Below are 69,863 nucleotides of genomic sequence, written 5' to 3'. Positions count from 1 at the left end.
CCTTCTTCTGCCCTTGAACGCTTTTCCTTCCCGCAGGTCAGGGCTTCTCAAAATGAATTTGCTTTTCTGACAAACAGTTTGCCTAGCATCCCGCAATATGGCTCCTAATTTGATTTTCGCAAGGTTCCCTTTGAGTTGCTTTCATCGGCGGGAGGAAAATCTCTTGTGCAAGGCTCTTGAGGAAGTGAGATTCTGTATTCCGAGGTGCGCGTCTTTTCGTAGGCTTCTGACCACATGGTGTGCGGCAGGAAGTCATCTTTGACAGGGCCGCAGGCGTTGTCTCCAAATGGCATCCTGGAACCACTGCAACCCACCTTTTTGCTGAAACGGAAGTCTGGTTCAGGGTAAGAAAAAGCTGAGCTGCACGTACCGAAAGCAGCAGAGCCCAGAGGCGGAGAGGGTGTGGCCAGGGCTGTCTGATTTGCATAGTGACCAGTGGCATCTTGGGAATGTACAGGCTTTGGAGCTTAACGGGTGCTGCAGGGGTCTGCCTGGCCGGAGAAATGCCTGTCTGGCGCTCCCCTCAGGACACACGTGTCTTCCGTTCGAGCATGGAGGGTGAGGAACATGGGTCACCCTCATAAACAGGGGTGTGGGCATGGGCAGGATGGGGCGTGGGGGACCCGTCAGGGCATTGCCCATTTGGAAGCCTGTTCGGAAGGCAAGAGGAGGCGGAGGCGGGAATCTCTGCTCAATTTTTTCCCGAGGCCTGGGGACAAGCCTTTGCACATTTGATCCAGCCGGGCCTGCATCAGCAGATCCTGCTCCGATGGCAAGGGAGAGCCTGCAGGTGTAAATCAAAGAAAGGGGAGAAATCCGCAAGAGGCGGGTTAACAAATTCCAGTGGCAGGCCCATGTTCCCCAGGAAGCAAGTACTTCCTCCTGCTCCCTTCAGTGGGAAAAGACATAGGAGGTGTATTTGTCTAAGCAGGGGCTCTGCGTAGGTGGCACTGCATTGCTTTGGGAAGCATCCATGCTAAGTGCAGAGTAGCAGCAGACCCCACAGCTGAGACGTGAATTGGGACTGTTAAGGAAGGGCACTGGGAGGGTGAGGAGGGCAGAGGAAAATACTTTACAAAAGCATCTGCAAGTTCCTACACACCCGCTGAAAACCCATACCAGGAATGGGGCTCGAACCCATGCGGACAACTGTCCATTGGATCTTAAGTCCAACGCCTTAACCACTCGGCCACCCTGTTGAGACCCTAGGCCCTGCCTTACTCAGCTCCCTTTTCATGCTGGCTGCTCCAGCGCAGGCTGTCCAGCAAGAGGTGATTGCAGAGTAAAAAGGCTTTTGCAGGAGGATAAAGGTAATTGCTTATGACAAACACACTGTGTGACACCTAACTTTTTCCCACTCGTACTTTATGGGCAATCTATACAGTGGAGTTAGCTTAGTCACAATAAGGAAGTGAGCAAGGCAGGCTCACAAGAGCATCTCCTCCCTGGTGGTCTAGTGGCTAGGATTCGGCGCTTTCACCGCCGCGGCCCGGGTTTGATTCCCGGTCAGGGAAGATCCCTCTAAGACGTAGATGTGCCTAATTTGTCCACGCAGCTCAGCTTTTTTTAATCGAAGGTCCTTAAAAAGGCACCCCGACCTATAGACGAAAGCAGAGGAAAGGGGCTGGGTCCCCTGTGTCCCAGGTTGCTTTGCTCCCATTGCCCTCAGCCACCTTCATGCGCACGCAGTCCCCCACCCAGTCAGGTGCTCTATGTGGGCGTAAAGTGCAGTACCAGCTCATCAGAAAAGTAAATTGCTGGAAAACCCGGCTGCGATGTATACATCTACTTTGGAGTACTCTTCTCCCTTGCACTCTTGAATCGGTCATTCTCAATGTATTCTTCCAGCAAGCTGAATAACGAGGTAGGTGTGAGAAGGTGTACCAGCTGTCTTTGAGCTATCAGCGGCCACTAGGTGTCCCTCTTGTGATTTCCCGGGGATCCCGATTGTACAGGAATTCGTCGGTTCAGTAGCACGGGGGAGGGGATGGCCTGTGCTTGGAAGTGACAAACAGTCTGGTGGAATCATGAGTGTTTTTTCAAGTTCTGATTCATATTCGCTGTAGAATAAAATATGCTTTTAGCCCCCATGAGCTTTGTCACTAGGAGAGCAGTGTAGGAACTTGTGCTGTATGGCTGTGGGTTCCCTGGTGGTCTAGTGGTTAAGATTCGGCGCTCTCACCGCTGCGGCCTGGGTTTGATTCCCGGTCAGGGAACAGTCCTTCTTCTGCCCTTGAATGCTTTTCCTTCCCGCAGGTCAGGGCTTCTCAAAATGAATTTGCTTTTCTGACAAACAGTTTGCCTAGCATCCCGCAATATGGCTCCTAATTTGATTTTCGCAAGGTTCCCTTTGAGTTGCTTTCCTCCGCGGGAGGAAAATCTCTTGTGCAAGGCTCTTGAGGAGGTGAGATTCTGTATTCCGAGGTGCGCTTCTTTTCGTAGGCTTCTGACCACATGGTGTGCGGCAGGAAGTCATATTTGACAGGGCCGCAGGCTTTGTCTCCAAATGGCATCCCGGACCCACTGCAACCCACCTTTTTGCTGAAACGGAAGTCTGGTTCAGGGTAAGAAAAAGCTGAGCTGCACGTACCGAAAGCAGCAGAGCCCAGAGGCGGAGAGGGTGTGGCCAGGGCTGTCTGATTTGCATAGTGACCAGTGGCATCTTGGGAATGTACAGGCTTTGGAGCTTAACGGGTGCTGCAGGGGTCTGCCTGGCCGGAGAAATGCCTGTCTGGCGCTCCCCTCAGGACACACGTGTCTTCCGTTCGAGCATGGAGGGTGAGGGACATGGGTCACCCTCATATACAGGGGTGTGGGCATGGGCAGGATGGGGCATGGGGGACCCGTCAGGGCATTGCCCGTTTGGAAGCCTGTTCGGAAGGCAAGAGGAGGCGGAGGCGGGAATCTCTGCTCAATTTTTTCCCGAGGCCTGGGGACAAGCCTTTGCACATTTGATCCAGCCGGGCCTGCATCAGCAGATCCTGCTCCGATGGCAAGGGAGAACCTGCAGGTGTAAATCAAAGAAAGGGGAGAAATCCGCAAGAGGCGGGTTAACAAATTCCAGTGGCAGGCCCATGTTCCCCAGGAAGCAAGTACTTCCTCCTGCTCCCTTCAGTGGGAAAATACATAGGAGGTGTATTTCTCTAAGCAGGGGCTCTGCGTAGGTGGCTCTGCATTGCTTTAGGAAGCATCCATGCTAAGTGCAGAGTAGCAGCAGACCCCACAGCTGAGACGTGAATTGGGACTGTTAAGGAAGGGCACTGGGAGGGTGAGGAGGGCAGAGGAAAATGCTTTACAAAAGCATCTGCAAGTTCCTACACACCCGCTGAAAACCCATACCAGGAATGGGGCTCGAACCCATGCAGACAACTGTCCTTTGGATCTTAAGTCCAACGCCTTAACCACTCGGCCACCCTGGTGAGACCCTAGGCCCTGCCTTATTCAGCTCCCTTTTCATGCTTGCTGCTCCAGCGCAGGCTGTCCAGCAAGAGGTGATTGCAGAGTAAAAAGGCTTTTGCAGGAGGATAAAGGTAATTGCTTATGACAAACACACTGTGTGACACCTAACTTTTCCCCACTCGTACTCTATGGGCAATCTATACAGTGGAGTTAGCTTAGTCACAATAAGGAAGTGAGCAAGGCAGGCTCACAAGAGCATCTCCTCCCTGGTGGTCTAGTGGCTAGGATTCGGCGCTTTCACCGCCGCGGCCCGGGTTCGTTTCCCGGTCAGGGAAGATCCCTCTAAAACGTAGACGTGCGTAATTTGTCCATGCAGCTCAGCTTTTTTTAATCGAAGGTCCTTAAAAAGGCACCCCGACCTATAGACGAAAGCAGAGGAAAGGGGCTGGGTCCCCTGTGTCCCAGGTTGCTTTGCTCCCATTGCCCTCAGCCACCTTCATGCGCACGATGTCCCCCACCCAGTCAGGTGCTCTATGTGGGCGTAAAGTGCAGTACCAGCTCATCAGAAAGGTAAATTGCTGGAAAACCCGGCTGCGATGTATACATCTACTTTCGAGCACTCTTCTCCCTTGCACTCTTGAATCGGTCATTCGCAATGTATTCTTCCAGCAAGCTGAATAACGAGGTAGGTGTGAGAAGGTGTACCAGCTGTCTTTGAGCTATCAGCGGCCACTAGGTGTCCCTCTTGTGATTTCCCGGGTATCCCGATTATACAGGAATTTGTCGGTTCAGTAGCACGGGGTAGGGGATGGCCTGTGCTTGGAAGTGGCAAACAGTCTGGTGGAATCATGAGTGTTTTTTCAAGTTCTGATTCATATTCGCTGTAGAATAAAATATGCTTTCAGCCCCCATGAGCTTTGTCACTAGGAGAGCAGTGTAGGAACTTTTGCTGTATGGCTGTGGGTTCCCTGGTGGTCTAGTGGTTAGGATTCGGCGCTCTCACTGCCGCGGCCCGGGTTCGATTCCCGGTTGGGGAACAGTCTTTCTTCTGCCCTTGAACGCTTTTCCTTCCCGCAGGTCAGGGCTTCTCAAAATGAATTTGCTTTTCTGACAAACAGTTTGCCTAGCATCCCGCAATATGGCTCCTAATTTGATTTTCGCAAGGTTCCCTTTGAGTTGCTTTCCTCGGCGGGAGGAAAATCTCTTGTGCAAGGCTCTTGAGGAAGTGAGAGTCTGTATTCCGAGGTGCGCTTCTTTTCGTAGGCTTCTGACCACATGGTGTGCGGCAGGAAGTCATCTTTGACAGGGCCGCAGGCTTTGTCTCCAAATGGCATCCCGGACCCACTGCAACCCACCTTTTTGCTGAAACGGAAGTCTGGTTCAGGGTAAGAAAAAGCTGAGCTGCACGTACCGAAAGCAGCAGAGCCCAGCGGCAGAGGGGGTGTGGCCAGGGCTGTCTGATTTGCATAGTGACCAGTGGCATCTTGGGAATGTACAGGCTTTGGAGCTTAACGGGTGCTGCAGGGGTCTGCCTGGCCGGAGAAATGCCTGTCTGGCGCTCCCCTCAGGACACACGTGTCTTCCGTTCGAGCATGGAGGGTGAGGGACATTGGTCACCCTCATATACAGGGGTGTGGGCATGGGCAGGATGGGGCGTGGGGGACCCGTCAGGGCATTGCCCGTTTGGAAGCCTGTTCGGAAGGCAAGAGGAGGCGGAGGCGGGAATCTCTGCTCAATTTTTTCCCGAGGCCTGGGGACAAGCCTTTGCACATTTGATCCAGCCGGGCCTGCATCAGCAGATCCTGCTCCGATGGCAAGGGAGAGCCTGCAGGTGTAAATCAAAGAAAGGGGAGAAATCCGCAAGAGGCGGGTTAACAAATTCCAGTGGCAGGCCCATGTTCCCCAGGAAGCAAGTACTTCCTCCTGCTCCCTTCAGTGGGAAAAGACATAGGAGGTGTATTTCTCTAAGCAGGGGCTCTGCGTAGGTGGCACTGCATTGCTTTGGGAAGCATCCATGCTAAGTGCAGAGTAGCAGCAGACCCCACAGCTGAGACGTGAATTGGGACTGTTAAGGAAGGGCACTGGGAGGGTGAGGAGGGCAGAGGAAAATGCTTTACAAAAACATCTGCAAGTTCCTACACACCCGCTGAAAACCCATACCAGGAATGGGGCTCGAACCCATGCGGACAACTGTCCATTGGATCTTAAGTCCAACGCCTTAACCACTCGGCCACCCTGGTGAGACCCTAGGCACTCCCTTACTCAGCTCCCTTTTCATGCTGGCTGCTCCAGCGCAGGCTGTCCAGCAAGAGGTGATTGCAGAGTAAAAAGGCTTTTGCAGGAGGATAAAGGTAATTGCTTATGACAAACACACTGTGTGACACCTAACTTTTCCCCACTCGTACTTTATGGGCAATCTATACAGTGGAGTTAGCTTAGTCACAATAAGGAAGTGAGCAAGGCAGGCTCACAAGAGCATCTCCTCCCTGGTGGTCTAGTGGCTAGGATTCGGTGCTTTCACCGCTGCTGCCCGCGTTCGATTCCCGGTCAAGGAAGATCCCTCTCAGACGTAGACGTGCGTAATTTGTCCACGCAGCTCAGCTTTTTTTAATCGAAGGTCCTTAAAAAGGCACCCCGACCTATAGACGAAAGCAGAGGAAAGGGGCTGGGTCCCCTGTGTCCCAGGTTGCTTTGCTCCCATTGCCCTCAGCCACCTTCATGCGCACGCAGTCCCCCACCCAGTCAGGTGCTCTATGTGGGCGTAAAGTGCAGTACCAGCTCATCAGAAAAGTAAATTGCTGGAAAACCCGGCTGCGATGTATACATCTACTTTGGAGCACTCTTCTCCCTTGCACTCTTGAATCGGTCATTCTCAATGTATTCTTCCAGCAAGCTGAATAACGAGGTAGGTGTGAGAAGGTGTACCAGCTGTCTTTGAGCTATCAGCGGCCACTAGGTGTCCCTCTTGTGATTTCCCGGGGATCCCGATTGTACAGGAATTCGTCGGTTCAGTAGCACGGGGGAAGGGATGGCCTGTGCTTGGAAGTGACAAACAGTCTGGTGGAATCATGAGTGTTTTTTCAAGTTCTGATTCATATTCGCTGTAGAATAAAATATGCTTTTAGCCCCCATGAGCTTTGTCACTAGGAGAGCAGTGTAGGAACTTTTGCTGTATGGCTTTGGGTTCCCTGGTGGTCTAGTGGTTAGGATTCGGTGCTCTCACCGCTGCGGCCTGGGTTCGATTCCCGGTCAGGGAACAGTCCTTCTTCTGCCCTTGAACGCTTTTCCTTCCCGCAGGTCAGGGCTTCTCAAAATGAATTTGTTTTTCTGACAAACAGTTTGCCTAGCATCCCGCAATATGGCTCCTAATTTGATTTTCGCAAGGTTCCCTTTGAGTTGCTTTCCTCGGCGGGAGGAAAATCTCTTGTGCAAGGCTCTTGAGGAGGTGAGATTCTGTATTCCGAGGTGCGCTTCTTTTCGTAGGCTTCTGACCACATGGTGTGCGGCAGGAAGTCATCTTTGACAGGGCCGCAGGCTTTGTCTCCAAATGGCATCCCGGACCCACTGCAACCCACCTTTTTGCTGAAACGGAAGTCTGGTTCAGGGTAAGAAAAAGCTGAGCTGCACGTACCGAAAGCAGCAGAGCCCAGAGGCGGAGAGGGTGTGGCCAGGGCTGTCTGATTTGCATAGTGACCAGTGGCATCTTGGGAATGTACAGGCTTTGGAGCTTAACGGGTGCTGCAGGGGTCTGCCTGGCCGGAGAAATGCCTGTCTGGCGCTCCCCTCAGGACACACGTGTCTTCCGTTCGAGCTTTGAGGGTGAGGGACATGGGTCACCCTCATATACAGGGGTGTGGGCATGGGCAGGATGGGGCGTGGGGGACCCGTCAGGGCATTGCCCGTTTGGAAACCTGTTCGGAAGGCAAGAGGAGGCGGAGGCGGGAATCTCTGCTCAATTTTTTCCCGAGGCCTGGGGACAAGCCTTTGCACATTTGATCCAGCCGGGCCTGCATCAGCAGATCCTGCTCCGATGGCAAGGGAGAGCCTGCAGGTGTAAATCAAAGAAAGGGGAGAAATCCGCAAGAGGCGGGTTAACAAATTCCAGTGGCAGGCCCATGTTCCCCAGGAAGCAAGTACTTCCTCCTGCTCCCTTCAGTGGGAAAATACATAGGAGGTGTATTTCTCTAAGCAGGGGCTCTGCGTAGGTGGCACTGCATTGCTTTAGGAAGCATCCATGCTAAGTGCAGAGTAGCAGCAGACCCCACAGCTGAGACGTGAATTGGGACTGTTAAGGAAGGGCACTGGGAGGGTGAGGAGGGCAGAGGAAAATGCTTTACAAAAGCATCTGCAAGTTCCTACACACCCGCTGAAAACCTATACCAGGAATGGGGCTCGAACCCATGCAGACAACTGTCCATTGGATCTTAAGTCCAACGCCTTAACCACTCGGCCACCCTGGTGAGACCCTAGGCCCTGCCTTAATCAGCTCCCTTTTCATGCTGGCTGCTCCAGCGCAGGCTGTCCAGCAAGAGGTGATTGCAGAGTAAAAAGGCTTTTGCAGGAGGATAAAGGTAATTGCTTATGACAAACACACTGTGTGACACCTAACTTTTCCCCACTCGTACTTTATGGGCAATCTATACAGTGGAGTTAGCTTAGTCACAATAAGGAAGTGAGCAAGGCAGGCTCACAAGAGCATCTCCTCCCTGGTGGTCTAGTGGCTAGGATTCGGCGCTTTCACCGCCGCGGCCCGGGTTCGTTTCCCGGTCAGGGAAGATCCCTCGTAGACGTGCGTAATTTGTCCATGCAGCTCAGCTTTTTTTAATCGAAGGTCCTTAAAAAGGCACCCCGACCTATAGACGAAAGCAGAGGAAAGGGGCTGGCTCCCCTGTGTCCCAGGTTGCTTTGCTCCCATTGCCCTCAGCCACCTTCATGCGCACGATGTCCCCCACCCAGTCAGGTGCTCTATGTGGGCGTAAAGTGCAGTACCAGCTCATCAGAAAGGTAAATTGCTGGAAAACCCGGCTGCGATGTATACATCCACTTTGGAGCACTCTTCTCCCTTGCACTCTTGAATCGGTCATTCGCAATGTATTCTTCCAGCAAGCTGAATAACGAGGTAGGTGTGAGAAGGTGTACCAGCTGTCTTTGAGCTATCAGCGGCCACTAGGTGTCCCTCTTGTGATTTCCCGGGGATCCCGATTGTACAGGAATTTGTCGGTTCAGTAGCACGGGGGAGGGGATGGCCTGTGCTTGGAAGTGGCAAACAGTCTGGTGGAATCATGAGTGTTTTTTCAAGTTCTGATTCATATTCGCTGTAGAATAAAATATGCTTTCAGCCCCCATGAGCTTTGTCACTAGGAGAGCAGTGTAGGAACTTTTGCTGTATGGCTGTGGGTTCCCTGGTGGTCTAGTGGTTAGGATTCGGCGCTTTCACCGCTGCGGCCCGGGTTCGATTCCCGGTCAGGGAACAGTCTTTCTTCTGCCCTTGAACGCTTTTCCTTCCCGCAGGTCAGGGCTTCTCAAAATGAATTTGCTTTTCTGACAAACAGTTTGCCTAGCATCCCGCAATATGGCTCCTAATTTGATTTTCGCAAGGTTCCCTTTGAGTTGCTTTCCTCGGCGGGAGGAAAATCTCTTGTGCCAGGCTCTTGAGGAAGTGAGAGTCTGTATTCCGAGGTGCGCTTCTTTTCGTAGGCTTCTGACCACATGGTGTGCGGCAGGAAGTCATCTTTGACAGGGCCGCAGGCTTTGTCTCCAAATGGCATCCCGGACCCACTGCAACCCACCTTTTTGCTGAAACGGAAGTCTGGTTCAGGGTAAGAAAAAGCTGAGCTGCACGTACCGAAAGCAGCAGAGCCCAGCGGCAGAGAGGGTGTGGCCAGGGCTGTCTGATTTGCATAGTGACCAGTGGCATCTTGGGAATGTACAGGCTTTGGAGCTTAACGGGTGCTACAGGGGTCTGCCTGGCCGGAGAAATGCCTGTCTGGCGCTCCCCTCAGGACACACGTGTCTTCCGTTCGAGCATGGAGGGTGAGGGACATGGGTCACCCTCATATACAGGGGTGTGGGCATGGGCAGGATGGGGCGTGGGGGACCCGTCAGGGCATTGCCCGTTTGGAAGCCTGTTCGAAAGGCAAGAGGAGGCGGAGGCGGGAATCTCTGCTCAATTGTTTCCCGAGGCCTTTGGACAAGCCTTTGCACATTTGATCCAGCCGGGCCTGCATCAGCAGATCCTGCTCCGATGGCAAGGGAGAGCCTGCAGGTGTAAATCAAAGAAAGGGGATAAATCCGCAAGAGGCGGGTTAACAAATTTCAGTGGCAGGCCCATGTTCCCCAGGAAGCAAGTACTTCCTCCTGCTCCCTTCAGTGGGAAAAGACATAGGAGGTGTATTTCTCTAAGCAGGGGCTCTGCGTAGGTGGCACTGCATTGCTTTGGGAAGCATCCATGCTAAGTGCAGAGTAGCAACAGACCCCACAGCTGAGACGTGAATTGGGACTGTTAAGGAAGGGCACTGGGAGGGTGAGGAGGGCAGAGGAAAATGCTTTACAAAAGCATCTGCAAGTTCCTACACACCCGCTGAAAACCCATACCAGGAATGGGGCTCGAACCCATGCGGACAACTGTCCATTGGATCTTAAGTCTAACGCCTTAACCACTCGGCCACCCTGTTGAGACCCTAGGCCCTGCCTTACTCAGCTCCCTTTTCCTTCTGGCTGCTCCAGCGCAGGCTGTCCAGAAAGAGGTGATTGCAGAGTAAAAAGGCTTTTGCAGGAGGATAAAGGTAATTGCTTATGACAAACACACTGTGTGACACCTAACTTTTCCCCACTCGTACTTTATGGGCAATCTATACAGTGGAGTTAGCTTAGTCACAATAAGGAAGTGAGCAAGGCAGGCTCACAAGAGCATCTCCTCCCTGGTGGTCTAGTGGCTAGGATTCGGCGCTTTCACCGCCGCGGGCCGGGTTCGATTCCCGGTCAGGGAAGATCCCTCTAAGACGTAGATGTGCATAATTTGTCCACGCAGCTCAGCTTTTTTTAATCGAAGGTCCTTAAAAAGGCACCCCGACCTCTAGACGAAAGCAGAGGAAAGGGGCTGGGTCCCCTGTGTCCCAGGTTGCTTTGCTCCCATTGCCCTCAGCCACCTTCATTCGCACGATGTCCCCCACCCAGTCAGGTGCTCTATGTGGGCGTAAAGTGCAGTACCAGCTCATCAGAAAGGTAAATTGCTGGAAAACCCGGCTGCGATGTATACATCTACTTTGGAGCACTCTTCTCCCTTGCACTCTTGAATCGGTCATTCGCAATGTATTCTTCCAGCAAGCTGAATAACGAGGTAGGTGTGAGAAGGTGTACCAGCTGTCTTTGAGCTATCAGCGGCCACTAGGTGTCCCTCTTGGCATTTCCCGGGGATCCCGATTGTACAGGAATTTGTCGGTTCAGTAGCACCGGGGAGGGGATGGCCTGTGCTTGGAAGTGGCAAACAGTCTGGTGGAATCATGAGTGTTTTTTCAAGTTCTGATTCATATTCGCTGTAGAATAAAATATGCTTTCAGCCCCCATGAGCTTTGTCACTAGGAGAGCAGTGTAGGAACTTTTGCTGTATGGCTGTGGGTTCCCTGGTGGTCTAGTGGTTAGGATTCGGCGCTCTCACCGCTGCGGCCCGGGTTCGATTCCCGGTCAGGGAACAGTCTTTCTTCTGCCCTTGAACGCTTTTCCTTCCCGCAGGTCAGGGCTTCTCAAAATGAATTTGCTTTTCTGACAAACAGTTTGCCTAGCATCCCGCAATATGGCTCCTAATTTGATTTTCGCAAGGTTCCCTTTGAGTTGCTTTCCTCGGTGGGAGGAAAATCTCTTGTGCAAGGCTCTTGAGGAAGTGAGAGTCTGTATTCCGAGGTGCGCTTCTTTTCGTAGGCTTCTGACCACATGGTGTGCGGCAGGAAGTCATCTTTGACAGGGCCGCAGGCTTTGTCTCCAAATGGCATCCCGGACCCACTGCAACCCACCTTTTTGCTGAAACGGAAGTCTGGTTCAGGGTAAGAAAAAGCTGAGCTGCACGTACCGAAAGCAGCAGAGCCCAGCGGCAGAGAGGGTGTGGCCAGGGCTGTCTGATTTGCATAGTGACCAGTGGCATCTTGGGAATGTACAGGCTTTGGAGCTTAACGGGTGCTACAGGGGTCTGCCTGGCCGGAGAAATGCCTGTCTGGCGCTCCCCTCAGGACACACGTGTCTTCCGTTCGAGCATGGAGGGTGAGGGACATGGGTCACCCTCATATACAGGGGTGTGGGCATGGGCAGGATGGGGCGTGGGGGACCCGTCAGGGCATTGCCCGTTTGGAAGCCTGTTCAAAAGGCAAGAGGAGGCGGAGGCGGGAATCTCTGCTCAATTGTTTCCCGAGGCCTTTGGACAAGCCTTTGCACATTTGATCCAGCCGGGCCTGCATCAGCAGATCCTGCTCCGATGGCAAGGGAGAGCCTGCAGGTGTAAATCAAAGAAAGGGGATAAATCCGCAAGAGGCGGGTTAACAAATTTCAGTGGCAGGCCCATGTTCCCCAGGAAGCAAGTACTTCCTCCTGCTCCCTTCAGTGGGAAAAGACATAGGAGGTGTATTTCTCTAAGCAGGGGCTCTGCGTAGGTGGCACTGCATTGCTTTGGGAAGCATCCATGCTAAGTGCAGAGTAGCAACAGACCCCACAGCTGAGACGTGAATTGGGACTGTTAAGGAAGGGCACTGGGAGGGTGAGGAGGGCAGCGGAAAATGCTTTACAAAAGCATCTGCAAGTTCCTACACACCCGCTGAAAACCCATACCAGGAATGGGGCTCGAACCCATTCGGACAACTGTCCATTGGATCTTAAGTCCAACGCCTTAACCACTCGGCCACCCTGTTGAGACCCTAGGCCCTGCTTTACTCAGCTCCCTTTTCATGCTGGCTGCTCCAGCGCAGGCTGTCCAGCAAGAGGTGATTGCAGAGTAAAAAGGCTTTTGCAGGAGGATAAAGGTAATTGCTTATGACAAACACACTGTGTGACACCTAACTTTTCCCCACTCGTACTTTATGGGCAATCTATACAGTGGAGTTAGCTTAGTCACAATAAGGAAGTGAGCAAGGCAGGCTCACAAGAGCATCTCCTCCCTGGTGGTCTAGTGGCTAGGATTCGGTGCTTTCACCGCTGCGGCCCGGGTTCGATTCCCGGTCAGGGAAGATCCCTCTAAGACGTAGATGTGTATAATTTGTCCACGCAGCTCAGCTTTTTTTAATCGAAGGTCCTTAAAAAGGCACCCCGACCTATAGACGAAAGCAGAGGAAAGGGGCTGGGTCCCCTGTGTCCCAGGTTGCTTTGCTCCCATTGCCCTCAGCCACCTTCATGCGCACGCAGTCCCCCACCCAGTCAGGTGCTCTATGTGGGCGTAAAGTGCAGTACCAGCTCATCAGAAAGGTAAATTGCTGGAAAACCCGGCTGCGATGTATACATCTACTTTGGAGCACTCTTCTTCCTTGCACTCTTGAATCGGTCATTCGCAATGTATTCTTCCAGCAAGCTGAATTACGAGGTAGGTGTGAGAAGGTGTACCAGCTGTCTTTGAGCTATCAGCGGCCACTAGGTGTCCCTCTTGTGATTTCCCGGGGATCCCAATTGTACAGGAATTCGTCGGTTCAGTAGCACGGGGGAGGGGATGGCCTGTGCTTGGAAGTGACAAACAGTCTGGTGGAATCATGAGTGTTTTTTCAAGTTCTGATTCATATTCACTGTAGAATAAAATATGCTTTCAGCCCCCATGAGCTTTGTCACTAGGAGAGCAGTGTAGGAACTTTTGCTGTATGGCTGTGGGTTCCCTGGTGGTCTAGTGGTTAGGATTCAGCGCTCTCACCGCCGTGGCCCAGGTTCGATTCCCGGTCAGGGAACAGTCCTTCTTCTGCACTTGAATGCTTTTCCTTCCCGCAGGTCAGGGCTTCTCAAAATGAATTTGCTTTTCTGACAAACAGTTTGCCTAGCATCCCGCAATATGGCTCCTAATTTGATTTTCGCAAGGTTCCCTTTGAGTTGCTTTCCTCGGCGGGAGGAAAATCTCTTGTGCAAGGCTCTTGAGGAAGTGAGATTCTGTATTCCGAGGTGCGCTTCTTTTCGTAGGCTTCTGACCACATGGTGTGCGGCAGGAAGTCATCTTTGACAGGGCCGCAGGCTTTGTCTCCAAATGGCATCCCGGACCCACTGCAACCCACCTTTTTGCTGAAACAGAAGTCTGGTTCAGGGTAAGAAAAAGCTGAGCTGCACGTACCGAAAGCAGCAGAGCCCAGCGGCGGAGAGGGTGTGACCAGGGCTGTCTGATTTGCATAGTGACCAGTGGCATCTTGGGAATGTACAGGCTTTGGAGCTTAACGGGTGCTGCAGGGGTCTGCCTGGCCGTAGAAATGCCTGTCTGGCGCTCCCCTCAGGACACACGTGTCTTCCGTTCGAGCATGGAGGGTGAGGGACATGGGTCACCCTCATATACAGGGGTGTGGGAATGGGCAGGATGGGGCGTGGGGGACCCGTCAGGGCATTGCCCGTTTGGAAGCCTGTTCGGAAGGCAAGAGGAGGCGGAGGCGGGAATCTCTGCTCAATTTTTTCCCGAGGCCTGGGGACAAGCCTTTGCACATTTGATCCAGCCGGGCCTGCATCAGCAGATCCTGCTCCGATGGCAAGGGAGAGCCTGCAGGTGTAAATCAAAGAAAGGGGAGAAATCCGCAAGAGGCGGGTTAACAAATTCCAGTGGCAGGCCCATGTTCCCCAGGAAGCAAGTACTTCCTCCTGCTCCCTTCAGTGGGAAAAGACATAGGAGGTGTATTTCTCTAAGCAGGGGCTCTGCGCAGGTGTCACTGTATTGCTTTGGGAAGCATCCATGCTAAGTGCAGAGTAGCAGCAGACTCCACAGCTGAGACGTGAATTGGGACTGTTAAGGAAGGGCACTGGGAGGGTGAGGAGGGCAGAGGAAAATGCTTTACAAAAGCATCTGCAAGTTTCTACACACCCGCTGAAAACCCATACCAGGAATGGGGCTCGAACCCATGCGGACAACTGTCCATTGGATCTTAAGTCCAACGCCTTAACCACTCGGCCACCCTGGTGAGACCCTAGGCCCTGCCTTACTCAGCTCCCTTTTCATGCTGGCTGCTCCAGCGCAGGCTGTCCAGCAAGAGGTGATTGCAGAGTAAAAAGGCTTTTGCAGGAGGATAAAGGTAATTGCTTATGACAAACACACTGTGTGACACCTAACTTTTCCCCACTCGTACTTTATGGGCAATCTATACAGTGGAGTTAGCTTAGTCACAATAAGGAAGTGAGCAAGGCAGGCTCACAAGAGCATCTCCTCCCTGGTGGTCTAGTGGCTAGGATTCGGTGCTTTCACCGCTGCTGCCCGGGTTCGATTCCCGGTCAGGGAAGATCCCTCTCAGACGTAGACGTGCGTAATTTGTCCACGCAGCTCAGCTTTTTTTAATCGAAGGTCCTTAAAAAGGCACCCCGACCTATAGACGAAAGCAGAGGAAAGGGGCTGGGTCCCCTGTGTCCCAGGTTGCTTTGCTCCCATTGCCCTCAGCCACCTTCATGCGCACGCAGTCCCCCACCCAGTCAGGTGCTCTATGTGGGCGTAAAGTGCAGTACCAGCTCATCAGAAAAGTAAATTGCTGGAAAACCCGGCTGCGATGTATACATCTACTTTGGAGCACTCTTCTCCCTTGCACTCTTGAATCGTTCATTCTCAATGTATTCTTCCAGCAAGCTGAATAACGAGGTAGGTGTGAGAAGGTGTAGCAGCTGTCTTTGAGCTATCAGCGGCCACTAGGTGTCCCTCTTGTGATTTCCCGGGGATCCCGATTGTACAGGAATTCGTCGGTTCAGTAGCACGGGGGAGGGGATGGCCTGTGCTTGGAAGTGACAAACAGTCTGGTGGAATCATGAGTGTTTTTTCAAGTTCTGATTCATATTCGCTGTAGAATAAAATATGCTTTCAGCCCCCATGAGCTTTGTCACTAGGAGAGCAGTGTAGGAACTTTTGCTGTATGGCTGTGGGTTCCCTGGTGGTCTAGTGGTTAGGATTCGGCGCTCTCACAGCTGCAGCCCGGGTTCGATTCCCGGTTAGGGAACAGTCCTTCTTCTGCCCTTGAACGCTTTTCCTTCCCGCAGGTCAGGGCTTCTCAAAATGAATTTGCTTTTCTGACAAACAGTTTGCCTAGCATCCCGCAATATGGCTCCTAATTTGATTTTCGCAAGGTTCCCTTTGAGTTGCTTTCCTCGGCGGGAGGAAAATCTCTTGTGCAAGGCTCTTGAGGAAGTGAGATTCTGTATTCCGAAGTGCGCTTCTTTTCGTAGGCTTCTGACCACATGGTGTGCGGCAGGAAGTCATCTTTGACAGGGCCGCAGGCTTTGTCTCCAAATGGCATCCCGGACCCACTGCAACCCACCTTTTTGCTGAAACGGAAGTCTGGTTCAGGGTAAGAAAAAGCTGAGCTGCACGTACCGAAAGCAGCAGAGCCCAGAGGCGGAGAGGGTGTGGCCAGGGCTGTCTGATTTGCATAGTGACCAGTGGCATCTTGGGAATGTACAGGCTTTGGAGCTTAACGGGTGCTGCAGGGGTCTGCCTGGCCGGAGAAATGCCTGTCTGGCGCTCCCCTCAGGACACACGTGTCTTCCGTTCGAGCATGGAGGGTGAGGGACATGGGTCACCCTCATATACAGGGGTGTGGGCATGGGCAGGATGGGGCGTGGGGGACCCGTCAGGGCATTGCCCGTTTGGAAGCCTGTTCGGAAGGCAAGAGGAGGCGGAGGCGGGAATCTCTGCTCAATTTTTTCCGGAGGCCTGGGGACAAGCCTTTGCACATTTGATCCAGCCGGGCCTGCATCAGCAGATCCTGCTCCGATGGCAAGGGAGAGCCTGCAGGTGTAAATCAAAGAAAGGGGAGAAATCCGCAAGAGGCGGGTTAACAAATTTCAGTGGCAGGCCCATGTTCCCCAGGAAGCAAGTACTTCCTCCTGCTCCCTTCAGTGGGAAAAGACATAGGAGGTGTATTTCTCTAAGCAGGGGCTCTGCGTAGGTGGCACTGCATTGCTTTAGGAAGCATCCATGCTAAGTGCAGAGTAGCAGCAGACCCCACAGCTGAGACGTGAATTGGGACTGTTAAGGAAGGGCACTGGGAGGGTGAGGAGGGCAGAGGAAAATGCTTTACAAAAGCATCTGCAAGTTCCTACACACCCGCTGAAAACCCATACCAGGAATGGGGCTCGAACCCATGCAGACAACTGTCCATTGGATCTTAAGTCCAACGCCTTAACCACTCGGCCACCCTGGTGAGACCCTAGGCCCTGCCTTACTCAGCTCCCTTTTTATGCTGGCTGCTCCAGCGCAGGCTGTCCAGCAAGAGGTGATTGCAGAGTAAAAAGGCTTTTGCAGGAGGATAAAGGTAATTGCTTATGACAAACACACTGTGCGACACCTAACTTTTCCCCACTCGTACTCTATGGGCAATCTATACAGTGGAGTTAGCTTAGTCACTATAAGGAAGTGAGCAAGGTAGGCTCACAAGAGCATCTCCTCCCTGGTGGTCTAGTGGCTAGGATTCGGTGCTTTCACCGCCGCGGCCCGGGTTCGATTCCCGGTCAGGGAAGATCCCTCTAAGACGTAGACGTGCGTAATTTGTCCACGCAGCTCAGCTTTTTTTAATCGAAGGTCCTTAAAAAGGCACCCCGACCTATAGACGAAAGCAGAGGAAAGGGGCTGGGTCCCCTGTGTCCCAGGTTGCTTTGCTCCCATTGCCCTCAGCCACCTTCATGCGCACGCAGTCCCCCACCCAGTCAGGTGCTCTATGTGGGTGTAAAGTGCAGTACCAGCTCATCAGAAAGGTAAATTGCTGGAAAACCCGGCTGCGATGTATACATCTACTTTGGAGCACTCTTCTCCCTTGCACTCTTGAATCGGTCATTCGCAATGTATTCTTCCAGCAAGCTGAATAACGAGGTAGGTGTGAGAAGGTGTACCAGCTGTCTTTGAGCTATCAGCGGCCACTAGGTGTCCCTCTTGTGATTTCCTGGGGATCCCGATTGTACAGGAATTTGTCGGTTCAGTAGCACGGGGGAGGGGATGGCCTGTGCTTGGAAGTGACAAACAGTCTGGTGGAATCATGAGTGTTTTTTCAAGTTCTGATTCATATTCGCTGTAGAATAAAATATGCTTTCAGCCCCCATGAGCTTTGTCACTAGGAGAGCAGTGTAGGAACTTTTGCTGTATGGCTGTGGGTTCCCTGGTGGTCTAGTGGTTAGGATTCGGTGCTCTCACCGCCGCGGCCTGGGTTCGATTCCCGGTCAGGGAACAGTCCTTCTTCTGCCCTTGAATGCTTTTCCTTCCCGCAGGTCAGGGCTTCTCAAAATGAATTTGCTTTTCTGACAAACAGTTTGCCTAGCATCCCGCAATATGGCTCCTAATTTGATTTTCGCAAGGTTCCCTTTGAGTTGCTTTCCTCGGCGGGAGGAAAATCTCTTGTGCAAGGCTCTTGAGGAAGTGAGATTCTGTATTCCGAGGTGCGCTTCTTTTCGTAGGCTTCTGACCACATGGTGTGCGGCAGGAAGTCATCTTTGACAGGGCCGCAGGCTTTGTCTCCAAATGGCATCCCGGACCCACTGCAACCCACCTTTTTGCTGAAACGGAAGTCTGGTTCAGGGTAAGAAAAAGCTGAGCTGCACGTACCGAAAGCAGCAGAGCCCAGAGGCGGAGAGGGTGTGGCCAGGGCTGTCTGATTTGCATAGTGACCAGTGGCATCTTGGGAATGTACAGGCTTTGGAGCTTAACGGGTGCTGCAGGGGTCTGCCTGGCCGGAGAAATGCCTGTCTGGCGCTCCCCTCAGGACACACGTGTCTTCCGTTCGAGCATGGAGGGTGAGGGACATGGGTCACCCTCATATACAGGGGTGTGGGCATGGGCAGGATGGGGCATGGGGGACCCGTCAGGGCATTGCCCGTTTGGAAGCCTGTTCGGAAGGCAAGAGGAGGCGGAGGCGGGAATCTCTGCTCAATTTTTTCAAGAGGCCTGGGGACAAGCCTTTGCACATTTGATCCAGCCGGGCCTGCATCAGCAGATCCTGCTCCGATGGCAAGGGAGAGCCTGCAGGTGTAAATCAAAGAAAGGGGAGAAATCCGCAAGAGGCGGGTTAACAAATTCCAGTGGCAGGCCCATGTTCCCCAGGAAGCAAGTACTTCCTCCTGCTCCCTTCAGTGGGAAAAGACATAGGAGGTGTATTTCTCTAAGCAGGGGCTTGGGAAGCATCCATGCTAAGTGCAGAGTAGCAGCAGACCCCACAGCTGAGACGTGAATTGGGACTGTTAAGGAAGGGCACTGGGAGGGTAAGGAAGGCAGAGGAAAATGCTTTACAAAAGCATCTGCAAGTTCCTACACACCCGCTGAAAACCCATACCAGGAATGGGGCTCGAACCCATGCGGACAACTGTCCCATGGATCTTAAGTCCAACGCCTTAACCACTCGGCCACCCTGGTGAGACCCTAGGCCCTGCCTTACTCAGCTCCCTTTTCATGCTGGCTGCTCCAGCGCAGGCTGTCCAGCAAGAGGTGATTGCAGAGTAAAAAGGCTTTTGCAGGAGGATAAAGGTAATTGCTTATGACAAACACACTGTGTGACACCTAACTTTTCCCCACTCGTACTTTATGGGCAATCTATACAGTGGAGTTAGCTTAGTCACAATAAGGAAGTGAGCAAGGCAGGCTCGCATGCGCATCTCCTCCCTGGTGGTCTAGTGGCTAGGATTCGGCGCTTTCACAAACGCGGCCCGGGTTCGATTCCCGGTCAGGGAAGATCCCTCTAAGACGTGCGTAATTTGTCCACGCAGCTCAGATTTTTTTAATCGAAGGTCCTTAAAAAGGCACCCCGACCTATAGACGAAAGCAGAGGAAAGGGGCTGGGTCCCCTGTGTCCCAGGTTGCTTTGCTCCCATTGCCCTCAGCCACCTTCATGCGCACGCAGTCCCCCACCCAGTCAGGTGCTCTATGTGGGCGTAAAGTGCAGTACCAGCTCATCAGAAAGGTAAATTGCTGGAAAACCCGGCTGCGATGTATACATCTACTTTGGAGCACTCTTCTCCCTTGCACTCTTGAATCGGTCATTCGCAATGTATTCTTCCAGCAAGCTGAATAACGAGGTAGGTGTAGAAGGTGTACCAGCTGTCTTTGAGCTATCAGCGGCCACTAGGTGTCCCTCTTGTGATTTCCCGGGGATCCCGATTGTACAGGAATTCGTCGGTTCAGTTGCACGGGGGAGGGGATGGCCTGTGCTTGGAAGTGACAAACAGTCTGGTGGAATCATGAGTGTTTTTTCAAGTTCTGATTCATACTCGCTGTAGAATAAAATATGCTTTCAGCCCCCATGAGCTTTGTCACTAGGAGAGCAGTGTAGCAACTTTTGCTGTATGGCTGTGGGTTCCCTGGTGGTCTAGTGGTTAGGATTCAGCGCTCTCACTGCTGCGGCCCGGGTTCGATTCCCGGTCAGGGAACAGTCCTTCTTCTGCCCTTGAACGCTTTTCCTTCCCGCAGGTCAGGGCTTCTCAAAATGAATTTGCTTTTCTGACAAACAGTTTGCCTAGCATCCCGCAATATGGCTCCTAATTTGATTTTCGCAAGGTTCCCTTTGAGTTGCTTTCCTCGGCGGGAGGAAAATCTCTTGTGCAAGGCTCTTGAGGAAGTGAGATTCTGTATTCCGAGGTGCGCTTCTTTTCGTAGGCTTCTGACCACAGGGTGTGCGGCAGGAAGTCATCTTTGACAGGGCCGCAGGCTTTGTCTCCAAATGGCATCCCGGACCCACTGCAACCAACCTTTTTGCTGAAACGGAAGTCTGGTTCAGGGTAAGAAAAAGCTGAGCTGCCCGTACCGAAAGCAGCAGAGCCCAGAGGCGGAGAGGGTGTGGCCAGGGCTGTCTGATTTGCATAGTGACCAGTGGCATCTTGGGAATGTACAGGCTTTGGAGCTTAACGGGTGCTGCAGGGGTCTGCCTGGCCGGAGAAATGCCTGTCTGGCGCTCCCCTCAGGACACACGTGTCTTCCGTTCGAGCATGGAGGGTGAGGGACATGGGTCACCCTCATATACAGGGGTGTGGGCATGGGCAGGATGGGGCGTGGGGGACCCGTCAGGGCATTGCCCGTTTGGAAGCCTGTTCGGAAGGCAAGAGGAGGCGGAGGCGGGAATCTCTGCTCAATTTTTTCCCGAGGCCTGGGGACAAGCCTTTGCACATTTGATCCAGCCGGGCCTGCATCAGCAGATCCTGCTCCGATGGCAAGGGAGAGCCTGCAGGTGTAAATCAAAGAAAGGGGAGCAATCCGCAAGAGGCGGGTTAACAAATTCCAGTGGCAGGCCCATGTTCCCCAGGAAGCAAGTACTTCCTCCTGCTCCCTTCAGTGGGAAAAGACATAGGAGGTGTATTTCTCTAAGCAGGGGCTCTGCGTAGGTGGCACTGCATTGCTTTGGGAAGCATCCATGCTAAGTGCAGAGTAGCAGCAGACCCCACAGCTGAGACGTGAATTGGGACTGTTAAGGAAGGGCACTGGGAGGGTGAGGAGGGCAGAGGAAAATGCTTTACAAAAGCATCTGCAAGTTCCTACACACCCGCTGAAAACCCATACCAGGAATGGGGCTCGAACCCATGCAGACAACTGTCTATTGGATCTTAAGTCCAACGCCTTAACCACTCGGCCACTCTGGTGAGACCCTAGGCCCTGCTTTACTCAGCTCCCTTTTCATGCTGGCTGCTCCAGCGCAGGCTGTCCAGCAAGAGGTGATTGCAGAGTAAAAAGGCTTTTGCAGGAGGATAAAGGTAATTGCTTATGACAAACACACTGTGTGACACCTAACTTTTCCCCACTCGTACTTTATGGGCAATCTATACACTGGAGTTAGCTTAGTCACAATAAGGAAGTGAGCAAGGCAGGCTCACAAAAGCATCTCCTCCCTGGTGGTCTAGTGGCTAGGATTCGGTGCTTTCACCGCTGCTGCCCGGGTTCGATTCCCGGTCAGGGAAGATCCCTCTCAGACATAGACGTGTGTAATTTGTCCTCGCAGCTCAGCTTTTTTTAATCGAAGGTCCTTAAAAAGGCACCCCGACCTATAGACGAAAGCAGAGGAAAGGGGCTGGGTCCCCTGTGTCCCAGGTTGCTTTGCTCCCATTCCGCTCAGCCACCTTCATGTGCACGCAGTCCCCCACCCAGTCAGGTGCTCTATGTGGGCGTAAAGTGCAGTACCAGCTCATCAGAAAAGTAAATTGCTGGAAAACCCAGGTGCGATGTATACATCTACTTTGGAGCACTCTTCTCCCTTGCACTCTTGAATCGGTCATTCTCAATGTATTCTTCCAGCAAGCTGAATAACGAGGTAGGTGTGAGAAGGTGTACCAGCTGTCTTTGAGCTATCAGCGGCCACTAGGTGTCCCTCTTGTGATTTCCCGGGGATCCCGATTGTATAGGAATTCGTCGGTTCAGTAGCACGGGGGAGGGGATGGCCTGTGCTTGGAAGTGACAAACAGTCTGGTGGAATCATGAGTGTTTTTTCAAGTTCTGATTCATATTCGCTGTAGAATAAAATATGCTTTCAGCCCCCATGAGCTTTGTCACTAGGAGAGCAGTGTAGGAACTTTTGCTGTATGGCTGTGGGTTCCCTGGTGGTCTAGTGGTTAGGGTTCGGCGCTCTCACCGCCGCGGCCTGGGTTCGATTCCCGGTCAGGGAACAGTCCTTCTTCTGCCCTTGAACGCTTTTCCTTCCCGCAGGTCAGGGCTTCTCAAAATGAATTTGCTTTTCTGACAAACAGTTTGCCTAGCATCCCGCAATATGGCTCCTAATTTGATTTTCGCAAGGTTCCCTTTGAGTTGCTTTCCTCGGCGGGAGGAAAATCTCTTGTGCAAGGCTCTTGAGGAAGTGAGATTCTGTATTCCGAGGTGCGCTTCTTTTCGTAGGCTTCTGACCACATGGTGTGCGGCAGGAAGTCATCTTTGACAGGGCCGCAGGCTTTGTCTCCAAATGGCATCCCGGACCCACTGCAACCCACCTTTTTGCTGAAACGGAAGTCTGGTTCAGGGTAAGAAAAAGCTGAGCTGCACGTACCGAAAGCAGCAGAGCCCAGAGGCGGAGAGGGTGTGGCCAGGGCTGTCTGATTTGCATAGTGACCAGTGGCATCTTGGGAATGTACAGGCTTTGGAGCTTAACGGGTGCTGCAGGGGTCTGCCTGGCCGGAGAAATGCCTGTCTGGCGCTCCCCTCAGGACACACGTGTCTTCCGTTCGAGCATGGAGGGTGAGGGACATGGGTCACCCTCATATACAGGGGTGTGGGCATGGGCAGGATGGGGCGTGGGGGACCCGTCAGGGCATTGCCCGTTTGGAAGCCTGTTCGGAAGGCAAGAGGAGGCGGAGGCGGGAATCTCTGCTCAATTTTTTCCCGAGGCCTGGGGACAAGCATTTGCACATTTGATCCAGCCGGGCCTGCATCAGCAGATCCGGCTCCGATGGCAAGGGAGAGCCTGCAGGTGTAAATCAAGGAAAGGGGAGAAATCCGCAAGAGGCGGGTTAACAAATTCCAGTGGCAGGCCCATGTTCCCCAGGAAGCAAGTACTTCCTCCTGCTCCCTTCAGTGGGAAAAGACATAGGAGGTGTATTTCTCTAAGCAGGGGCTCTGCGTAGGTGGCACTGCATTGCTTTGGGAAGCATCCATGCTAAGTGCAGAGTAGCAGCAGACCCCACAGCTGAGACGTGAATTGGGACTGTTAAGGAAGGGCACTGGGAGGGTGAGGAGGGCAGAGGAAAATGCTTTACAAAAGCATCTGCAAGTTCCTACACACCCGCTGAAAACCCATACCAGGAATGGGGCTCGAACCCATGCAGACAACTGTCTATTGGATCTTAAGTCCAACGCCTTAACCACTCGGCCACTCTGGTGAGACCCTAGGCCCTGCCTTACTCAGCTCCCTTTTCATGCTGGCTGCTCCAGCGCAGGCTGTCCAGCAAGAGGTGATTGCAGAGTAAAAAGGCTTTTGCAGGAGGATAAAGGTAATTGCTTATGACAAACACACTGTGTGACACCTAACTTTTCCCCACTCGTACTTTATGGGCAATCTATACACTGGAGTTAGCTTAGTCACAATAAGGAAGTGAGCAAGGCAGGCTCACAAGAGCATCTCCTCCCTGGTGGTCTAGTGGCTAGGATTCGGTGCTTTCACCGCCGCGGCCCGGGTTCGATTCCCGGTCAGGGAAGATCCCTCTCAGACGTAGACGTGCGTAATTTGTCCACGCAGCCCAGCTTTTTTTAATCGAAGGTCCTTAAAAAGGCACCCCGACCTATAGACGAAAGCAGAGGAAAGGGGCTGGGTCCCCTGTGTCCCAGGTTGCTTTGCTCCCATTGCCCTCAGCCACCTTCATGCGCACGCAGTCCCCCACCCAGTCAGGTGCTCTATGTGGGCGTAAAGTGCAGTACCAGCTCATCAGAAAGGTAAATTGCTGAAAAACCCTGCTGCGATGTATACATCTACTTTGGAGCACTCTTCTCCCTTGCACTCTTGAATTGGTCATTCTCAATGTATTCTTCCAGCAAGCTGAATAACGAGGTAGGTGTGAGAAGGTGTACCAGCTGTCTTTGAGCTATCAGCGGCCACTAGGTGTCCCTCTTGTGATTTCCCGGGGATCCCGATTGTACAGGAATTTGTCGGTTCAGTAGCACGGGGGAGGGGATGGCCTGTGCTTGGAAGTGACAAACAGTCTGGTGGAATCATGAGTGTTTTTTCAAGTTCTGATTCATATTCGCTGTAGAATAAAATATGCTTTCAGCCCCCATGAGCTTTGTCACTAGGAGAGCAGTGTAGGAACTTTTGCTGTATGGCTGTGGGTTCCCTGGTGGTCTACTGGTTAGGATTCGGTGCTCTCACCGCCGCGGCCCGGGTTCGATTCCCGATCAGGGAGCAGTCCTTCTTCTGCCCTTGAACGCTTTTCCTTCCCGCAGGTCAGGGCTTCTCAAAATGAATTTGCTTTTCTGACAAACAGTTTGCCTAGCATCCCGCAATATGGCTCCTAATTTGATTTTCGCAAGGTTCCCTTTGAGTTGCTTTCCTCGGCGGGAGGAAAATCTCTTGTGCAAGGCTCTTGAGGAAGTGAGATTCTGTATTCCGAGGTGCGCTTCTTTTCGTAGGCTTCTGACCACATGGTGTGCGGCAGGAAGTCATCTTTGACAGGGCCGTAGGCTTTGTCTCCAAATGGCATCCCGGACCCACTGCAACCCACCTTTTTGCTGAAACGGAAGTCTGGTTCAGGGTAAGAAAAAGCTGAGCTGCACGTACCGAAAGCAGCAGAGCCCAGCTGCGGAGAGGGTGTGGCCAGGGCTGTCTGATTTTTATAGTGACCAGTGGCATCTTGGGAATGTACAGGCTTTGGAGCTTAACGGGTGCTGCAGGGGTCTGCCTGGCCGGAGAAATGCCTGTCTGGCGCTCCCCTCAGGACACACGTGTCTTCCGTTCGAGCATGGAGGGTGAGGGACATGGGTCACCCTCATATACAGGGGTGTGGGCATGGGCAGGATGGGGCGTGGGGGACCCGTCAGGGCATTGCCCGTTTGGAAGCCTGTTCGGAAGGCAAGAGGAGGCGGAGGCGGGAATCTCTGCTCAATTTTTTCCCGAGGCCTGGGGACAAGCCTTTGCACATTTGATCCAGCCGGGCCTGCATCAGCAGATCCTGCTCCGATGGCAAGGGAGAGCCTGCAGGTGTAAATCAAAGAAAGGGGAGAAATCCGCAAGAGGCGGGTTAACAAATTCCAGTGGCAGGCCCATGTTCCCCAGGAAGCAAGTACTTCCTCCTGCTCCCTTCAGTGGGAAAAGACATAGGAGGTGTATTTCTCTAAGCAGGGGCTTGGGAAGCATCCATGCTAAGTGCAGAGTAGCAGCAGACCCCACAGCTGAGACGTGAATTGGGACTGTTAAGGAAGGGCACTGGGAGGGTGAGGAGGGCAGAGGAAAATGCTTTACAAAAGCATCTGCAAGTTCCTACACACCCGCTGAAAACCCATACCAGGACTGGGGCTCGAACCCATGCGGACAACTGTCCATTGGATCTTAAGTCCAACGCCTTAACCACTCGGCCACCCTGGTGAGACCCTAGGCCCTGCCTTACTCAGCTCCCTTTTCATGCTGGCTGCTCCAGCGCAGGCTGTCCAGCAAGAGGTGATTGCAGAGTAAAAAGGCTTTTGCAGGAGGATAAAGGTAATTGTTTATGACAAACACACTGTGTGACACCTAACTTTTCCCCACTCGTACTTTATGGGCAATCTATACAGTGGAGTTAGCTTAGTCACAATAAGGAAGTGAGCAAGGCAGGCTCACAAGAGCATCTCCTCCCTGGTGGTCTAGTGGCTAGGATTCGGCGCTTTCACTGCTGCCGCCCGGGTTTGATTCCCGGTCAGGGAAGATCCCTCTAAGACGTAGACGTGCGTAATTTGTCCACGCAGCTCAGCTTTTTTTAATCGAAGGTCCTTAAAAAGGCACCCCGACCTATAGACGAAAGCAGAGGAAAGGGGCTGGGTCCCCTGTGTCCCAGGTTGCTTTGCTCCCATTTCCCTCAGCCACCTTCATGCGCACGCAGTCCCCCACCCAGTCAGGTGCTCTATGTGGGCGTAAAGTGCAGTACCAGCTCATCAGAAAGGTAAATTGCTGGAAAACCCGGCTGCGATGTATACATCTACTTTGGAGCACTCTTCTCCCTTGCACTCTTGAATCGGTCATTCGCAATGTATTCTTCCAGCAAGCTGAATAACGAGGTAGGTGTGAGAAGGTGTACCAGCTGTCTTTGAGCTATCAGCGGCCACTAGGTGTCCCTCTTGTGATTTCCCGGGGATCCCGATTGTACAGGAATTCGTCGGTTCAGTAGCACGGGGGAGGGGATGGCCTGTGCTTGGAAGTGACAAACAGTCTGGTGGAATCATGAGTGTTTTTTCAAGTTCTGATTCATATTCGCTGTAGAATAAAATATGCTTTCAGCCCCCATGAGCTTTGTCACTAGGAGAGCAGTGTAGCATCTTTTGCTGTACGGCTGTGAGTTATCTGGTGGTCTAGTGGTTAGGATTCAGTGCTCTCACCGCCGCGGCCCGGGTTCGATTCCCGGTCAGGGAACAGTCCTTCTTCTGCCCTTGAACGCTTTTCCTTCCCGCAGGTCAGGGCTTCTCAAAATGAATTTGCTTTTCTGACAAACAGTTTGCCTAGCATCCCGCAATATGGCTCCTAATTTGATTTTCGCAAGGTTCCCTTTGAGTTGCTTTCCTCGGCGGGAGGAAAATCTCTTGTGCAAGGGTCTTGAGGAAGTGAGATTCTGTATTCCGAGGTACGCTTCTTTTCGTAGGCTTCTGACCACATGGTGTGCGGCAGGAAGTCATCTTTGACAGGGCCGCAGGCTTTGTCTCCAAATGGCATCCCGGACCCACTGCAACCCACCTTTTTGCTGAAACGGAAGTCTGGTTCAGGGTAAGAAAAAGCTGAGCTGCACGTACCGAAAGCAGCAGAGCCCAGCGGCGGAGAGGGTGTGGCCAGGGCTGTCTGATTTGCATAGTGACCAGTGGCATCTTGGGAATGTACAGGCTTTGGAGCTTAACGGGTGCTGCAGGGGTCTGCCTGGCCGGAGAAATGCCTGTCTGGCGCTCCCCTCAGGACACACGTGTCTTCCGTTCGAGCATGGAGGGTGAGGGACATGGGTCACCCTCATATACAGGGGTGTGGGCATGGGCAGGATGGGGCGTGGGGGACCCGTCAGGGCATTGCCCGTTTGGAAGCCTGTTCGGAAGGCAAGAGGAGGCGGAGGTGGGAATCTCTGCTAAATTTTTTCCCGAGGCCTGGGGACAGGCCTTTGCACATTTGATCCAGCCGGGCCTGCATCAGCAGATCCTGCTCCGATGGCAAGGGAGAGCCTGCAGGTGTAAATCAAAGAAAGGGGAGAAATCCGCAAGAGGCGGGTTAACAAATTCCAGTGGCAGGCCCATGTTCCCCAGGAAGCAAGTACTTCCTTCTGCTCCCTTCAGTGGGAAAAGACATAGGAGGTGTATTTCTCTAAGCAGGGGCTCTGCGTAGGTGGCACTGCATTGCTTTGGGAAGCATCCATGCTAAGTGCAGAGTAGCAGCAGACCCCACAGCTGAGACGTGAATTGGGACTGTTAAGGAAGGGCACTGGGAGGGTGAGGAGGGCAGAGGAAAATGCTTTATAAAAGCATCTGCAAGTTCCTACACACCCGCTGAAAACCCATACCAGGAATGGGGCTCGAACCCATGCGGACAACTGTCCATTGGATCTTAAGTCCAACGCCGTAACCACTCGGCCACCCTGTTGAGACCCTAGGCCCTGCCTTACTCAGCTCCCTTTTCATGCTGGCTGCTCCAGCGCACGCTGTCCAGCAAGAGGTGATTGCAGAGTAAAAAGGCTTTTGCAGGAGGATAAAGGTAATTGCTTATGACAAACACACTGTGTGACACCTAACTTTTCCCCACTCGTACTTTATGGGCAATCTATACAGTGGAGTTAGCTTAGTCACAATAAGGAAGTGAGCAAGGCAGGCTTACAAGTGCATCTCCTCCCTGGTGGTCTAGTTGCTAGGATTCGGCGCTTTCACCGCCGTGGCCCGTGTTCGATTCCCGGTCAGGGAAGATCCCTCTAAGACGTAGACGTGCATAATTTGTCCACGCAGCTCAGCTTTTTTTAATCGAAGGTCCTTAAAAACGCACCCCGACCTATAGACGAAAGCAGAGGAAAGGGGCTGGGTCCACTGTGTCCCAGGTTGCTTTGCTCCCATTGCCCTCAGCCACCTTCATGCGCACGCAGTCCCCCACCCAGTCAGGTGCTCTATGTGGGCGTAAAGTGCAGTACCAGCTCATCAGAAAGGTAAATTGCTGGAAAACCCGGCTGCGATGTATACATCTACTTTGGAGCACTCTTCTCCCTTGCACTCTTGAATCGGTCATTCGCAATGTATTCTTCCAGCAAGCTGAATAACGAGGTAGGTGTGAGAAGGTGTACCAGCTGTCTTTGAGCTATCAGCGGCCACTAGGTGTCCCTTTTGTGATTTGCCGGGGATCCCGATTGTACAGGAATTCGTCGGTTCAGTAGCACGGGGGAGGGAATGGCCTGTGCTTGGAAGTGACAAACAGTCTGGTGGAATCATGAGTGTTTTTTCAAGTTCTGATTGATATTCGCTGTAGAATAAAATATGCTTTCAGCCCCCATGAGCTTTGTACCTAGGAGAGCAGTGTAGGAACTTTTGGTGTATGGCTGTGGGTTCCCTGGTGGTCTAGTGGTTAGGATTCGGCGCTCTCACTGCTGCGGCCCGGGTTCAATTCCCGGTCAGGGAACAGTCCTTCTTCTGCCCTTGAACGCTTTTCCTTCCCGCAGGTCAGGGCTTCTCAAAATGAATTTGCTTTTCTGACAAACAGTTTGCCTAGCATCCCGCAATATGGCTTCTAATTTGATTTTCGCAAGGTTCCCTTTGAGTTGCTTTCCTCGGCGGGAGGAAAATCTCTTGTGCAAGGCTCTTGAGGAAGTGAGATTCTGTATTCCGAGGTGCGCTTCTTTTCGTAGGCTTCTGACCACATGGTGTGCGGCAGGAAGTCATCTTTGACAGGGCCGCAGGCTTTGTCTCCAAATGGCATCCCGGACCCACTGCAACCCACCTTTTTGCTGAAACAGAAGTCTGGTTCAGGGTAAGAAAAAGCTGAGCTGCACGTACCGAAAGCAGCAGAGCCCAGCGGCGGAGAGGGTGTGGCCAGGGCTGTCTGATTTGCATAGTGACCAGTGGCATCTTGGGAATGTACAGGCTTTGGAGCTTAACGGGTGCTGCAGGGGTCTGCCTGGCCGGAGAAATGCCTGTCTGGCGCTCCCCTCAGGACACACGTGTCTTCCGTTCGAGCATGGAGGGTGAGGGACATGGGTCACCCTCATATACAGGGGTGTGGGCATGGGCAGGATGGGGCGTGGGGGACCCGTCAGGGCATTGCCCGTTTGGAAGCCTGTTCGGAAGGCAAGAGGAGGCGGAGGCGGGAATCTCTGCTCAATTTTTTCCCGAGGCCTGGGGACAAGCCTTTGCACATTTGATCCAGCCGGGCCTGCATCAGCAGATCCTGCTCCGATGGCAAGGGAGAGCCTGCAGGTGTAAATCAAAGAAAGGGGAGAAATCCGCAAGAGGCGGGTTAACAAATTCCAGTGGCAGGCCCATGTTCCCCAGGAAGAAAGTACTTCCTCCTGCTCCCTTCAGTGGGAAAAGACATAGGAGGTGTATTTCTCTAAGCAGGGGCTCTGCGTAGGTGGCACTGCATTGCTTTAGGAAGCATCCATGCTAAGTGCAGAGTAGCAGCAGACCCCACAGCTGAGACGTGAATTGGGACTGTTAAGGAAGGGCACTGGGAGGGTGAGGAGGGCAGAGGAAAATGCTTTACAAAAGCATCTGCAAGTTCCTACACACCCGCTGAAAACCCATACCTGGAATGGGGCTGGAACCCATGCGGACAACTGTCCATTGGATCTTAAGTCCAACGCCTTAACCACTCGGCCGCCCTGGTGAGACCCTAGGCCCTGCCTTACTCAGCTCCCTTTTCATGCTGGCTGCTCCAGCGCAGGCTGTCCAGCAAGAGGTGATTGCAGAGTAAAAAGGCTTTTGCAGGAGGATAAAGGTAATTGCTTATGACAAACACACTGTGTGACACCTAACTTTTCCCCACTCGTACCTTATGGGCAATCTTTACAGTGGAGTTAGCTTAGTCACAATAAGGAAGTGAGCAAGGCAGGCTCACAAGAGCATCTCCTCGCTGGTGGTCTAGTGGCTAGGATTCGGCGCTTTCACCGTCGTGGCCCGGGTTCGATTCCCGGTCAGGGAAGATCCCTCTAAGACGTAGACGTGCATAGTTTGTCCACGCAGCTCAGCTTTTTTTAATCGAAGGTCCTTAAAAAGGCACCCCGACCTATAGACGAAAGCAGAGGAAAGGGGCTGGGTCCACTGTGTCCCAGGTTGCTTTGCTCCCATTGCCCTCAGCCACCTTCATGCGCACGCAGTCCCCCACCCAGTCAGGTGCTCTATGTGGGCGTAAAGTGCAGTACCAGCTCATCAGAAAGGTAAATTGCTGGAAAACCCGGCTGCGATGTATACATCTACTTTGGAGCACTCTTCTCCCTTGCACTCTTGAATCGGTCATTCGCAATGTATTCTTCCAGCAAGCTGAATAACGAGGTAGGTGTGAGAAGGTGTACCAGCTGTCTTTGAGCTATCAGCGGCCACTAGGTGTCCCTTTTGTGATTTGCCGGGGATCCCGATTGTACAGGAATTCGTCGGTTCAGTAGCACGGGGGAGGGAATGGCCTGTGCTTGGAAGTGACAAACAGTCTGGTGGAATCATGAGTGTTTTTTCAAGTTCTGATTGATATTCGCTGTAGAATAAAATATGCTTTCAGCCCCCATGAGCTTTGTACCTAGGAGAGCAGTGTAGGAACTTTTGGTGTATGGCTGTGGGTTCCCTGGTGGTCTAGTGGTTAGGATTCGGCGCTCTCACTGCTGCGGCCCGGGTTCAATTCCCGGTCAGGGAACAGTCCTTCTTCTGCCCTTGAACGCTTTTCCTTCCCGCAGGTCAGGGCTTCTCAAAATGAATTTGCTTTTCTGACAAACAGTTTGCCTAGCATCCCGCAATATGGCTTCTAATTTGATTTTCGCAAGGTTCCCTTTGAGTTGCTTTCCTCGGCGGGAGGAAAATCTCTTGTGCAAGGCTCTTGAGGAAGTGAGATTCTGTATTCCGAGGTGCGCTTCTTTTCGTAGGCTTCTGACCACATGGTGTGCGGCAGGAAGTCATCTTTGACAGGGCCGCAGGCTTTGTCTCCAAATGGCATCCCGGACCCACTGCAACCCACCTTTTTGCTGAAACAGAAGTCTGGTTCAGGGTAAGAAAAAGCTGAGCTGCACGTACCGAAAGCAGCAGAGCCCAGCGGCGGAGAGGGTGTGGCCAGGGCTGTCTGATTTGCATAGTGACCAGTGGCATCTTGGGAATGTACAGGCTTTGGAGCTTAACGGGTGCTGCAGGGGTCTGCCTGGCCGGAGAAATGCCTGTCTGGCGCTCCCCTCAGGACACACGTGTCTTCCGTTCGAGCATGGAGGGTGAGGGACATGGGTCACCCTCATATACAGGGGTGTGGGCATGGGCAGGATGGGGCGTGGGGGACCCGTCAGGGCATTGCCCGTTTGGAAGCCTGTTCGGAAGGCAAGAGGAGGCGGAGGCGGGAATCTCTGCTCAATTTTTTCCCGAGGCCTGGGGACAAGCCTTTGCACATTTGATCCAGCCGGGCCTGCATCAGCAGATCCTGCTCCGATGGCAAGGGAGAGCCTGCAGGTGTAAATCAAAGAAAGGGGAGAAATCCGCAAGAGGCGGGTTAACAAATTCCAGTGGCAGGCCCATGTTCCCCAGGAAGAAAGTACTTCCTCCTGCTCCCTTCAGTGGGAAAAGACATAGGAGGTGTATTTCTCTAAGCAGGGGCTCTGCGTAGGTGGCACTGCATTGCTTTAGGAAGCATCCATGCTAAGTGCAGAGTAGCAGCAGACCCCACAGCTGAGACGTGAATTGGGACTGTTAAGGAAGGGCACTGGGAGGGTGAGGAGGGCAGAGGAAAATGCTTTACAAAAGCATCTGCAAGTTCCTACACACCCGCTGAAAACCCATACCTGGAATGGGGCTGGAACCCATGCGGACAACTGTCCATTGGATCTTAAGTCCAACGCCTTAACCACTCGGCCGCCCTGGTGAGACCCTAGGCCCTGCCTTACTCAGCTCCCTTTTCATGCTGGCTGCTCCAGCGCAGGCTGTCCAGCAAGAGGTGATTGCAGAGTAAAAAGGCTTTTGCAGGAGGATAAAGGTAATTGCTTATGACAAACACACTGTGTGACACCTAACTTTTCCCCACTCGTACCTTATGGGCAATCTTTACAGTGGAGTTAGCTTAGTCACAATAAGGAAGTGAGCAAGGCAGGCTCACAAGAGCATCTCCTCGCTGGTGGTCTAGTGGCTAGGATTCGGCGCTTTCACCGTCGTGGCCCGGGTTCGATTCCCGGTCAGGGAAGATCCCTCTAAGACGTAGACGTGCATAGTTTGTCCACGCAGCTCAGCTTTTTTTAATCGAAGGTCCTTAAAAAGGCACCCCGACCTATAGACGAAAGCAGAGGAAAGGGGCTGGGTCCACTGTGTCCCAGGTTGCTTTGCTCCCATTGCCCTCAGCCACCTTCATGCGCACGCAGTCCCCCACCCAGTCAGGTGCTCTATGTGGGCGTAAAGTGCAGTACCAGCTCATCAGAAAGGTAAATTGCTGGAAAACCCGGCTGCGATGTATACATCTACTTTGGAGCACTCTTCTCCCTTGCACTCTTGAATCGGTCATTCGCAATGTATTCTTCCAGCAAGCTGAATAACGAGGTAGGTGTGAGAAGGTGTACCAGCTGTCTTTGAGCTATCAGCGGCCACTAGGTGTCCCTTTTGTGATTTGCCGGGGATCCCGATTGTACAGGAATTCGTCGGTTCAGTAGCACGGGGGAGGGAATGGCCTGTGCTTGGAAGTGACAAACAGTCTGGTGGAATCATGAGTGTTTTTTCAAGTTCTGATTCATATTCGCTGTAGAATAAAATATGCTTTCAGCCCCCATGAGCTTTGTCACTAGGAGAGCAGTGTAGGAACTTTTGGTGTATGGCTGTGGGTTCCCTGGTGGTCTAGTGGTTAGGATTCGGCGCTCTCACCGCTGCGGCCCGGGTTCGATTCCCGGTCAGGGAACAGTCCTTCTTCTGCCCTTGAACGCTTTTCCTTCCCGCAGGTCAGGGCTTCTCAAAATGAATTTGCTTTTCTGACAAACAGTTTGCCTAGCATCCCGCAATCTGGCTCCTAATTTGATTTTCGCAAGGTTCCCTTTGAGTTGCTTTCCTCGGCGGGAGGAAAATCTCTTGTGCAAGGCTCTTGAGGAAGTGAGATTCTGTATTCCGAGGTGCGCTTCTTTTCGTAGGCTTCTGACCACATGGTGTGCGGCAGGAAGTCATCTTTGACAGGGCCGCAGGCTTTGTCTCCAAATGGCATCCCGGACCCACTGCAACCCACCTTTTTGCTGAAACGGAAGTCTGGTTCAGGGTAAGAAAAAGCTGAGCTGCACGTACCGAAAGCAGCAGAGCCCAGCGGCGGAGAGGGTGTGGCCAGGGCTGTCTGATTTGCATAGTGACCAGTGGCATCTTGGGAATGTACAGGCTTTGGAGCTTAACGGGTGCTGCAGGGGTCTGCCTGGCCGGAGAAATGCCTGTCTGGCGCTCCCCTCAGGACACACGTGTCTTCCGTTCGAGCATGGAGGGTGAGGGACATGGGTCACCCTCATATACAGGGGTGTGGGCATGGGCAGGATGGGGCGTGGGGGACCCGTCAGGGCATTGCCCGTTTGGAAGCCTGTTCGGAAGGCAAGAGGAGGCGGAGGTGGGAATCTCTGCTAAATTTTTTCCCGAGGCCTGGGGACAGGCCTTTGCACATTTGATCCAGCCGGGCCTGCATCAGCAGATCCTGCTCCGATGGCAAGGGAGAGCCTGCAGGTGTAAATCAAAGAAAGGGGAGAAATCCGCAAGAGGCGGGTTAACAAATTCCAGTGGCAGGCCCATGTTCCCCAGGAAGCAAGTACTTCCTCCTGCTCCCTTCAGTGGGAAAAGACATAGGAGGTGTATTTCTCTAAGCAGGGGCTCTGCGTAGGTGGCACTGCATTGCTTTGGGAAGCATCCATGCTAAGTGCAGAGTAGCAGCAGACCCCACAGCTGAGACGTGAATTGGGACTGTTAAGGAAGGGCACTGGGAGGGTGAGGAGGGCAGAGGAAAATGCTTTACAAAAGCATCTGCAAGTTCCTACACACCCGCTGAAAACCCATACCAGGAATGGGGCTCAAACCCATGCGGACAACTGTCCATTGGATCTTAAGTCCAACGCCGTAACCACTCGGCCACCCTGTTGAGACCCTAGGCCCTGCCTTACTCAGCTCCCTTTTCATGCTGGCTGCTCCAGCGCACGCTGTCCAGCAAGAGGTGATTGCAGAGTAAAAAGGCTTTTGCAGGAGGATAAAGGTAATTGCTTATGACAAACACACTGTGTGACACCTAACTTTTCCCCACTCGTACTTTATGGGCAATCTATACAGTGGAGTTAGCTTAGTCACAATAAGGAAGTGAGCAAGGCAGGCTTACAAGTGCATCTCCTCCCTGGTGGTCTAGTGGCTAGGATTCGGCGCTTTCACCGCCGTGGCCCGGGTTCGATTCCCGGTCAGGGAAGATCCCTCTAAGACGTAGACGTGCATAATTTGTCCACGCAGCTCAGCTTTTTTTAATCGAAGGTCCTTAAAAACGCACCCCGACCTATAGACGAAAGCAGAGGAAAGGGGCTGGGTCCACTGTGTCCCAGGTTGCTTTGCTCCCATTGCCCTCAGCCACCTTCATGCGCACGCAGTCCCCCACCCAGTCAGGTGCTCTATGTGGGCGTAAAGTGCAGTACCAGCTCATCAGAAAGGTAAATTGCTGGAAAACCCGGCTGCGATGTATACATCTACTTTGGAGCACTCTTCTCCCTTGCACTCTTGAATCGGTCATTCGCAATGTATTCTTCCAGCAAGCTGAATAACGAGGTAGGTGTGAGAAGGTGTACCAGCTGTCTTTGAGCTATCAGCGGCCACTAGGTGTCCCTTTTGTGATTTGCCGGGGATCCCGATTGTACAGGAATTCGTCGGTTCAGTAGCACGGGGGAGGGAATGGCCTGTGCTTGGAAGTGACAAACAGTCTGGTGGAATCATGAGTGTTTTTTCAAGTTCTGATTCATATTCGCTGTAGAATAAAATATGCTTTCAGCCCCCATGAGCTTTGTCACTAGGAGAGCAGTGTAGGAACTTTTGGTGTATGGCTGTGGGTTCCCTGGTGGTCTAGTGGTTAGGATTCGGCGCTCTCACTGCTGCGGCCCGGGTTCAATTCCCGGTCAGGGAACAGTCCTTCTTCTGCCCTTGAACGCTTTTCCTTCCCGCAGGTCAGGGCTTCTCAAAATGAATTTGCTTTTCTGACAAACAGTTTGCCTAGCATCCCGCAATATGGCTTCTAATTTGATTTTCGCAAGGTTCCCTTTGAGTTGCTTTCCTCGGCGGGAGGAAAATCTCTTGTGCAAGGCTCTTGAGGAAGTGAGATTCTGTATTCCGAGGTGCGCTTCTTTTCGTAGGCTTCTGACCACATGGTGTGCGGCAGGAAGTCATCTTTGACAGGGCCGCAGGCTTTGTCTCCAAATGGCATCCCGGACCCACTGCAACCCACCTTTTTGCTGAAACAGAAGTCTGGTTCAGGGTAAGAAAAAGCTGAGCTGCACGTACCGAAAGCAGCAGAGCCCAGCGGCGGAGAGGGTGTGGCCAGGGCTGTCTGATTTGCATAGTGACCAGTGGCATCTTGGGAATGTACAGGCTTTGGAGCTTAACGGGTGCTGCAGGGGTCTGCCTGGCCGGAGAAATGCCTGTCTGGCGCTCCCCTCAGGACACACGTGTCTTCCGTTCGAGCATGGAGGGTGAGGGACATGGGTCACCCTCATATACAGGGGTGTGGGCATGGGCAGGATGGGGCGTGGGGGACCCGTCAGGGCATTGCCCGTTTGGAAGCCTGTTCGGAAGGCAAGAGGAGGCGGAGGCGGGAATCTCTGCTCAATTTTTTCCCGAGGCCTGGGGACAAGCCTTTGCACATTTGATCCAGCCGGGCCTGCATCAGCAGATCCTGCTCCGATGGCAAGGGAGAGCCTGCAGGTGAAATCAAAGAAAGGGGAGAAATCCGCAAGAGGCGGGTTAACAAATTCCAGTGGCAGGCCCATGTTCCCCAGGAAGCAAGTACTTCCTCCTGCTCCCTTCAGTGGGAAAAGACATAGGAGGTGTATTTCTCTAAGCAGGGGCTCTGCGTAGGTGGCACTGCATTGCTTTAGGAAGCATCCATGCTAAGTGCAGAGTAGCAGCAGACCCCACAGCTGAGACGTGAATTGGGACTGTTAAGGAAGGGCACTGGGAGGGTGAGGAGGGCAGAGGAAAATGCTTTACAAAAGCATCTGCAAGTTCCTACACACCCGCTGAAAACCCATACCTGGAATGGGGCTGGAACCCATGCGGACAACTGTCCATTGGATCTTAAGTCCAACGCCTTAACCACTCGGCCGCCCTGGTGAGACCCTAGGCCCTGCCTTACTCAGCTCCCTTTTCATGCTGGCTGCTCCAGCGCAGGCTGTCCAGCAAGAGGTGATTGCAGAGTAAAAAGGCTTTTGCAGGAGGATAAAGGTAATTGCTTATGACAAACACACTGTGTGACACCTAACTTTTCCCCACTCGTACCTTATGGGCAATCTTTACAGTGGAGTTAGCTTAGTCACAATAAGGAAGTGAGCAAGGCAGGCTCACAAGAGCATCTCCTCGCTGGTGGTCTAGTGGCTAGGATTCGGCGCTTTCACCGCCGTGGCCCGGGTTCGATTCCCGGTCAGGGAAGATCCCTCTAAGACGTAGACGTGCATAATTTGTCCACGCAGCTCAGCTTTTTTTAATCGAAGGTCCTTAAAAAGGCACCCCGACCTATAGACGAAAGCAGAGGAAAGGGGCTGGGTCCACTGTGTCCCAGGTTGCTTTGCTCCCATTGCCCTCAGCCACCTTCATGCGCACGCAGTCCCCCACCCAGTCAGGTGCTCTATGTGGGCGTAAAGTGCAGTACCAGCTCATCAGAAAGGTAAATTGCTGGAAAACCCGGCTGCGATGTATACATCTACTTTGGAGCACTCTTCTCCCTTGCACTCTTGAATCGGTCATTCGCAATGTATTCTTCCAGCAAGCTGAATAACGAGGTAGGTGTGAGAAGGTGTACCAGCTGTCTTTGAGCTATCAGCGGCCACTAGGTGTCCCTTTTGTGATTTGCCGGGGATCCCGATTGTACAGGAATTCGTCGGTTCAGTAGCACGGGGGAGGGAATGGCCTGTGCTTGGAAGTGACAAACAGTCTGGTGGAATCATGAGTGTTTTTTCAAGTTCTGATTCATATTCGCTGTAGAATAAAATATGCTTTCAGCCCCCATGAGCTTTGTCACTAGGAGAGCAGTGTAGGAACTTTTGGTGTATGGCTGTGGGTTCCCTGGTGGTCTAGTGGTTAGGATTCGGCGCTCTCACCGCTGCGGCCCGGGTTCGATTCCCGGTCAGGGAACAGTCCTTCTTCTGCCCTTGAACGCTTTTCCTTCCCGCAGGTCAGGGCTTCTCAAAATGAATTTGCTTTTCTGACAAACAGTTTGCCTAGCATCCCGCAATATGTCTCCTAATTTGATTTTCGCAAGGTTCCCTTTGAGTTGCTTTCCTCGGCGGGAGGAAAATCTCTTGTGCAAGGCTCTTGAGGAAGTGAGATTCTGTATTCCGAGGTGCGCTTCTTTTCGTAGGCTTCTGACCACATGGTGTGCGGCAGGAAGTCATCTTTGACAGGGCCGCAGGCTTTGTCTCCAAATGGCATCCCGGACCCACTGCAACCCACCTTTTTGCTGAAACGGAGGTCTGGTTCAGGGTAAGAAAAAGCTGAGCTGCACGTACCGAAAGCAGCAGAGCCCAGCGGCGGAGAGGGTGTGGCCAGGGCTGTCTGATTTGCATAGTGACCAGTGGCATCTTGGGAATGTACAGGCTTTGGAGCTTAACGGGTGCTGCAGGGGTCTGCCTGGCCGGAGAAATGCCTGTCTGGCGCTCCCCTCAGGACACACGTGTCTTCCATTCGAGCATGGAGGGTGAGGGACATGGGTCACCCTCATATACAGGGGTGTGGGCATGGGCAGGATGGGGCGTGGGGAACCCGTCAGGGCATTGCCCGTTTGGAAGCCTGTTCGGAAGGCAAGAGGAGGCGGAGGCGGGAATCTCTGCTCAATTTTTTCCCGAGGCCTGGGGACAAGCCTTTGCACATTTGATCCAGCCGGGCCTGCATCAGCAGATCCTGCTCCGATGGCAAGGGAGAGCCTGCAGGTGTAAATCAAAGAAAGGGGAGAAATCCGCAAGAGGCGGGTTAACAAATTCCAGTGGCAGGCCCATGTTCCCCAGGAAGCAAGTACTTCCTCCTGCTCCCTTCAGTGGGAAAAGACATAGGAGGTGTATTTCTCTAAGCAGGGGCTCTGCGTAGGTGGCACTGCATTGCTTTAGGAAGCATCCATGCTAAGTGCAGAGTAGCAGCAGACCCCACAGCTGAGACGTGAATTGGGACTGTTAAGGAAGGGCACTGGGAGGGTGAGGAGGGCAGAGGAAAATGCTTTACAAAAGCATCTGCAAGTTCCTACACGCCCGCTGAAAACCCATACCTGGAATGGGGCTGGAACCCATGCGGACAACTGTCCATTGGATCTTCAGTCCAACGCCTTAACCACTCGGCCACCCTGGTGAGACCCTAGGCCCTGCCTTACTCAGCTCCCTTTTCATGCTGGCTGCTCCAGCGCAGGCTGTCCAGCAAGAGGTGATTGCAGAGTAAAAAGGCTTTTGCAGGAGGATAAAGGTAATTGCTTATGACAAACACACTGTGTGACACCTAACTTTTCCCCACTCGTACCTTATGGGCAATCTTTACAGTGGAGTTAGCTTAGTCACAATAAGGAAGTGAGCAAGGCAGGCTCACAAGAGCATCTCCTCGCTGATGGTCTAGTGGCTAGGATTCGGCGCTTTCACCGCCGCGGCCCGGGTTCGATTCCAGGTCAGGGAAGATCCCTCTAAGACGTGCGTAATTTGTCCACGCAGCTCAGCTTTTTTTAATCGAAGGTCCTTAAAAAGGCACCCCGACCTATAGACGAAAGCAGAGGAAAGGGGCTGGGTCCCCTGTGTCCCAGGTTGCTTTGCTCCCATTGCCCTCAGCCACCTTCATGCGCACGCAGTCCCCCACCCAGTCAGGTGCTCTATGTGGGAGTAAAGTGCAGTACCAGCTCATCAGAAAGGTAAATTGCTGGAAAACCCGGCTGCGATGTATACATCTACTTTGGACCACTCTTCTCCCTTGCACTCTTGAATCGGTCATTCGCAATGTATTCTTCCAGCAAGCTGAATAACGAGGTAGGTGTGAGAAGGTGTACCAGCTGTCTTTGAGCTATCAGCGGCCACTAGGTGTCCCTCTTGTGATTTCCCGGGGATCCCGATTGTACAGGAATTCGTCGGTTCAGTAGCACGGGGGAGGGGATGGCCTGTGCTTGGAAGTGACAAACAGTCTGGTGGAATCTTGAGTGTTTTTTCAAGTTCTGATTCATATTCGCTGTAGAATAAAATATGCTTTCAGCCCCCATGAGCTTTGTCACTAGGAGAGCAGTGTAGCAACTTTTGCTGCATGGCTGTGGTTTCCTTGATTGTCTAGTGGTTAGGATTCGGCGCTCTCACCGCCGCGGCCCGGGTTCGATTCCCGTTCAAGGAACAGTCCTTCTTCTGCCCTTGAACGCTTTTCCTTCCCGCAGGTCAGGGCTTCTCAAAATGAATTTGCTTTTCTGACAAACAGTTTGCCTAGCATCCCGCAATATGGCTCCTAATTTGATTTTCGCAAGGTTCCCTTTGAGTTGCTTTCCTCGGCGGGAGGAAAATCTCTTGTGCAAGGCTCTTGAGGAAGTGAGATTCTGTATTCCGAGGTGCGCTTCTTTTCGTAGGCTTCTGACCACATGGTGTGCGGCAGGAAGTCATCTTTGACAGGGCCGCAGGCTTTGTCTCCAAATGGCATCCCGGACCCACTACAACCCACCTTTTTGCTGAAACGGAAGTCTGGTTCAGGGTAAGAAAAAGCTGAGCTGCACGTACCGAAAGCAGCAGAGCCCAGCGGCGGAGAGGGTGTGGCCAGGGCTGTCTGATTTGCATAGTGTCCAGTGGCATCTTGGGAATGTACAGGCTTTGGAGCTTAACGGGTGCTGCAGGGGTCTGCCTGGCCGGAGAAATGCCTGTCTGGCGCTCCCCTCAGGACACACGTGTCTTCCGTTCGAGCATGGAGGGTGAGGGACATGGGTCACCCTCATATACAGGGGTGTGGGCATGGGCAGGATGGGGCGTGGGGGACCCGTCAGGGCATTGCCCGTTTGGAAGCCTGTTCGGAAGGCAAGAGGAGGCGGGAATCTCTGCTCAATTTTTTCCCGAGGCCTGGGGACAAGCCTTTGCACATTTGATCCAGCCGGGCCTGCATCAGCAGATCCTGCTCTGATGACAAGGGAGAGCCTGCAGGTGTAAATCAAAGAAAGGGGAGAAATCCGCAAGAGGCGGGTTAACAAATTCCAGTGGCAGGCCCATGTTCCCCAGGAAGCAAGTACTTCCTCCTGCTCCCTTCAGTGGGAAAAGACATAGGAGGTGTATTTCTCTAAGCAGGGGCTTGGGAAGCATCCATGCTAAGTGCAGAGTAGCAGCAGACCCCACAGCTGAGACGTGAATTGGGACTGTTAAGGAAGGGCACTGGGAGGGTGAGGAGGGCAGAGGAAAATGCTTTACAAAAGCATCTGCAAGTTCCTACACACCCGCTGAAAACCCATACCAGGAATGGCGCTCGAACCCATGCTGACAACTGTCCATTGGATCTTAAGTCCAACGCCTTAACCACTCGGCCACCCTGGTGAGACCCTAGACCCTGCCTTACTCAGCTCCCTTTTCATGCTGGCTGCTCCAGCGCAGGCTGTCCAGCAAGAGGTGATTGCAGAGTAAAAAGGCTTTTGCAGGAGGATAAAGGTAATTGCTTATGACAAACACACTGTGTGACACCTAACTTTTCCCCACTCGTACTTTATGGACAATCTATACAGTGGAGTTAGCTTAGTCACAATAAGGAAGTGAGCAAGGCAGGCTCACAAGAGCATCTCCTCCCTGGTGGTCTAGTGGCTAGGATTCGGCGCTTTCACCGCCGTGGCCCGGGTTCGATTCCCGGTCAGGGAAGATCCCTTGTAGACGTGCGTAATTTGTCCACGCAGCTCAGCTTTTTTTAATCGAAGGTCCTTAAAAAGGCACCCCGACCTATAGACGAAAGCAGAGGAAAGGGGCTGGGTCCCCTGTGTCCCAGGTTGCTTTGCTCCCATTGCCCTCAGCCACCTTCAGGCGCACGCAGTCCCCCACCCAGTCAGGTGCTCTATGTGGGCGTAAAGTGCAGTACCAGCTCATCAGAAAGGTAAATTGCTGGAAAACCCGGCTGCGATGTATACATCTACTTTGGAGCACTCTTCTCCCTTGCACTCTTGAATCGGTCATTCGCAATGTATTCTTCCAGCAAGCTGAATAACGAGGTAGGTGTGAGAAGGTGTACCAGCTGTCTTTGAGCTATCAGCGGCCACTAGGTGTCCCTCTTGTGATTTCCCGGGGATCCCGATTGTACAGGAATTCGTCGGTTCAGTAGCACGGGGGAGGGGATGGCCTGTGCTTGGAAGTGACAAACAGTCTGGTGGAATCATGAGTGTTTTTTCAAGTTCTGATTCATATTCGCTGTAGAATAAAATATGCTTTCAGCCCCCATGAGCTTTGTCACTAGGAGAGCAGTGTAGCAACTTTTGCTGTATGGCTGTGGGTTCCCTGGTGGTCTAGTAGTTAGGATTCGGCGCTCTCACTGCCGCGGCCCGTGTTCGATTCCCGGTCAGGGAACAGTCCTTCTTCTGCCCTTGAACGCTTTTCCTTCCCGCAGGTCAGGGCTTCTCAAAATGAATTTGCTTTTCTGACAAACAGTTTGCCTAGCATCCCGCAATATGGCTCCTAATTTGATTTTCGCAAGGTTCCCTTTGAGTTGCTTTCCTCGGCGGGAGGAAAATCTCTTGTGCAAGGCTCTTGAGGAAGTGAGATTCTGTATTCTGAGGTGCGCTTCTTTTCGTAGGCTTCTGACCACATGGTGTGCGGCAGGAAGTCATCTTTGACAGGGCCGCAGGCTTTGTCTCCAAATGGCATCCCGGACCCACTGCAACCCACCTTTTTGCTGAAACGGAAGTCTGGTTCAGGGTAAGAAAAAGCTGAGCTGCACGTACCGAAAGCAGCAGAGCCCAGCGGCGGAGAGGGTGTGGCCAGGGCTGTCTGATTTGCATAGTGACCAGTGGCATCTTGGGAATGTACAGGCTTTGGAGCTTAACGGGTGCTGCAGGGGTCTGCCTGGCCGGAGAAATGCCTGTCTGGCGCTCCCCTCAGGACACACGTGTCTTCCGTTCGAGCATGGAGGGTGAGGGACATGAGTCACCCTCATATACAGGGGTGTGGGCATGGGCAGGATGGGGTGTGGGGGACCCGTCAGGGCATTGCCCGTTTGGAAGCCTGTTCGGAAGGCAAGAGGAGGCGGAGGCGGGAATCTCTGCTCAATTGTTTCCCGAGGCCTGGGGACAAGCCTTTGCACATTAGATCCAGCCGGGCCTGCATCAGCAGATCCTGCTCCGATGACAAGGGAGAGCCTGCAGGTGTAAATCAAAGAAAGGGGAGAAATCCGCAAGAGGCGGGTTAACAAATTCCAGTGGCAGGTCCATGTTCCCCAGGAAGCAAGTACTTCCTCCTGCTCCCTTCAGTGGGAAAAGACATAGGAGGTGTATTTCTCTAAGCAGGGGCTACGGAAGCATCCATGCTAAGTGCAGAGTAGCAGCAGACCCCACAGCTGAGACGTGAATTGGGACTGTTAAGGAAGGGCACTGGGAGGGTGAGGAGGGCAGAGGAAAATGCTTTACAAAAGCATCTGCAAGTTCCTACACACCTGCTGAAAACCCATACCAGGACTGGGGCTCGAACCCATGCGGATAACTGTCCATTGGATCTTAAGTCCAACGCCTTAACCACTGGGCCACCCTGGTGAGACCCTAGGCCCTGCCTTACTCAGCTCCCTTTTCATGCTGGCTGCTCCAGCGCAGGCTGTCCAGCAAGAGGTGATTGCAGAGTAAAAAGGCTTTTGCAGGAGGATAAAGGTAATTGCTTATGACAAACACACTGTGTGACACCTAACTTTTCCCCACTCGTACTTTATGGGCAATCTATACAGTGGAGTTAGCTTAGTCACAATAAGGAAGTGAGCAAGGCAGGCTCACAAGAGCATCTCCTCCCTGGTGGTCTAGTGGCTAGGATTCGGCGCTTTCACTGCCGTGGCCCGGGTTCGATTCCCGGTCATTGAAGTTCCCTCTAAGACGTAGACGTGCGTAATTTGTCCACGCAGCTCAGCTTTTTTTAATCGAAGGTCCTTAAAAAGGCACCCCGACCTATAGACGAAAGCAGAGGAAAGGGGCTGGGTCCCCTGTGTCCCAGGTTGCTTTGCTCCCATTGCCCTCAGCCACCTTCATGCGCACGCAGTCCCCCACCCAGTCAGGTGCTCTATGTGGGCGTAAAGTGCAGTACCAGCTCATCAGAAAGGTAAATTGCTGGAAAACCCGGCTGCGATGTATACATCTACTTTGGAGCACTCTTCTCCCTTGCACTCTTGAATCGGTCATTCGCAATGTATTCTTCCAGCAAACTGAATAACGAGGTAGGTGTGAGAAGGTGTACCAGCTGTCTTTGAGCTATCAGCGGCCACTAGGTGTCCCTTTTGTGATTTCCCGGGGATCCCGATTGTACAGGAATTCGTCGGTTCAGTAGCACGGGGGAGGGGATGGCCTGTGCTTGGAAGTGACAAACAGTCTGGTGGAATCATGAGTGTTTTTTCAAGTTCTGATTCATATTCGCTGTAGAATAAAATATGCTTTCAGCCCCCATGAGCTTTGTCACTAGGAGAGCAGTGTAGCAACTTTTGCTGCATGGCTGTGGGTTCCCTGGTGGTCTAGTGGTTAGGGTTCAGCGCTCTCACCGCCGCAGCCTGGGTTCGATTCCCGGTCCGGGAACAGTCCTTCTTCTGCCCTTGAACGCTTTTCCTTCCCGCAGGTCAGGGCTTCTCAAAATGAATTTGCTTTTCTGACAAACAGTTTGCCTAGCATCCCGCAATATGGCTCCTAATTTGATTTTCGCAAGGTTCCCTTTGAGTTGCTTTTCCTCGGCGGGAGGAAGATCTCTTGTGCAAGGCTCTTGAGGAAGTGAGATTCTGTATTCCGAGGTGCACTTCTTTTCGTAGGCTTCTGACCACATGGTGTGCGGCAGGAAGTCATCTTTGACAGGGCCGCAGGCTTTGTCTCCAAATGGCGTCCCGGACCCACTGCAACCCACCTTTTTGCTGAAACGGAAGTCTGGTTCAGGGTAAGAAAAAGCTGAGCTGCACGTACCGAAAGCAGCAGAGCCCAGCGGCGGAGAGGGTGTGGCCAGGGCTGTCTGATTTGCATAGTGACCAGTGGCATCTTGGGAATGTACAGGCTTTGGAGCTTAACGGGTGCTGCAGGGGTCTGCCTGGCCGGAGAAATGCCTGTCTGGCGCTCCCCTCAGGACACACGTGTCTTCCGTTCGAGCATGGAGGGTGAGGGACATGGGTCACCCTCATATACAGGGGTGTGGGCATGGGCAGGATGGGACGTGGGGGACCCATCAGGGCATTGCCCGTTTGGAAGCCTGTTCGGAAGGCAAGAGGAGGCGGAGGCGGGAATCTCTGCTCAATTTTTTCCCGAGGCCTGGGGACAAGCCTTTGCACATTTGATCCAGCCGGGCCTGCATCAGCAGATCCTGCTCCGATGGCAAGGGAGAGCCTGCAGGTGTAAATCAAAGAAAGGGGAGAAATCCGCAAGAGGCGGGTTAACAAATTCCAGTGGCAGGCCCATGTTCCCCAGGAAGCAAGTACTTCCTCCTGCTCCCTTCAGTGGGAAAAGACATAGGAGGTGTATTTCTCTAAGCAGGGGCTCTGCGTAGGTGGCACTGCATTGCTTTGGGAAGCATCCATGCTAAGTGCAGAGTAGCAGCAGACCCCACAGCTGAGACGTGAATTGGGACTGTTAAGGAAGGGCACTGGGAGGGTGAGGAGGGCAGAGGAAAATGCTTTACAGAAGCATCTGCAAGTTCCTACACACCCGCTGAAAACCCATACCAGGAATGGCGCTCGAACCCATGCTGACAACTGTCCATTGGATCTTAAGTCCAACGCCTTAACCACTCGGCCACCCTGGTGAGACCCTAGACCCTGCCTTACTCAGCTCCCTTTTCATGCTGGCTGCTCCAGCGCAGGCTGTCCAGCAAGAGGTGATTGCAGAGTAAAAAGGCTTTTGCAGGAGGATAAAGGTAATTGCTTATGACAAACACACTGTGTGACACCTAACTTTTCCCCACTCGTACTTTATGGACAATCTATACAGTGGAGTTAGCTTAGTCACAATAAGGAAGTGAGCAAGGCAGGCTCACAAGAGCATCTCCTCCCTGGTGGTCTAGTGGCTAGGATTCGGCGCTTTCACCGCCGTGGCCCGGGTTCGATTCCCGGTCAGGGAAGATCCCTTTAAGACGTAGACGTGCGTAATTTGTCCACGCAGCTCAGCTTTTTTTAATCGAAGGTCCTTAAAAAGGCACCCCGACCTATAGACGAAAGCAGAGGAAAGGGGCTGGGTCCCCTGTGTCCCAGGTTGCTTTGCTCCCATTGCCCTCAGCCACCTTCAGGCGCACGCAGTCCCCCACCCAGTCAGGTGCTCTATGTGGGCGTAAAGTGCAGTACCAGCTCATCAGAAAGGTAAATTGCTGGAAAACCCGGCTGCGATGTATACATCTACTTTGGAGCACTCTTCTCCCTTGCACTCTTGAATCGGTCATTCGCAATGTATTCTTCCAGCAAGCTGAATAACGAGGTAGGTGTGAGAAGGTGTACCAGCTGTCTTTGAGCTATCAGCGGCCACTAGGTGTCCCTCTTGTGATTTCCCGGGGATCCCGATTGTACAGGAATTCGTCGGTTCAGTAGCACGGGGGAGGGGATGGCCTGTGCTTGGAAGTGACAAACAGTCTGGTGGAATCATGAGTGTTTTTTCAAGTTCTGATTCATATTCGCTGTAGAATAAAATATGCTTTCAGCCCCCATGAGCTTTGTCACTAGGAGAGCAGTGTAGCAACTTTTGCTGTATGGCTGTGGGTTCCCTGGTGGTCTAGTAGTTAGGATTCGGCGCTCTCACTGCCGCGGCCCGGGTTCGATTCCCGGTCAGGGAACAGTCCTTCTTCTGCCCTTGAACGCTTTTCCTTCCCGCAGGTCAGGGCTTCTCAAAATGAATTTGCTTTTCTGACAAACAGTTTGCCTAGCATCCCGCAATATGGCTCCTAATTTGATTTTCGCAAGGTTCCCTTTGAGTTGCTTTCCTCGGCGGGAGGAAAATCTCTTGTGCAAGGCTCTTGAGGAAGTGAGATTCTGTATTCTGAGGTGCGCTTCTTTTCGTAGGCTTCTGACCACATGGTGTGCGGCAGGAAGTCATCTTTGACAGGGCCGCAGGCTTTGTCTCCAAATGGCATCCCGGACCCACTGCAACCCACCTTTTTGCTGAAACGGAAGTCTGGTTCAGGGTAAGAAAAAGCTGAGCTGCACGTACCGAAAGCAGCAGAGCCCAGCGGCGGAGAGGGTGTGGCCAGGGCTGTCTGATTTGCATAGTGACCAGTGGCATCTTGGGAATGTACAGGCTTTGGAGCTTAACGGGTGCTGCAGGGGTCTGCCTGGCCGGAGAAATGCCTGTCTGGCGCTCCCCTCAGGACACACGTGTCTTCCGTTCGAGCATGGAGGGTGAGGGACATGAGTCACCCTCATATACAGGGGTGTGGGCATGGGCAGGATGGGGTGTGGGGGACCCGTCAGGGCATTGCCCGTTTGGAAGCCTGTTCGGAAGGCAAGAGGAGGCGGAGGCGGGAATCTCTGCTCAATTTTTTCCCGAGGCCTGGGGACAAGCCTTTGCACATTAGATCCAGCCGGGCCTGCATCAGCAGATCCTGCTCCGATGACAAGGGAGAGCCTGCAGGTGTAAATCAAAGAAAGGGGAGAAATCCGCAAGAGGCGGGTTAACAAATTCCAGTGGCAGGTCCATGTTCCCCAGGAAGCAAGTACTTCCTCCTGCTCCCTTCAGTGGGAAAAGACATAGGAGGTGTATTTCTCTAAGCAGGGGCTACGGAAGCATCCATGCTAAGTGCAGAGTAGCAGCAGACCCCACAGCTGAGACGTGAATTGGGACTGTTAAGGAAGGGCACTGGGAGGGTGAGGAGGGCAGAGGAAAATGCTTTACAAAAGCATCTGCAAGTTCCTACACACCTGCTGAAAACCCATACCAGGACTGGGGCTCGAACCCATGCGGACAACTGTCCATTGGATCTTAAATCCAACGCCTTAACCACTGGGCCACCCTGGTGAGACCCTAGGCCCTGCCTTACTCAGCTCCCTTTTCATGCTGGCTGCTCCAGCGCAGGCTGTCCAGCAAGAGGTGATTGCAGAGTAAAAAGGCTTTTGCAGGAGGATAAAGGTAATTGCTTATGACAAACACACTGTGTGACACCTAACTTTTCCCCACTCGTACTTTATGGGCAATCTATACAGTGGAGTTAGCTTAGTCACAATAAGGAAGTGAGCAAGGCAGGCTCACAAGAGCATCTCCTCCCTGGTGGTCTAGTGGCTAGGATTCGGCGCTTTCACTGCCGTGGCCCGGGTTCGATTCCCGGTCATTGAAGTTCCCTCTAAGACGTAGACGTGCGTAATTTGTCCACGCAGCTCAGCTTTTTTTAATCGAAGGTCCTTAAAAAGGCACCCCGACCTATAGACGAAAGCAGAGGAAAGGGGCTGGGTCCCCTGTGTCCCAGGTTGCTTTGCTCCCATTGCCCTCAGCCACCTTCATGCGCACGCAGTCCCCCACCCAGTCAGGTGCTCTATGTGGGCGTAAAGTGCAGTACCAGCTCATCAGAAAGGTAAATTGCTGGAAAACCCGGCTGCGATGTATACATCTACTTTGGAGCACTCTTCTCCCTTGCACTCTTGAATCGGTCATTCGCAATGTATTCTTCCAGCAAACTGAATAACGAGGTAGGTGTGAGAAGGTGTACCAGCTGTCTTTGAGCTATCAGCGGCCACTAGGTGTCCCTTTTGTGATTTCCCGGGGATCCCGATTGTACAGGAATTCGTCGGTTCAGTAGCACGGGGGAGGGGATGGCCTGTGCTTGGAAGTGACAAACAGTCTGGTGGAATCATGAGTGTTTTTTCAAGTTCTGATTCATATTCGCTGTAGAATAAAATATGCTTTCAGCCCCCATGAGCTTTGTCACTAGGAGAGCAGTGTAGCAACTTTTGCTGCATGGCTGTGGGTTCCCTGGTGGTCTAGTGGTTAGGGTTCAGCGCTCTCACCGCCGCAGCCTGGGTTCGATTTCCGGTCCGGGAACAGTCCTTCTTCTGCCCTTGAACGCTTTTCCTTCCCGCAGGTCAGGGCTTCTCAAAATGAATTTGCTTTTCTGACAAACAGTTTGCCTAGCATCCCGCAATATGGCTCCTAATTTGATTTTCGCAAGGTTCCCTTTGAGTTGCTTTTCCTCGGCGGGAGGAAGATCTCTTGTGCAAGGCTCTTGAGGAAGTGAGATTCTGTATTCCGAGGTGCACTTCTTTTCGTAGGCTTCTGACCACATGGTGTGCGGCAGGAAGTCATCTTTGACAGGGCCGCAGGCTTTGTCTCCAAATGGCATCCCGGACCCACTGCAACCCACCTTTTTGCTGAAACGGAAGTCTGGTTCAGGGTAAGAAAAAGCTGAGCTGCACGTACCGAAAGCAGCAGAGCCCAGCGGCGGAGAGGGTGTGGCCAGGGCTGTCTGATTTGCATAGTGACCAGTGGCATCTTGGGAATGTACAGGCTTTGGAGCTTAACGGGTGCTGCAGGGGTCTGCCTGGCCGGAGAAATGCCTGTCTGGCGCTCCCCTCAGGACACACGTGTCTTCCGTTCGAGCATGGAGGGTGAGGGACATGGGTCACCCTCATATACAGGGGTGTGGGCATGGGCAGGATGGGACGTGGGGGACCCATCAGGGCATTGCCCGTTTGGAAGCCTGTTCGGAAGGCAAGAGGAGGCGGAGGCGGGAATCTCTGCTCAATTTTTTCCCGAGGCCTGGGGACAAGCCTTTGCACATTTGATCCAGCCGGGCCTGCATCAGCAGATCCTGCTCCGATGGCAAGGGAGAGCCTGCAGGTGTAAATCAAAGAAAGGGGAGAAATCCGCAAGAGGCGGGTTAACAAATTCCAGTGGCAGGCCCATGTTCCCCAGGAAGCAAGTACTTCCTCCTGCTCCCTTCAGTGGGAAAAGACATAGGAGGTGTATTTCTCTAAGCAGGGGCTCTGCGTAGGTGGCACTGCATTGCTTTGGGAAGCATCCATGCTAAGTGCAGAGTAGCAGCAGACCCCACAGCTGAGACGTGAATTGGGACTGTTAAGGAAGGGCACTGGGAGGGTGAGGAGGGCAGAGGAAAATGCTTTACAAAAGCATCTGCAAGTTCCTACACACCCGCTGAAAACCCATATTAGGAATGGGGCTCGAACCCATGCGGACAACTGTCCATTGGATCTTAAGTCCAACACCTTAACCACTCGGCCACCCTGGTGAGACCCTAGGCCCTGCCTTACTCAGCTCCCTTTTCATGCTGGCTGCTCCAGCGCAGGCTGTCCAGCAAGAGGTGATTGCAGAGTAAAAAGGCTTTTGCAGGAGGATAAAGGTAATTGCTTATGACAAACACACTGTGTGACACCTAACTTTTTCCCACTCGTACTTTATGGGCAATCTATACAGTGGAGTTAGCTTAGTCACAATAAGGAAGTGAGCAAGGCAGGCTCACAAGAGCATCTCCTCCCTGGTGGTCTAGTGGCTAGGATTCGGCGCTTTCACCGCCGCGGCCCGGGTTCGATTCCCGGTCAGGGAAAATCCCTCTAAGACGTAGACGTGCATAATTTGTCCACGCAGCTCAGCTTTTTTTAATCGAAGGTCCTTAAAAAGGCACCCCGACCTATAGACGAAAGCAGAGGAAAGGGGCTGGGTCCCCTGTGTCCCAGGTTGCTTTGCTCCCATTGCCCTCAGCCACCTTCATGCGCACGCAGTCCCCCACCCAGTCACGTGCTCTATGTGGGCGTAAAGTGCAGTACCAGCTCATCAGAAATGTAAATTGCTGGAAAACCCGGCTGCGATGTATACATCTACTTTGGAGCACTCTTCTCCCTTGCACTCTTGAATCGGTCATTCGCAATGTATTCTTCCAGCAAGCTGAATAACGAGGTAGGTGTGAGAAGGTGTACCAGCTGTCTTTGAGCTATCAGCGGCCACTAGGTGTCCCTCTTGTGATTTCCCGGAGATCCCGATTGTACAGGAATTCGTCGGTTCAGTAGCACGGGGGAGGGGATGGCCTGTGCTTGGAAGTGGCAAACAGTCTGGTGGAATCATGAGTGTTTTTTCAAGTTCTGATTCATATTCGCTGTAGAATAAAATATGCTTTCAGCCCCCATGAGCTTTGTCACTAGGAGAGCAGTGTAGGAACTTTTGCTGTAGGGCTGTGGGTTCCCTGGTGGTCTAGTGGTTAGGATTCGGCGCTCTCACCGCCGCGGCCTGGGTTCGATTCCCGGTCAGGGAACAGTAATTCTTCTGCCCTTGAACGCTTTTCCTTCCCGCAGGTCAGGGCTTCTCAAAATGAATTTGCTTTTCTGACAAACAGTTTGCCTAGCATCCCGCAATATGGCTCCTAATTTGATTTTCGCAAGGTTCCCTTTGAGTTGCTTGCCTCGGCGGGAGGAAAATCTCTTGTGCAAGGCTCTTGAGGAAGTGAGATTCTGTATTCCGAGGTGCGCTTCTTTTCGTAGGCTTCTGACCACATGGTGTGCGGCAGGAAGTCATCTTTGACAGGGCCGCAGGCTTTGTCTCCAAATGGCATCCCGGACCCACTTCAACCCACCTTTTTGCTGAAACAGAAGTCTAGTTCAGGGTAAGAAAAAGCTGAGCTGCACGTACCGAAAGCAGCAGAGCCCAGCGGCGGAGAGGGTGTGGCCAGGGCTGTCTGATTTGCATAGTGACCAGTGGCATCTTGGGAATGTACAGGCTTTGGAGCTTAACGGGTGCTGCAGGGGTCTGCCTGGCCGGAGAAATGCCTGTCTGGCGCTCCCCTCAGGACACACGTGTCTTCCGTTCGAGCATGGAGGGTGAGGGACATGGGTCACCCTCATATACAGGGGTGTGGGCATGGGCAGGATGGGGCGTGGGGGACCCGTCAGGGCATTGCCCGTTTGGAAGCCTGTGCGGAAGGCAAGAGGAGGCGGAGGCGGGAATCTCTGCTCAATTTTTTCCCGAGGCCTGGGGACAAGCCTTTGCACATTTGATCCAGCCGGGCCTGCATCAGCAGATCCTGCTCCGATGGCAAGGGAGAGCCTGCAGGTGTAAATCAAAGAAAGGGGAGAAATCCGCAAGAGGCGGGTTAACAAATTCCAGTGGCAGGCCCATGTTCCCCAGGAAGCAAGTACTTCCTCCTGCTCCCTTCAGTGGGAAAAGACATAGGAGGTGTATTTCTCTAAGCAGGGGCTCTGCGTAGGTGGCACTGCATTGCTTTGGGAAGCATCCATGCTAAGTGCAGAGTAGCAGCAGACCCCACAGCTGAGACGTGAATTGGGACTGTTAAGGAAGGGCACTGGGAGGGTGAGGAGGGCAGAGGAAAATGCTTTACAAAAGCATCTGCAAGTTCCTACACACCCGCTGAAAACCCATACCAGGACTGGGGCTCGAACCCATGCAGACAACTGTCCATTGGATCTTAAGTCCAACGCCTTAACCACTCGGCCACCCTGGTGAGACCCTAGGCCCTGCCTTACTCAGCTCCCTTTTCATGCTGGCTGCTCCAGCGCAGACTGTCCAGCAAGAGGTGATTGCAGAGTAAAAAGGCTTTTGCAGGAGGATAAAGGTAATTTCTTATGACAAACACACTGTGTGACACCTAACTTTTCCCCACTCGTACTTTATGGGCAATCTATACAGTGGAGTTAGCTTAGTCACAATAAGGAAGTGAGCAAGGCAGGCTCACAAGAGCATCTCCTCCCTGGTGGTCTAGTGGCTAGGATTCGGCGCTTTCACTGCTGCGGCCCGGGTTCGATTCCCGGTCAGAGAAGATCCCTCTAAGACGTAGACGTGCGTAATTTGTCCACGCAGCTCAGCTTTTTTTAATCGAAGGTCCTTAAAAAGGCACCCCGACCTATAGACGAAAGCAGAGGAAAGGGGCTGGGTCCCCTGTGTCCCAGGTTGCTTTGCTCCCATTGCCCTCAGCCACCTTCATGCGCACGCAGTCCCCCACCCAGTCAGGAGCTCTATGTGTGCGTAAAGTGCAGTACCAGCTCATCAGAAAGGTAAATTGCTGGAAAACCCGGCTGCGATGTATACATCTACTTTGGAGCACTCTTCTCCCTTGCACGCTTGAATCGGTCATTCGCAATGTATTCTTCCAGCAAACTGAATAACGAGGTAGGTGTGAGAAGGTGTACCAGCTGTCTTTGAGCTATCAGCGTCCACTAGGTGTCCCTCTTGTGATTTCCCGGGGATCCCGATTATACAGGAATTCGTCGGTTCAGTAGCACGGGGGAGGGGATGGCCTGTGCTTGGAAGTGACAAACAGTCTGGTGGAATCATGAGTGTTTTTTCAAGTTCTGATTCATATTCGCTGTAGAATAAAATATGCTTTCAGCCCCCATGAGCTTTGTCACTAGGAGAGCAGTGTAGCAACTTTTGCTGTATGGCTGTGGGTGGTCTAGTGGTTAGGATTCAGCGCTCTCACCGCCGCAGCCTGGGTTCGATTCCCGGTCAGGGAACAGTACTTCTTCTGCCCTTGAACGCTTTTCCTTCCCGCAGGTCAGGGGTTCTCAAAATGAATTTGCTTTTCTGACAAACAGTTTGCCTAGCATCCCGCAATATGGCTCCTAATTTGATTTTCGCAAGGCTCCCTTTGAGTTGCTTTTCCTCGGCGGGAGGAAGATCTCTTGTGCAAGGCTCTTGAGGAAGTGAGATTCTGTATTCCGAGGTGCGCTTCTTTTCGTAGGCTTCTGACCACATGGTGTGCGGCAGGAAGTCATCTTTGACAGGGCCGCAGGCTTTGTCTCCAAATGGCATCCCGGACCCACTGCAACCCACCTTTTTGCTGAAACGGAAGTCTGGTTCAGGGTAAGAAAAAGCTGAGCTGCACGTACCGAAAGCAGCAGAGCCGAGCGGCGGAGAGGGTGTGGCCAGGGCTGTCTGATTTGCATAGTGACCAGTGGCATCTTGGGAATGTACAGGCTTTGGAGCTTAACGGGTGCTGCAGGGGTCTGCCTGGCCGGAGAAATGCCTGTCTGGCGCTCCCCTCAGGACACACGTGTCTTCCGTTCGAGCATGGAGGGTGAGGGACATGGGTCACCCTCATATACAGGGGTGTGGGCATGGGCAGGATGGGACGTGGGGGACCCGTCAGGGCATTGCCCGTTTGGAAGCCCGTTCAGGAGGCGGAGGCGGGAATCTCTGCTCAATTTTTTCCCGAGGCCTGGGGACAAGCCTTTGCACATTTGATCCAGCCGGGCCTGCATCAGCAGATCCTGCTCCGATGGCAAGGGAGAGCCTGCAGGTGTAAATCAAAGAAAGGGGAGAAATCCGCAAGAGGCGGGTTAACAAATTCCAGTGGCAGGCCTATGTTCCCCAGGAAGCAAATACTTCCTCCTGCTCCCTTCAGTGGGAAAAGACATAGGAGGTGTATTTCTCTAAGCAGGGGCTCTGCGTAGGTGGCACTGCATTGCTTTGGGAAGCATCCATGCTAAGTGCAGAGTAGCAGCAGACCCCACAGCTGAGACGTGAATTGGGACTGTTAAGGAAGGGCACTGGGAGGGTGAGGAGGGCAGAGGAAAATGCTTTACAAAAGCATTTGCAAGTTCCTACACACCCGCTGAAAACCCATACCAGGAACGGGGCTCAAACCCATGCGGACAACTGTCCATTGGATCTTAAGTCCAACACCTTAACCACTCGCCCACCCTGGTGAGACCCTAGACCCTGCCTTACTCAGCTCCCTTTTCATGCTGGCTGCTCCAGCGTAGGCTGTCCAGCAAGAGGTGATTGCAGAGTAAAAAGGCTTTTGCAGGAGGATAAAGGTAATTGCTTATGACAAACACACTGTGTGACACCTAACTTTTCCCCACTCGTACTTTATGGGCAATCTATACAGTGGAGTTAGCTTAGTCACAATAAGGAAGTGTTAGACCTGGCACCTTGGCGTGAGTTTCCCTTCCACTTTTTGATGGTGTGCCTCGATTGTTTTGCTGGTGTTGTCCGCTCAGGGCACTGCGCCACGGCTAATCCGTGCCGCAGTGCAAGTGCTCCCTAGGTAAAATGTACCTGTAAATTGATGTTCATGATTGGTTTATTGGATTCACTGTCAGTCCCCAGTAAAGTGCACCAGGGGTGCCAGGGCTTGTGAATGCCAATACTGCTGGTGGGCTTGCAGCGCTGGTTGCGCCACCCACAGAAAGCGGCCATGTAAAATGTGCCTAGGGTCTGCCACCGCCGACCCTGTGCGCGGTCTGGACCGTCGCGCTGACTGCGCAAGTGCCCCCACTTGCCAGTCCCTAAACCTTCCCTTACCTACATATTAGCCACCCCTCTGGTAGGCCCAAGGGCAGGGTGCATTGTAGGCATAAGGTAGGACATGCCCTGATGTGCGTGGCATGTCTTAGTAGTGAATTACAGCCATTTTCGTTTTTCACTATTGAAGGCTACCTGCTCTCCATAGGCCAGAATGGGCTGCTGGAGTCACTACACGCTGTGACCCCAGTGGACTCAGAGAGCATGGTAGAATGTCAAGTTTAGTATGCCTGAACTCAGAATAATAAAATACTTCTTGTAGTCAAGTTTATTTTAATATCCTGGGTTTGTAAATACTACTTTTAGAAAGTTAGTATTTACTGACCTGGCCATTTCAGTCCGCCTCTGCTGTGTGTGTGTGTTCTGCCTAGCAACAGTAAGGAGCAGGGTTGGGGAATCCCCAGAGACAGGTTAACTGCCAGGTGGTGGGTAGAGAGATGACCCCAGGATGGGTGGGAGGAGTACACCTTGACTCTTGAATAGACCTGTGCTCTGCCACCACAAAGCCGACGCCGCCCCCTGTGGGGCGGCTGATGTCTCTGCCCTGCTGCTGAAAGGAAAGAGCAGAGTCACCATAACAAAGTGCTCCAGAACTGGACTGAGCCAGGCCCAGGCCCCCTGGCGCTAAAGAACAAAGGAATCACGGTATAAAAGTAGGAGCCTGGCTCCTAAGAAATCAGAATCCTGTTTTACCACAAAGAACCTCTGCCCGACTAGAAGGAGAAGAAGACGCTGGAGGAGCTGGCCTGCTGCTTGCCTTGCTGAGAAAGGAGAGGAAGAGACTACTGAGAAGACTTTACTGCTTTGTGCTTTAAACATTCTCCAAGGGCTTGATCTGAGCTTTCCCCCTGAACTGAACCCCAGGACCAGTGGGTTCTCTGTGCTTTTGCTCGTCCTCCGATTCGAGCCGTGTGTGCATCCCGCTGGAAAGAGACTGCGCCCCTCATCGCCCCTCCTAGGGCTGTGACACTCAGGAGCTTGCCTGCCGCAACCCCGTGAGAGCCCCACTCCGTCCGGAGCCGCTCTCTGTCCCCGGGCTAGGTTGCCTGCACCCCTGTCACCGCCTGCCACTGGAGCGCGCTGAACGCGCTATCACCCCTCCCGCCGGAAACCGTCCGACGACTGTGATCTACGCCGGGTCATCCAGCTGCACCGACCGTGCCCTGTGACCCCGCTTCGCTATCCCCGGACATCTCAGGCCGCGCCGCCCCCGCTGTGGAGACCCCCCCTGCACCGCCGTGCTGAGGGTCGCTGGCCGCGCCTGCCTACCTGCCCACACCCGCTGATCGAGGACCCAAGAGCACTTCCCAAGCTGAGAGCCGCACCGACCTGTGCCGACTCTCCACATCATTGAAGAAGTTCCAGTACCGGGCTCGGGGCCCGCAACGCCTTATTTCCCCGTTCGCAGGAGTCGATCTCTGTAAGTACTGGAACCACAAGTAACATTTGCGAGAGACTACAAAGTATCCATTTGAAACTACGAACAAAGAACATTTGCCTGCTTTACAACCTGGTGGCATAGCGAAAACGTTATTGGTCTTGTGATAAGTCTGCTGAGATATATATACCTATTTTTACATAAAGAAGCATATTTTTCTACATATCCAAGTCTGGTGTCCGTTTCTGGGGGGATTGATGTATTTACTGTATGTGTGATTGTAAGTGCTTAACCAACAACGCCTGAGGAATCGCCTTGGCTGCTCACGCCACGCACCTAGAGGGTGAGCAAGGGTCATTCAAAAGGGGTTATCCTGCGCCCTGACGTAGAGGAGAGGGTTCCTGCTTGACACAAGGGCAACCTTGCGCCAACCAGAGACTCCCGAGTCTAACATTGTTGGCAGCGGCTGGGATTTCGGATTTGCATTTGTAATTTGCATACAGTGAATTATTAATCACCAGATAGTGAGAGAAGACCAAGTAACGCAGCCACAGGTTTTCATTTTTGAACTTTGTTGAGACATCTGCCATTACTGCAACCATGCCTGGCTCACTCTCCGCTGGAAGAGCACTCTCTGTGATTTCTGGAATGGATGAGGTGGATTGGGAGAGACTGGAAGGTTACACAGCGGAGCAATTGAAAGGCTACAGTGTAAAATTCAGAGTTCCCCATGCTGGATTCAGGAAGAAGAACCAGTACCTCAAGGCGTTGAGAGCCTGGAAAGAGTCAAGAGACCCACAGAATGCGGGGGACATCGTTCCACCCGACAACCTGGGGGAGCCCAGCAGAGTCCGGTCGCCAGAGGAGCTGGCAGACAGGGCAGCAGACAGGGCGCATGCAATGGAGATGGCAAAGTTGGCAGGACAAATGGAAATGGAAAAGCAGAAGTTGGCCCTGGAGGCGCAACAACGCCAAATGGATCATGATATAAGATTGAAGGAGTTGGAGCTGAAGGCGAAAAGTTTGGACACCGCTCCTTCTGGTGGCAGCACTCCACCGGTGCAGGTAGAGTCCAAGGTGTACATCCCCAAAGATGTAGGAAAGGAGTATTTTAGAAAGGATGACATAGGGCAGTGGTTTAGAGCCTATGAGGTGGCCATGTCTTCAATCCGGGTCCCTGAGAAAGACTGGGGAGCGGGGATGTGGGGAAGGTTCCTTGCTGAAGGGCGTGACACACTGTTAGATTTACCCTTAGATCTCCAAGCCTCATACCCCCATATGAAGGAAGCTTTAATGACCAGGTATGGGTTAACTCCCGAGCTATATCGACAGAGGTTCAGGGAGACTAAAAAGATCCCTGAGAGTACGTATGTGGAGTATGTAACTTTTTTCTGCAGAGCACTGGATGGTTGGGTGAAGGGTAGCAAAGTGAATGATTATCAAGGGCTGCTTGATTTAATTGCATGGGAGCACTTGTCCAGTCAATGTTTTCCTGAGCTACGCCAGCACCTGATTGATAGCAAGCTGTCCAACCTGAGGAAGCTTGCTGAGGAGGCGGACCGCTGGCTCAGCACCAGGGTCCACAAGGGTCAAGTGGGAGACTCCGCCAAAGGTGGGCAGGGTCCCCAGCAGAAGAGTGGGGGGGACAGGGGTAAACAGAAGGGGTTCCAAAAAGGCCCCCAAAGTAATCCCCAAGGGAACCAGCAGAAGGGTTCTCAGCCTCCCCCACCCCCGCAGCAGAACGGGGCCCCGACAGGTAGACCTGTTCCAAAGGGGCCCTTCAATTGTTACAGGTGTGGTGACCCGGGTCACATTGCCTCTGATTCTAAGTGTCGCCTGTTTGGTAAGACCGCACCCACTGGTGCTCCACCCCGGCAAGTAGCTAATATTAACTTTGGGGAGGAGGTAGCAGTCCAGGGGGGTGGGGGTCCCGGGCAGATGACCCTAGTCTCGCTAGGAGACAGTGAGATGGTCCCTGAACCCTACTTACCCTCTAACACTAAGAAATATGGGCAAGTAGTGACCATCAATGGAACGAAGGTTGAGGCTCTTAGAGATACAGGAGCCAGCGTGACCTCGGTGAGGCAACACCTGGTGTCTCAAGAGCAGATTGTACCCAATGCCTACTGTAGGGTTGTTAATGCTGACAACATAGAGAGTCGTTGTCCAATGGCTCAAGTTCCCTTTGAGTGGGGGGAGGTCTCTGGTACTCTACAAGTCGCTGTGAGAACTGACATGCCTGTAGACTGTCTGCTAGGGAACGACCTGGAGAGCTCCCCTTGGGAAAAGGTGGAGAAGACCACGCATCTGAGGATGGTGGGTCTGCCCGACTGGGCGTGCGTGACCACCCGGTCCATGGCAGCCAGTAGGGGTGTTGAGAGGGTCCTGGAGCCTGAGGGAGAGGTCCAGGAACCGGCCTTAGGGAGAAGGCGCAGGAGGCGCGGGAAACCGGCCCCGAAGTTCCCACGGCCCAGGAGGAAGTAGACCCTGAGGGGGATGCTCTGGAGCCTACCGGGGAACAGATTGCCGAACTGGGAGACCTGCCTGAGCTGACCCATTGGCAGCAAGAAGGAGGTCCCTCCAGGGAGGAATTCTGCAAGGAGCAGAAAGAATGCCCTTCTCTCGTGGGTATGCGGCAGCAGGCTGCAGACCAGGCCAATGGTGTTCAGGCCAAAACACACTACGTGTACTGGGAGAGTGACCTCCTGTATTCCGAGCCTAAGGCTGCTGAACCTGGGTCAGCCCGTGTGCTGGTGGTACCCCAGAAGTTCAGAACCTTCCTACTGGGGCTGGCTCATGATGTGCCTTTAGCAGGACATTTGGGGATGGACAAGACCTATGACAGGCTTGTCACCCACTTTTACTGGCCCCAAATGCACAAGAATTCAGATTCCTACTGCAGAACATGTCAGACTTGCCAGGCAAGTGGTAAGAGCGGAGGGAAGCACAAGGCTCCTCTGCAGCCCTTCCCCGTGGTCGGTACGCCATTCCAGCGAGTGGGTATTGATATTGTGGGGCCTCTGGACCCCAAGACAGCCCTGGGCAACAGGTTCATCCTGGTCTTGGTGGACCATGCCACCCGGTACCCTGAAGCCATCCCTCTGAGGACAGTGACGGCCCCCGTGGTGGGACGAGCACTGATGGGAATTTTCTCCCGAGTGGGATTCCCTCTAGAGGTGGTGAGCGACAGGGGGACCAATTTCATATCCACATATATGAAATCCCTGTGGAAGGAGTGTGGGGTAACGTACAAGTTCACCACTCCTTACCAACCCCAAAGAAATGGGTTGGTTGAGAGATTCAACCGAACCCTCAAAGGCATGATCATGGGCCTGGACGGTCCAATGAGGCGTAAGTGGGACGTCCTCTTGCCATGCCTGCTCTTCGCTTACCGAGAGGTGCCACAGAAGTCTCTAGGGTTCAGCCCCTTTGAGCTTCTGTATGGTCACCCGGTAAGAGGACCTCTGAGTTTGGTAAAGGAAGGCTGGGAGCAATCTCCCAGGAAACCTCCCCAGAATGTATACAGTTACATGCTGGCCTTCCGAAACCAGACTAGGCGTTTCAGGCAACTTGCTGAGGCAAATCTGGAAGCCAGCCAGGAGGAGATGAAGCGGTGGTACGACCGGAATGCCACTCTGGTAGAGCTTCAACCTGGACAAAAGGTGTGGGTCTTGGCCCCAGTGGAGCCTTGTGCACTTCAGGATAAGTGGACAGGTCCATTTGAGGTTGTGGAGCGCAAAAGTCCTATCACCTACTTGGTGGACATGCAGTCTCCCAGGAACCCTTTGAGGGTCCTACATGTTAACCGCCTTAAGCCCCACTTAGAGAGGACCGAAGTGGGCATGCTGCTGGCCACTGATGATGGAATGGAAGAGGAGACCGAGCCTCTTCCTGACCTCTTAGTAGCCTCTGAGAAAGATGGGTCAGTGGATGGAGTTAACCTCTCACCCACCCTGACGCCCGAACAACAGGAAGATTGCCGCCACTTGCTGGGGCAGTTTCCAGATAGGTTCTCCCTGGTTCCTGGTGTCACAGATTGGTGCGTCCATGATGTGGACACAGGAGACAGCTTACCCGTGAAGCACAAGGCTTACAGGGTAACTGACAGGGTCAGACGTGCATCAAGGAGGAGGTCTCCAAGATGCTTGCGCTAGGGGTGGTTGAGTCCTCCAGCAGTCCTTGGTCCAGCCCCGTGGTCTTGGTCCCCAAAGCTGCTGCGCCGGGAGCCACACCTGAACTCCGGTTCTGTGTGGACTACAGAGGACTCAATTCAGTAACGAAGACTGACGCGCACCCCATCCCCAGAGCTGAGGAGCTCATTGATCGGCTGGGGGCTGCCCGGTTCCTCAGCACGTTTGATTTAACGTCTGGGTACTGGCAGATCGCCTTGACCGATGGGGCCAAAGAGAGGTCAGCATTCTCTACACCAGATGGGCACTTCCAGTTCCGAGTCATGCCATTTGGAATGAAGAATGCCCCTGCCACCTTTCAGAGGTTGGTCAACCAGGTACTGGTTGGGCTGGATGCGTTCAGTGCCGCCTACCTGGATGACATCGCAGTGTTCAGTGCCATCTGGCCCGAACACCTGCGCCACCTCTGGGAAGTGTTGATGGCTCTGCGCCGAGCAGGCCTCACGATCAAGGCCAGCAAGTGCCAGATCGGGCAGGGTTCCGTGGTGTACTTGGGACACCAAGTGGGGAGTGGCAAGGTGGCACCCTTGCAACCCAAAATTGAGACCATCCTGGCTTGGGAACCCCCCAAGACGCAGACCGCAGTGAGGGCCTTCCTGGGGCTCACTGGGTACTACAGGAGGTTTGTCAAGGGCTATGGAACGATTGTTGCCCCCTTGACAGAGCTGACTTCCAAGAAGCAGCCCAGGAACGTGATCTGGACTGACACCTGTCAGAAAGCTTTCGACACCCTGAAGACTGCCATGTGCACGGCACCCGTGCTCTTGGCCCCTGACTTCTCCAAGGAATTCCTAGTGCAGACAGACGCTTCAGAGCATGGTGTAGGGGCTGTTCTCTCACAGATGACTGAGGAGGGCTGGGACCAACCCGTAGCCTTCATCAGTAGGAGGTTACTTCCACGGGAAAGTAGGTGGAGTGCAATTGAGCGAGAAGCATTTGCTGTGGTCTGGGTGCTGAAGAAGCTAAGACCCTACTTGTTTGGGTCTCACTTCCGGGTTCAGACGGACCACAGGCCCCTCAGATGGTTGATGCAAATGAGGGGTGAGAACCCGAAGCTGTTGAGGTGGTCCATCTCCCTACAGGGTATGGACTTTACGGTGGAACACCGTCCTGGTACAGATCACGCCAACGCTGACGGTCTGTCCAGGTATTTCCGCCTTAGTGACGAGGAACCCCCTGGGCAAGGGTAGTTCTCCCAAGATTTCAGCTGGAGGGGACACGTGTTAGACCTGGCACCTTGGCGTGAGTTTCCCTTCCACTTTTTGATGGTGTGCCTCGATTGTTTTGCTGGTGTTGTCCGCTCAGGGCACTGCGCCACGGCTAATCCGTGCCGCAGTGCAAGTGCTCCCTAGGTAAAATGTACCTGTAAATTGATGTTCATGATTGGTTTATTGGATTCACTGTCAGTCCCCAGTAAAGTGCACCAGGGGTGCCAGGGCTTGTGAATGCCAATACTGCTGGTGGGCTTGCAGCGCTGGTTGCGCCACCCACAGAAAGCGGCCGTGTAAAATGTGCCTAGGGTCTGCCACCGCCGACCCTGTGCGCGGTCTGGACCGTCACGCTGACTGCGCAAGTGCCCCCACTTGCCAGTCCCTAAACCTTCCCTTACCTACATATTAGCCACCCCTCTGGTAGGCCCAAGGGCAGGGTGCATTGTAGGCATAAGGTAGGACATGCCCTGATGTGCGTGGCATGTCTTAGTAGTGAATTACAGCCATTTTCGTTTTTCACTATTGAAGGCTACCTGCTCTCCATAGGCCAGAATGGGCTGCTGGAGTCACTACACGCTGTGACCCCAGTGGACTCAGAGAGCATGGTAGAATGTCAAGTTTAGTATGCCTGAACTCAGAATAATAAAATACTTCTTGTAGTCAAGTTTATTTTAATATCCTGGGTTTGTAAATACTACTTTTAGAAAGTTAGTATTTACTGACCTGGCCATTTCAGTCCGCCTCTGCTGTGTGTGTGTGTTCTGCCTAGCAACAGTAAGGAGCAGGGTTGGGGAATCCCCAGAGACAGGTTGGCTGCCAGGTGGTGGGTAGAGAGATGACCCCAGGATGGGTGGGAGGAGTACACCTTGACTCTTGAATAGACCTGTGCTCTGTCACCACAAAGCCGGCGCCGCCCCCTGTGGGGCGGCTGATGTCTCTGCCCTGCTGCTGAAAGGAAAGAGCAGAGTCACCATAACAAAGTGCTCCAGAACTGGACTGAGCCAGGCCCAGGCCCCCTGGCGCTAAAGAACAAAGGAATCACGGTATAAAAGTAGGAGCCTGGCTCCTAAGAAATCTGAATCCTGTTTTACCACAAAGAACCTCTGCCCGACTAGAAGGAGAAGAAGACGCTGGAGGAGCTGGCCTGCTGCTTGCCTTGCTGAGAAAGGAGAGGAAGAGACTACTGAGAAGACTTTGCTGCTTTGTGCTTTAAACATTCTCCAAGGGCTTGATCTGAGCTTGCCCCCTGAACTGAACCCCAGGACCAGTGGGTTCTCTGTGCTTTTGCTCGTCCTCTGATTCGAGCCGTGTGTGCATCCCGCTGGAAAGAGACTGCGCCCCTCATCGCCCCTCCTAGGGCCGTGACACTCAGGAGCTTGCCTGCCGCAACCCCGTGAGAGCCCCGCTCCGTCAAGAGCCGCTCTCTGTCCCCGGGCTAGGTTGCCGTCACCGCCTGCCACTGGAGCGCGCTGAACGCGCTATCACCCCTCCCGCCGGAAACCGTCCGACGACTGTGATCTACGCCGGGTCATCCAGCTGCACCGACCGTGCCCTGTGACCCCGCTTCGCTATCCCCGGACATCTCAGGCCGCGCCGCCCCCGCTGTGGAGACCCCCCCTGCACCGCCGTGCTGAGGGTCGCTGGCCGCGCCTGCCTACCTGCCCACACCCGCTGATCGAGGACCCAAGACCACTTCCCAAGCTGAGAGCCGCACCGACCTGTGCCGACTCTCCACATCATTGAAGAAGTTCCAGTACCGGGCTCGGGGCCCGCAACGCCTTATTTCCCCGTTCGCAGGAGTCGATCTCTGTAAGTACTGGAACCACAAGTAACATTTGCGAGAGACTACAAAGTATCCATTTGAAACTACGAACAAAGAACATTTGCCTGCTTTACAACCTGGTGGCATAGCGAAAACGTTATTGGTCTTGTGATAAGTCTGCTGAGATATATATACCTATTTTTACATAAAGAAGCGTATTTTTCTACATATCCAAGTCTGGTGTCCGTTTCTGGGGGGATTGATGTATTTACTGTATGTGTGATTGTAAGTGCTTAACCAACAACGCCTGAAGAATCGCCTTGGCTGCTCACGCCACGCACCTAGAGGGTGAGCAAGGGTCATTCAAAAGGGGTTATCCTGCGCCCTGACGTAGAGGAGAGGGTTCCTGCTTGACACAAGGGCAACCTTGCGCCAACCAGAGACTCCCGAGTCTAACAGGAAGTGAGCAAGGCAGGCTCACAAGAGCATCTCCTCCCTGGTGGTCTAGTGGCTAGGATTCGGCGCTTTCACCGCAGCGGCCCGGGTTCGATTCCCGGTCAGGGAAGATCACTCTAAGACGTAGACGTGCGTAATTTGTCCACGCAGCTCAGCTTTTTTTAATCGAAGGTCCTTAAAAAGGCACCCCGACCTATAGACGAAAGCAGAGGAAAGGGGCTGGGTCCCCTGTGTCCCAGGTTGCTTTGCTCCCATTGCCCTCAGCCACCTTCATGCGCACGCAGTCCCCCACCCAGTCAGGTGCTCTATGTGGGCGTAAAGTGCAGTACCAGCTCATCAGAAAGGTAAATTGCTGGAAAACCCGGCTGCGATGTATACATCTACTTTGGAGCACTCTTCTCCCTTGCACTCTTGAATCGGTCATTCGCAATGTATTCTTCCAGCAAGCTGAATAACGAGGTAGGTGTGAGAAGGTGTACCAGCTGTCTTTGAGCTATCAGCGGCCACTAGGTGTCCCTATTTTGATTTCCCGGGGATCCCGATTGTACAGGAATTCGTCGGTTCAGTAGCACGGGGGAGGGGATGGCCTGTGCTTGGAAGTGACAAACAGTCTGGTGGAATCATGAGTGTTTTTTCAAGTTCTGATTCATATTCGCTGTAGAATAAAATATGCTTTCAGCCCCCATGAGCTTTGTCACTAGGAGAGCAGTGTAGCAACTTTTGCTGTATGGCTGTGGGTTCCCTGGTGGTCTAGTGGTTAGGCTTCGGCGCTCTCACTGCCGCGGCCCGGGTTCGATTCCCGGTCAGGGAACAGTCCTTCTTCTGCCCTTGAACGCTTTTCTTTCCCGCAGGTCAGGTCTTCTCAAAATGAATTTGCTTTTCTGACAAACAGTTTGCCTAGCATCCTGCAATATGGCTCCTAATTTGATTTTCGCAAGGTTCCCTTTGAGTTGCTTTCCTCGGCGGGAGGAAAATCTCTTGTGCAAGGCTCTTGAGGAAGTGAGATTCTGTATTCCGAGGTGCGCTTCTTTTCGTAGGCTTCTGACCACATGGTGTGCGGCAGGAAGTCATCTTTGACAGGGCCGCAGGCTTTGTCTCCAAATGGCATCCCGGACCCACTGCAACCCACCTTTTTGCTGAAACGGAAGTCAGGTTCAGGGTAAGAAAAAGCTGAGCTGCACGTACCGAAAGCAGCAGAGCCCAGCGGCGGAGAGGGTGTGGCCAGGGCTGTCTGATTTGCATAGTGACCAGTGGCATCTTGGGAATGTACTGGCTTTGGAGCTTAACGGGTGCTGCAGGGGTCTGCCTGGCCGGAGAAATGCCTGTCTGGCGCTCCCCTCAGGACACACGTGTCTTCCGTTCGAGCATGGAGGGTGAGGGACATGGGTCACCCTCATATACAGGGGTGTGGGCATGGGCAGGATGGGGCGTGGGGGACCCGTCAGGGCATTGCCCGTTTGGAAGCCTGTTCGGAAGGCAAGAGGAGGCGGAGGCGGGAATCTCTGCTCAATTTTTTCCCGAGGCCTGGGGACAAGCCTTTGCACATTTGATCCAGCCGGGCCTGCATCAGCAGATCCTGCTCCGATGGCAAGGGAGAGCCTGCAGGTGTAAATCAAAGAAAGGGGAGAAATCCGCAAGAGGCGGGTTAACAAATTCCAGTGGCAGGCCCATGTTCCCCAGGAAGCAAGTACTTCCTCCTGCTCCCTTCAGTGGGAAAAGACATAGGAGGTGTATTTCTCTAAGCAGGGGCTCTGCGTAGGTGGCACTGCATTGCTTTGGGAAGCATCCATGGTAAGTGCAGAGTAGCAGCAGACCCTACAGCTGAGACGTGAATTGGGACTGTTAAGGAAGGGCACTGGGAGGGTGAGGAGGGCAGAGGAAAATGCTTTACAAAAGCATCTGCAAGTTCCTACACACCCGCTGAAAACCCATACCAGGAATGGGGCTCGAACCCATGCGGACAACTGTCCATTGGATCTTAAGTCCAACGCCTTAACCACTCGGCCACCCTTTTGAGACCCTAGGCCCTGCCTTACTCATCTCCCTTTTCATGCTGGCTGCTCCAGCGCAGGCTGTCCAGCAAGAGGTGATTGCAGAGTAAAAAGGCTTTTGCAGGAGGATAAAGGTAATTGCTTATGACAAACACACTGTGTGACACCTAACTTTTCCCCACTCGTACTTTATGGGCAATCTATACAGTGGAGGTAGCTTAGTCACGATAAGGAAGTGAGCAAGGCAGGCTCACAAGAGCATCTCCTCCCTGGTGGTCTAGTGGCTAGGATTCGGCGCTTTCACCGCCGCGGCCCGGGTTGGATTCCCGGTCAGGGAAGATCCCTCTAAGACGTAGACGTGCATAATTTGTCCACGCAGCTCAGCTTTTTTTAATCGAAGGTCCTTAAAAAGGCACCCCGACCTATAGACGAAAGCAGAGGAAAGGGGCTGGGTCCCCTGTGTCCCAGGTTGCTTTGCTCCCATTGCCCTCAGCCACCTTCATGCGCACGCAGTCTCCCACCCAGTCAGGTGCTCTATGTGGGCGTAAAGTGCAGTACCAGCTCATCAGAAAGGTAAATTGCTGGAAAACCCGGCTGCGATGTATACATCTACTTTGGAGCACTCTTCTCCCTTGCACTCTTGAATCGGTCATTCGCAATGTATTCTTCCAGCAAGCTGAATAACGAGGTAGGTGTGAGAAGGTGTACCAGCTGTCTTTGAGCTATCAGCGGCCACTAGGTGTCCCTCTTGTGATTTCCCGGGGATCCCGATTGTACAGGAATTCGTCGGTTCAGTAGCACAGGGGAGGGGATGGCCTGTGCTTGGAAGTGACAAACAGTCTGGTGGAATCATGAGTGTTTTTTCAAGTTCTGATTCATATTCGCTGTAGAATAAAATATGCTTTCAGCCCCCATGAGCTTTGTCACTAGGAGAGCAGTGTAGGAACTTTTGCTGTATGGCTGTGGGTTCCCTGGTGGTCTAGTGGTTAAGATTCGGCGCTCTCACCGCCGCGGCCCGGGTTTGATTCCCAGTCAGGGAACAGTCCTTCTTCTGCCCTTGAACGCTTTTCCTTCCCGCAGGTCAGGGCTTCTCAAAATGAATTTGCTTTTCTGACAAACAGTTTGCCTAGCATCTCGCAATATGGCTCCTAATTTGATTTTCGCAAGGTTCCCTTTGAGTTGCTTTCCTCGGCGGGAGGAAAATCTCTTGTGCAAGGCTCTTGAGGAAGTGAGATTCTGTATTCCGAGGTGCGCTTCTTTTCGTAGGCTTCTGACCACATGGTGTGCGGCCGGAAGTCATCTTTGACAGGGCCGCAGGCTTTGTCTCCAAATGGCATCCCGGACCCACTGCAACCCACCTTTTTGCTGAAACAGAAGTCTGGTTCAGGGTAAGAAAAAGCTGAGCTGCACGTACCGAAAGCAGCAGAGCCCAGCGGCGGAGAGGGTGTGGCCAGGGCTGTCTGATTTGCATAGTGACCAGTGGCATCTTGGGAATGTACAGGCTTTGGAGCTTAACGGGTGCTGCAGGGGTCTGCCTGGCCGGAGAAATGCCTGTCTGGCGCTCCCCTCAGGACACACGTGTCTTCCGTTCGAGCATGGAGGGTGAGGGACATGGGTCACCCTCATATACAGGGGTGTGGGCATGGGCAGGATGGGGCGTGGGGGACCCGTCAGGGCATTGCCCGTTTGGAAGCCTGTTCGGAAGGCAAGAGGAGGCGGAGGCGGGAATCTCTGCTCAATTTTTTCCCGAGGCCTGGGGACAAGCCTTTGCACATTTGATCCAGCCGGGCCTGCATCAGCAGATCCTGCTCCGATGGCAAGGGAGAGCCTGCAGGTGTAAATCAAAGAAAGGGGAGAAATCCGCAAGAGGCGGGTTAACAAATTCCAGTGGCAGGCCCATGTTCCTCAGGAAGCAAGTACTTCCTCCTGCTCCCTTCAGTGGGAAAAGACATAGGAGGTGTATTTCTCTAAGCAGGGGCTCTGCATAGGTGGCACTGCATTGCTTTGGGAAGCATCCATGCTAAGTGCAGAGTAGCAGCAGACCCCACAGCTGAGACGTGAATTGGGACTGTTAAGGAAGGGCACTGGGAGGGTGAGGAGTGCAGAGGAAAATGCTTTACAAAAGCATCTGCAAGTTCCTACACACCCGCTGAAAACCCATACCAGGAATGGGGCTCGAACCCATGCGGACAATTGTCCATTGGATCTTAAGTCCAACGCCTTAACCACTCGGCCACCCTTTTGAGACCCTAGGCCCTGCCTTACTCATCTCCCTTTTCATGCTGGCTGCTCCAGCGCAGGCTGTCCAGCAAGAGGTGATTGCAGAGTAAAAAGGCTTTTGCAGGAGGATAAAGGTAATTGCTTATGACAAACACACTGTGTGACACCTAACTTTTCCCCACTCGTACTTTATGGGCAATCTATACAGTGGAGTTAGCTTAGTCACAATAAGGAAGTGAGCAAGGCAGGCTCACAAGAGCATCTCCTCCCTGGTGGTCTAGTGGCTAGGATTTGGCGCTTTCACTGCCGCGGCCCGGGTTGGATTCCCGGTCAGGGAAGATCCCTCTAAGACGTAGACGTGCATAATTTGTCCATGCAGCTCAGCTTTTTTTAATCGAAGGTCCTTAAAAAGGCACCCCGACCTATAGACGAAAGCAGAGGAAAGGGGCTGGGTCCCCTGTGTCCCAGGTTGCTTTGCTCCCATTGCCCTCAGCCACCTTCATGCGCACGCAGTCCCCCACCCAGTCAGGTGCTCTATGTGGGCGTAAAGTGCAGTTCCAGCTCATCAGAAAGGTAAATTGCTGGAAAACCCGGCTGCGATGTATACATCTACTTTGGAGCACTCTTCTCCCTTGCACTCTTGAATCGGTCATTCGCAATGTATTCTTCCAGCAAGCTGAATAACGAGGTAGGTGTGGGAAGGTGTACCAGCTGTCTTTGAGCTATCAGCAGCCACTAGGTGTCCCTCTTGTGATTTCCCGGGGATCCCGATTGTACAGGAATTCGTCGGTTCAGTAGCACGGGGGAGGGGATGGCCTGTGCTTGGAAGTGACAAACAGTCTGGTGGAATCATGAGTGTTTTTTCAAGTTCTGATTCATATTCGCTGTAGAATAAAATATGCTTTCAGCCCCCATGAGCTTTGTCACTAGGAGAGCAGTGTAGGAACTTTTGCTGTATGTCTTTGGGTTCCCTGGTTGTCTAGTGGTTAGGATTCGGTGCTCTCACCGCCGCGGCCTGGGTTCGATTCCCGGTCAGGGAACAGTCCTTCTTCTGCCCTTGAACGCTTTTCCTTCCCGCAGGTCAGGGCTTCTCAAAATGAATTTGCTTTTCTGACAAACAGTTTGCCTAGCATCCCGCAATATGGCTCCTAATTTTATTTTCGCAAGGTTCCCTTTGAGTTGCTTTCCTCGGCGGTAGGAAAATCTCTTGTGCAAGGCTCTTGAGGAAGTGAGATTCTGTATTCCAAGGTGCGCTTCTTTTCGTAGGCTTCTGACCACATGGTGTGCGGCAGGAAGTCATCTTTGACAGGGCCGCAGGCTTTGTCTCCAAATGGCATCCCGGACCCACTGCAACCCACCTTTTTGCTGAAACAGAAGTCTGGTTCAGGGTAAGAAAAAGCTGAGCTGCACGTACCGAAAGCAGCAGAGCCCAGCGGCGGAGAGGGTGTGGCCAGGGCTGTCTGATTTGCATAGTGACCAGTGGCATCTTGGGAATGTACAGGCTTTGGAGCTTAACGGGTGCTGCAGGGGTCTGCCTGGCGGGAGAAATGCCTGTCTGGCGCTCTCCTCAGGACACACGTGTCTTCCGTTCGAGCATGGAGGGTGAGGGACATGGGTCACCCTCATATACAGGGGTGTGGGCATGGGCAGGATGGGGCGTGGGGGACCCGTCAGGGCATTGCCAGTTTGGAAGCCTGTGCGGAAGGCAAGAGGAGGCGGAGGCGGGAATCTCTGCTCAATTTTTTCC

The 69,863-nt window shown here is 53.1% G+C and overlaps 4 non-coding genes across 4 annotated transcripts; all 4 read left to right on the top strand.

Moving 5' to 3' along the window:
• The first annotated feature begins 34,679 nt into the window (after nt 1-34,679).
• On the top strand, nt 34,680-34,751 carry TRNAE-UUC (transfer RNA glutamic acid (anticodon UUC)). The gene has a single exon. It is a non-coding gene; the product is annotated as a tRNA-Glu (tRNA).
• Nucleotides 34,752-41,301: 6,550 nt separating this feature from the next.
• Nucleotides 41,302-41,373, top strand: TRNAE-UUC (transfer RNA glutamic acid (anticodon UUC)). Its single transcript has one exon. It is a non-coding gene; the product is annotated as a tRNA-Glu (tRNA).
• Nucleotides 41,374-45,711: 4,338 nt separating this feature from the next.
• Nucleotides 45,712-45,783, top strand: TRNAE-UUC (transfer RNA glutamic acid (anticodon UUC)). The gene has a single exon. It is a non-coding gene; the product is annotated as a tRNA-Glu (tRNA).
• Nucleotides 45,784-50,127: 4,344 nt separating this feature from the next.
• TRNAE-UUC (transfer RNA glutamic acid (anticodon UUC)) lies at nt 50,128-50,199 on the top strand. Its single transcript has one exon. It is a non-coding gene; the product is annotated as a tRNA-Glu (tRNA).
• The last annotated feature ends 19,664 nt before the right edge of the window (nt 50,200-69,863 follow it).

Source organism: Triturus cristatus, chromosome 5_2 (genome assembly GCF_964204655.1).
Source record: "Triturus cristatus chromosome 5_2, aTriCri1.1, whole genome shotgun sequence".
NCBI classification, from domain to species: Eukaryota; Metazoa; Chordata; class Amphibia; order Caudata; family Salamandridae; genus Triturus; species Triturus cristatus.
The sequence above is the reverse complement of the archived record's forward strand: the minus strand, read 5'-3'. Positions and strand labels throughout refer to the sequence as shown.